Source organism: Coloeus monedula, assembly GCF_965178545.1.
Source record: "Coloeus monedula genome assembly, chromosome: 28".
NCBI lineage: Eukaryota > Metazoa > Chordata > Aves > Passeriformes > Corvidae > Coloeus > Coloeus monedula.
Genome location: NC_138808.1, coordinates 5,103,752 through 5,171,180, shown reverse-complemented (window position 1 = coordinate 5,171,180; position 67,429 = coordinate 5,103,752). Strand labels below are relative to the sequence as shown.

The 67,429-nt window shown below is 58.6% G+C and overlaps 5 protein-coding genes across 8 annotated transcripts; 1 reads left to right on the top strand and 4 right to left on the bottom strand.

Annotated features, from left to right (window-relative positions):
* Positions 1-9,871: 9,871 nt before the first annotated feature.
* Positions 9,872-16,455, bottom strand: LOC309582895 (steroid 21-hydroxylase-like; the record flags this gene model as incomplete). Its single annotated transcript, XM_082298306.1, has 10 exons — positions 9,872-10,140; positions 10,703-10,806; positions 11,872-12,032; positions 12,905-13,090; positions 13,460-13,546; positions 14,256-14,363; positions 14,639-14,734; positions 15,157-15,308; positions 15,870-15,959; positions 16,269-16,455. 10 exons carry the CDS (start codon positions 16,453-16,455, stop codon positions 9,872-9,874), a joined length of 1,440 nt encoding a protein of 479 aa, XP_082154432.1.
* Positions 16,456-22,827: 6,372 nt separating this feature from the next.
* PPIA (peptidylprolyl isomerase A) lies at positions 22,828-24,919 on the bottom strand. Its single transcript, XM_082298137.1, has 5 exons — positions 24,807-24,919; positions 23,779-23,809; positions 23,583-23,671; positions 23,235-23,407; positions 22,828-23,130 (listed from the first exon to the last, which is right to left on the bottom strand). Exons 1-5 carry the CDS (start codon positions 24,873-24,875, stop codon positions 22,995-22,997), a joined length of 498 nt encoding a protein of 165 aa, XP_082154263.1. The 5' UTR covers positions 24,876-24,919; the 3' UTR covers positions 22,828-22,994.
* Positions 24,920-25,652: 733 nt separating this feature from the next.
* ZMIZ2 (zinc finger MIZ-type containing 2) lies at positions 25,653-32,300 on the bottom strand. Of its 4 annotated transcripts, XM_082298402.1 has the most exons (19): positions 32,238-32,300; positions 31,400-31,521; positions 31,077-31,191; positions 30,786-30,988; positions 30,508-30,700; positions 30,169-30,426; positions 29,919-30,092; positions 29,762-29,827; positions 29,516-29,687; positions 28,739-28,883; positions 28,048-28,258; positions 27,866-27,971; positions 27,547-27,704; positions 27,393-27,460; positions 27,142-27,210; positions 26,782-27,026; positions 26,526-26,701; positions 26,210-26,422; positions 25,653-26,096 (listed from the first exon to the last, which is right to left on the bottom strand). In XM_082298402.1, exons 2-19 carry the CDS (start codon positions 31,447-31,449, stop codon positions 25,989-25,991), a joined length of 2,730 nt encoding a protein of 909 aa, XP_082154528.1. In that variant the 5' UTR covers positions 31,450-31,521; positions 32,238-32,300; the 3' UTR covers positions 25,653-25,988. The 4 variants fall into 4 exon arrangements, 3 of the variants coding, with proteins under 3 accessions (XP_082154528.1, XP_082154529.1, XP_082154530.1); XM_082298403.1 differs by lacking the exon at positions 29,919-30,092; XR_014227136.1 differs by lacking the exon at positions 25,653-26,096 and having other exon boundaries at positions 26,287-26,422; positions 26,526-26,666.
* A 1,056-nt stretch (positions 32,301-33,356) lies between these two features.
* On the bottom strand, positions 33,357-64,307 carry OGDH (oxoglutarate dehydrogenase). The gene is made up of 23 exons (XM_082298334.1): positions 64,225-64,307; positions 60,649-60,897; positions 54,172-54,360; positions 51,619-51,721; positions 44,343-44,458; positions 43,097-43,251; positions 42,526-42,672; positions 41,976-42,066; positions 40,896-41,075; positions 39,737-39,865; positions 39,005-39,184; positions 38,702-38,854; positions 37,910-38,012; positions 37,568-37,696; positions 36,499-36,649; positions 36,276-36,403; positions 36,010-36,188; positions 35,791-35,862; positions 35,172-35,294; positions 34,534-34,606; positions 33,933-34,096; positions 33,654-33,808; positions 33,357-33,570 (listed from the first exon to the last, which is right to left on the bottom strand). The coding sequence occupies exons 2-23, from the start codon at positions 60,868-60,870 to the stop codon at positions 33,450-33,452; spliced, it is 3,063 nt and encodes a 1,020-aa protein (XP_082154460.1). The 5' UTR covers positions 60,871-60,897; positions 64,225-64,307; the 3' UTR covers positions 33,357-33,449.
* A 1,172-nt stretch (positions 64,308-65,479) lies between these two features.
* On the top strand, positions 65,480-66,785 carry LOC309582941 (interleukin-1 beta-like; the record flags this gene model as incomplete). Its single annotated transcript, XM_082298379.1, has 6 exons — positions 65,480-65,548; positions 65,635-65,683; positions 65,768-65,954; positions 66,061-66,231; positions 66,341-66,486; positions 66,573-66,785. Exons 1-6 carry the CDS (start codon positions 65,508-65,510, stop codon positions 66,783-66,785), a joined length of 807 nt encoding a protein of 268 aa, XP_082154505.1. The 5' UTR covers positions 65,480-65,507.
* Between the last annotated feature and the right edge of the window lie 644 nt (positions 66,786-67,429).

Sequence of the window (67,429 nt, the reverse complement as noted above, 5' to 3'; positions counted from 1 at the left end):
CAGGCCGGGCCCCCACCCCACTGCGCATGCGCGGGCGCGCTGGCCGGGCCCCCACCCCACTGCGCATGCGCGGGAGAGCTGGACGACCCCCCCCAACACCCACTGCGCATGCGCGGGCGCTCTGGGCCCCCCCCACCCCCACTGCACATGCGCGGGAGAGCTGCCCCCCCCCCCCCCCACCCCCCACTGCGCATGCGCGGGCGCGCCTGCCGTCCCCCCCCACCCACTGCGCATGCGCGGTGCGCCGGCCGGGGCCCCCCCCCCACCCACTGCGCATGCGCGGGCGCTCTGGGCCCCCCCCACCCCCCACTGCGCATGCGCGGGCGCGCCTGCCGTCCCCCCCACCCACTGCGCATGCGCCGGCAGGCTGGGCCCCCCCCCCCCCCACCCCTCCCCACTGCGCATGCGCCGGTACGCTGGGCCCCCCCCACCCCCCACTGCGCATGCGCCGTGCTCCTGCCGGCCCCCCCCTCCCCACTGCGCAGGCGCCGACGCGGTGGCCCTCCCCCCCCCCCCACTGCGCATGCGCGGTGCGCCTGCCGGCCCCCCCAACCCCCACTGCGCATGCGCGGGAGAGCTGGACGGCCCCCTCACCCCACTGCGCATGCGCGGGCGCGCTGGCCGCCGCCCCCCCCCCCACTGCGCATGCGCGGTGCGCCTGCCGGCCCCCCCACCCCCCACTGCGCATGCGCGGGCGCCCTGGCCGGGATGCCACCCCACTGCGCATGCGCGGGAGAGCTGGACGGCCCCCTCACCCCACTGCGCATGCGCGGGCGCCCTGGGCCCCCCCCCCCCCCACCCCTCCCCACTGCGCATGCGCGGGCGCTCTGGGGGCCCCCCCACCCCACACTGCGCATGCGCGGGCGCGCCTGCCGTCCCCCCCCACCCACTGCGCATGCGCGGTGCGCCTGCCGTCCCCCCCCTCCCACTGCGCATGCGCGGGCGCTCTGGGCCCCCCCCCAACCCCCACTGCGCATGCGCGGGCGCCCTGGCCGGGCCCCCACCCCACTGCGCATGCGCGGGAGAGCTGGACGGCCCACCCACCCCCATTGCGCATGCGCGGTGCGCCTGCCGGCCCCCCCACCCCCACTGCGCATGCGCCGGCACGCTGGGCCCCTCCCACCCCCCACTGCGCATGCGCGGGCGCGCCTGCCGTCCCCCCCCACCCACTGCGCATGCGCGGGCGCTCTGGGCCCCCCCCACCCCCCACTGCGCATGCGCGGGCGCGCTGGCCCCCCCCCCTCCCCACTGCGCATGCGCGGGTGCTCTGGGCCCCCCCCCCCCACCCCACTGCACATGCCCGGGCGCGCTGGGCCCGTCCCTGTGCTGGCACTGCTGGGGCACCTGCAGTGCTGGCAGCACCTCTGGGACAAGAGGGACACGGAGGGGCTGGAGCCAGTCCAGGCAAGGGAACGGAGCTGGCAAGGGGCTGGAGAGTTCCTGAGAGAGCTGGGAAAGGGGCACAGCCTGCAGCAAAGGAGGCTCAGGCGGGACCTTGTGGCTCTGCACAAGCCCCTGACAGGAGGGGGCAGCCGGGGGGGTCGGGCTCTGCTCCCAGGGAACAGGGACAGGAGGAGAGGGAACGGCCTCAGGCTGGGCCAGGGGAGGCTCAGGGTGGATATTGGGGAAATTCCTCCATGGAAAGGGCGCTCAGGCCTTGGCACAGCTGCCCAGGGAGGTTTGGAGTGCCCACCCCTGGGAGTGCTCCAACACCTGTGGCTGTGGCATGGACGGACGTGGGCAGCGGTGGCCGTGAGGGTGCTGGTTGCACTCAGTGATCTCCGAGGTCTTTTCCAACCTTGATTCCGCTCTCAAGGCAGCCCCACGGAGGACTAGCACAAAAGGCACCCCCAGGCTGGGCCCCCCACCCCACTGCGCATGCGCGGTGCGCCTGCCGGCCCCCCCACCCCCCACTGCGCATGCGCGGGCGCCCTGGCCGGGACCCCACCCCACTGCGCATGCGCGGGAGAGCTGGACGGCCCCCTCACCCCACTGCGCATGCGCGGGCGCGCTGGCCCCCCCCCCAGCCACTGCGCATGCGCGGGCGCTCTGGGCCCCCCCCCACCCCCCACTGCGCATGCGCGGGCGCGCCTGCCGTCCCCCCCCCACCCACTGCGCATGCGCGGGCGCTCTGGGCCCCCCCCACCCCCCACTGCGCATGCGCGGGCGCGCCTGCCGTCCCCCCCCACCCCACTGCGCATGCGCGGTGCGCCTGCCGGCCCCCCCCCCCCCCGCCCCTTCCACCCACTGCGCATGCGCCGGTACGCTGGGCGACCCCCACCCCCCACTGCGCATGCGCGGGCGCGCCTGCCGTCCCCCCCACCCACTGCGCATGCGCGGTGGTCCTGCCGGCCCCCCCCCTCCCCACTGCGCAGGCGCCGACGCGGTGGCCCCTCCCCCCCCCCCCCCCCCCCCCCCCCCCCCCACTGCGCATGCGCGGTGCGCCTGCCGGCCCCCCCACCCCCCACTGCGCATGCGCGGGCGCCCTGGCCGGGACCCCACCCCACTGCGCATGCGCGGTGCGCCTGCCGGCCCCCCACCCCCACTGCGCATGCGCCGGCACGCTGGGCCCCCCCCACCCCCCACTGCGCATGCGCGGGCGCGCCGGCCCCCCCCCTCCCCACTTTGTGGTTTTGGATGTGCCGTGCTTAACTTGGCCTGCCTTTCGCATGATCAGTGTCCCTGGAGCTCCTGGCTTTGTGGTTTTCTCAACCTTAACCCTAGGCGTAACCCTAACCCTAACCCAAGGCCTAACCCTATCCCTAACCGTACCTTGAGCCAGAAATCCGGCAGAGGGTTGTGGCAATTCTGAGCAGAATGACAAAGAGGGAGCAAGGGTTGGGCTGTGTCCTCCTCACCTTGGTATGCCTTTTGCATGCTGAGTATCCCTGGAGCTCCTGGCTTTGTGGTTTTCTCAAGCCTAACCCTAGGAGAACGCCTAACCCTAACCCTAACCATAGATTGAGCCAGTAATCGGGCATCGGTCTGTGGTGAGTTCCGAGCAGAAAGAGGAAGAGGGAGCAGGGTTTTGATGTGCTGTGCTTAACTTGACCCGCCTTTTGCATGGTTAGTGTGCCTGGGTCCCCTGGCTTTGTGGTTTTCTGAATCCTAACCCTAGGCAAAACCCTAACCCTAACCCCTAACCCTAACCCCTAACCCTCACCCGAGCCCCTAACCCTAACCCTTGCAGAAAGAAGAAGAGGGAGCAAGGTTTTGGATGTGCCACGCTTAACTTGGCCTGCCTTTTGCATGATCAGTGTCCCTGGAGCTCCTGGCTTTGTGGTTTTCTCAACCTTAACCCTAGGCGTAACCCTAACCCTAACCCAAGGCCTAACCCTATCCCTAACCCTACCTTGAGCCAGAAATCCGGCAGAGGGTTGTGGCAAGTTCTGAGCAGTATGACAAAGAGGGAGCAAGGTTTGGGCGGTGTCCTCCTCACCTTGGGATGCCTTTTGCATGCTGACTATCCCTGGAGCTCCTGGCTTTGTGGTTTTCTCAACCCTAACCCTAACCCTAGGCGTAACCCTGACCCAACCCCTACCTTGAGCCAGAAATCCAGCAGAGGGTTGTGGCGATTTCTGAGCAGAATGACGAAGAGGGAGGAAGGTTTTGGATGTGCTGCGGTCACCATGGTATGTCTTTTGCATGGTGAGTACGCCAGGAGCTCCTGGCTTTGTGGTTTCCTCAACTCTAACCCTAGGCGTAAGCCTAACCCTAACCCTAACCCTAAACCAAACCCTAACCCTAGCTCAAACCAGAAACTGGGCCTTAGGCTGTGGCGAGTTCTGAGCAGAATGACGAAGAGGGAGCAAGGTTTCGGATATGCTGCTGTCACCTTGGTAGGTCTTTTGCATGGTTAGTGTCCGTGGGTCTCCTGTCTTTGTGGTTTTCTCAATCCTAACCCTAGGCATAACCCTAACCCTAACCCCTAACCCTAACCCTATACCGAGCCCCTAACCCTAACCCTTACCCTTGCAGAAAGAAGAAGAGGGAGCAAGGTTTTGGGTGTGCCGTGCTTAACTTGGCCTGCCTTTCGCATGATCAGTGTCCCTGGAGCTCCTGGCTTTGTGGTTTTCTCAACCTTAACCCTAGGCGTAACCCTAACCCTAACCCAAGGCCTAACCCTATCCCTAACCCTACCTTGAGCCAGAAATCCGGCAGAGGGTTGTGGCAATTCTGAGCAGAATGACAAAGAGGGAGCAAGGTTTGGGCTGTGTCCTCCTCACCTTGGTATGCCTTTTGCATGCTGAGTATCCCTGGAGCTCCTGGCTTTGTGGTTTCCTCAACCCTAACCCTAGGAGAACGCCTAACCCTAACCCTAACCGTAGATTGAGCCACTAATCGGTCATCGGGCTATGGTGAGTTCCGCGCAGAAAGAGGAAGAGGGAGGAAGGTTTTGATATGCCATGCTTAAGCTGGCCTGCCTTTTACATGGTTAGTGTCCCTGGGTTTCCTGGCTTTGTGGTTTTCTCAATCCTAACCCTAGGCATAACCCTAACCCCTAAGCCCAACCCAAACCCGAGCCCCTAACACTAACCCTAAACCTTGCAGAAAGAAGAAGAGGGAGCAAGGTTTTGGATGTGCTGCGGTCACCTTGGTATGCCTTTTGCATGGTGAGTACGCCGGGAGCTCCTGGCTTTGTGGTTTCCTCAACACTCACCCTAGGCGTAAGCTAACCCTAACCCTAACCCTAAACCAAACCCTAACCCTAACCCTAGGCCGAGCCAGAAACTAGGCATTCGGCTGTGGTGAGTTGTGAGCAGAAAGAGGAAGAGGGAGCAAAGTTTTGATGTGCTGTGCTTAACTTGGCCGGCCTTTTGCATGGTTAGTGTGCCTGGGTCTCCTGGCTTTGTGGTTTTCTCAATCCTAACCCTAGGCAAAACCCTAACCCTAACCCTAACCCCTAACCATAACCCAAGCCCCTAACCCTAACCCTAACCTTGCAGAAAGAAGAAGAGGGAGCAAGGTTTTGGATGTGCCACGCTTAACTTGGCCTGCCTTTTGCATGATCAGTGTCCCTGGAGCTCCTGGCTTTGTGGTTTTCTCAACCTTAACCCTAGGCGTAACCCTAACCCTAACCCTAACCCTAGGCGTAACCCTATTCCTAACCCTACCTTGAGCCAGAAATCCAGCAGACGGTTGTGGCAAGTTCTGAGCAGAAAGAAGAAGAGGGAGCAAGGTTTGGGCTGTGTCCTCCTCACCTTGGTATGCCTTTTGCATGCTGACTATCCCTGGAGCTCCTGGCTTTGTGGTCTTCTCAACCCTAACCCTAACCCTAGGCGTAACCCTGACCCAACCCTACCTTGAGCCAGAAATCCAGCAGAGGGTTGTGGCGAGTTCTGAGCAGAATGACGAAGAGGGAGGAAGGTTTTGGATGTGCTGCGGTCACCATGGTATGTCTTTCGCATGGTGAGCACACCTGGAGCTCCTGGCTTTGTGGTTTCCACAACCCTAACCCTAGGCGTAAGACTAACCCTAACCGTAACCCTAACCCGAGGTCAAGCCAGAAACTGGGCCTTAGGCTGTTGCGAGTTCTGAGCAGAATGACGAAGAGGGAGGAAGGTTTTGGATATGCTGCTGTCACCTTGGTAGGTCTTTTGCATGATTAGTGTCCCTGGGTCTCCTGGCTTTGTGGTTTTCTCAATCCTAACCCTAGGCGTAACCCTAACCCTATACCTAACCCCTAACCCTGACCCTAACCCAAGCCCCTAATCCTAACCATAACCCTTGCAGAAAGAAGATGAGGGAGCAAGGTTTTGGATGTGCCGTACTTAACTTGGCCTGCCTTTCGCATGATCAGTGTCCTTGGAGCTCCTGGCTTTGTGGTTTTCTCAACCCTAACCCTAGGCATAACCCTAACCCTATACCCTAACCCCTAACCCTGACCCTAACCCAAGCCCCTAACCCTAACCATAACCCTCGCAGAAAGAAGATGAGGGAGCAAGGTTTTGGATGTGCCACGCTTAACTTGGCCTGCCTTTCGCATGATCAGTGTCCCTGGAGCTCCTGGCTTTGTGGTTTTCTCAACCCTAACCCGAGGCGTAACCATAACCCTAACCCTACCTTGAGCCAGAAATCTGGCAGAGGGTTGTGGTGAGTTCTGATCAGAATGAGGAAGAGGGAGCAAGGTTTTGGATGTGCTGCGGTCACCTTGGTATGTCTTTTGCACGGTGAGTACACCTGGAGCTCCTGGTTTTGTGGTTTGCTCAACCCTAATCCGAGGCGTAACCCTAGCCCTAACCGTAAACCAAACCCTAACCCTAACCCTAACCCTAACCCTAGCTCGAGCCAGAAACTGGGCATTCGGCTGTGGTGAGTTCCGAGCAGAATGACGAAGAGGGAGCAAGGTTTTGGATGTGCTGCAGTCACCTTGGTATGTCTTTTGCATGATCAGTGTCCCTGGGACTCCTGGCTTTGTGGTTTTCTCAACCTTAACCCGAGGCGTAACCCTAACCCTAACCCTACCTTGAGCCAGAAATCCGGCAGACGGTTGTGGCAAGTTCTGAGCAGAAAGAAAACGAGGGAGCAAGGTTTGGGCAGTGTCCTCCTCACCTTGGTATGCCTTTTGCATGCTGAGTATCCCTGGAGCTCCTGGCTTTGTGGTTTTCTCAACCCTAACCCTAGGAGAACGCCTAACCCTAACCAAAGATTGAGCCAATAATCGGCCATCGGGCTGCGGTGAGTTCCGAGCAGAAAGAGGAAGAGGGAGTAGGATTTCGATGTGGCATGCTTAAGTTCGCCTGCCTTTTGCATGGTGAGTGTCCCTGGGTCTCCTGGCTTTGTGGTTTCCTCAACACTAACCCTAGGCGTAACCCTAACCCTAACCATAACCTGAGCCCCTAACCCTAACCCTAGCTCGAGCCAGAAACTGGGCATTGGGCTGTGGCGAGTTCTGAGCAGAAAGTGGAAGAGGGAGCAAGGTTTTGGATGTGCGGCGGTCACCTTGGTATGTCTTTTGCATGGTTAGTGTCCCTGGGTCTCCTGGCTTTGTGGTTTTCTCAATCCTAACCCTAGGCATAACCCTAACCCTAACCCCTAACCCTGACCCTAACCCAAGCCCCTAACCCTAACCATAACCCTCGCAGAAAGAAGATGAGGGAGCAAGGTTTTGGATGTGCCGTACTTAACTTGTCCTGCCTTTCGCATGATCAGTGTCCCTGGAGCTCCTGGCTTTGTGGTTTTCTCAACCCTAACACGAGGCGTAACCCTAACCCTAACCCGACCTTGAGCCAGAAATCCAGCAGAGGGTTGTGGCGAGTTCTGAGCAGAAAGAAGAGGGAGCAAGGTTTGGGCTGTGTCCTCCTCTCCTTGGTATGCCTTTTGCATGCTGAGTATCCCTGGAGCTCTTGGCTTTGTGATTTTCTCAACCCTAACCCTAGGAGAACGCCTAACCCTAACCATAGATTGAGCCACTAAACGGGCATCGGGCTGTAGTGAGTTCCATGCAGAAAGAGGAAGAGGGAGCAAGGTTTTGATGTGCCATGCTTAAGTTCGCCTGCCTTTTGCATGGTTAGTGTCCCTGGGTCTCCTGGCTTTGTGGCTTTCTCAATCCTAAGCCTAGGCATAACCCTGACCCTAACCCCTAACCCCTAACCCTAACCTGAGCCCCTAACCCTTACCATAACCCTTGCAGAAAGAAGAAGAGGGGGCAAGGTTTTGGATGTGCCGTACTTAACTTGGCCTGCCTTTTGCATGATCAGTGTCCCTGGGGCTCCTGGCTTTGTGGTTTTCGCAACCCTAACCCGAGGCATAACCATAACCCTAACCCTACCTTGAGCCAGAAATCCGGCAGAGGGTTGTGGTGAGTTCTGATCAGAATGAGGAAGAGGGAGCAAGGTTTTGGATGTGCTGCGGTCACCTTGGTATGTCTTTTGCATGGTGAGTACACCTGGAGCTCCTGGTTTTGTGGCTTCCTCAACCCTAATCCAAGGCGTAACCCTAACCCTAACCGTAAACCAAACCCTAACCCTAACCCTAACTTTAGCTCGAGCCAGAAACTGGGCATTCGGCTGTGGTGAGTTCCGAGCAGAAAGAGGAAGAGGGAGCAAGGTTTTGGATGTGCTGCTGTCACCTTGGTAGGTCTTTTGCATGGTTAGTGTCCCTGGAGCTCCTGGCTTTGTGGCTTTCTCAACCTTAACCCGAGGCGTAACCCTATCCCTAACCCCTAACCCTAACCCAAGGCGTAACCCTAACCCTAACCCTACCTTGAGCAAGAAATCCGGCAGAGGGTTGTGGCAAGTTCTGAGCAGAAAGAAAACGAGGGAGGAAGGTTTGGGCTGTGTCCTCCTCACCTTGGTATGCCTTTTGCATGGTTAGTGTCCCTGGGTCTCCTGGCTTTGTGGTTTTCTCAATCCTAACCCTAGGCGTAATCCTAACCCTAACCCTAAACCAAACCCTAACCCGAGCCCCTAACCCTAACCCTAACCCTTGCAGAAAGAAGAAGAGGGAGCAAGGTTTTGGATGTTCCTTACTTAACTTGGCCTGCCTTTCGCATGATCAGTGTCCCTGGAGTTCCTGGCTTTGTGGTTTTCTCAACCCTAACCCTAAACCTAGGTGTAACCCTAACCCTAACCCTAAACCAAACCCTCACCCTAACCCTTGCTTTCCCTTGCCTGCCCCTCCTTTTCCTTGCGTTGCCTTTACCAACCCTCCCTTCCCTTGCCTTGCCTACCCTTCCGTTGCCTTGCCTTCCCCTCTTTTGATTTGCCTTGTCTAACCCTGCCTTGCCTAGTGTTTCGTAGCCTTCCCTTTCCTTGCCTTACCTACCCCACCCGTGCCTTGACTTGTGTTGCTGGCCCCTTGTATTGGCTACCCATCCCTTGCCTTTCCTCATCGACCTTGCCTTGCTTTGCCTACCCCTCCCTTGCCGTTGTTCCTATTTGGACATATGACTCGGGGTGGGGCGGGCGGTCTTCTCCCCTCCCTGCCCCTCCTCGCTACTTTGTGCCTCGTGTTTTTGCGTCGGGGGGAGCGCTCCTCGCCTCCCGCTCCCTGGATATTGTGGTTCAGGGCGGGCTCTCTCCCGTCCAGCCGTCACCAACGCCCCGCTCCTCGCGTCCCTCTCCCTCGGGGTGTTGCTCTGGGGAGGGCGCTCTGCTCCCTTCCCGCCCTCAACAGCTCTAAGCCAATCAGAACTATCGGTTGCCAGGCACACCAGTCCTTGGCCAATCAGAGTTCCCCGTGCTGTAAGTCACCTGTTGCCAGGCAGACCAGCAGAACCCGCGCAGCCCACGGATGGGCACGCGCCGTGCCTCGCAGAGCTGCGAGCCCAGGCCGGAGCCCAGGCCGGAGCCCAGCCTGTCCTGGGAGGTGGAGATCGCCCACACCGGGATCCCCTAATGCTGTCCCGAGGTTTGCGGCTGTGGCGGGTGCCAAGCGTGGCCAGTCAGGGTGGGGGCGGGGCTGGGCTTCGGGGATTCCGGAGGTTTCGGGGGGGGTCCCAGGAAGAGCCGGAACTTGCGGGATGGGGTCAAAAGTAACAATTTTATTGGGAGGAGGTAAATGGGGCCCTCTCACACTGCACTGACCCTGGCATCGGGGGGAGACCCAGGCATCTGGGTTGTTGAATGGGGGCACCCAGAGGTGAGACAATGACGGGTAGGATCAGGTGTGGTTAGTAAGGGTCAAGTGGGTTGGGATGGAGTCATGCAGGGTTCAAGCAGGGTCAGATGGGGTTAGGTGGGGGTCATAGCCAAGGTGAGGCATAAGGCTGGCAGGGGGTCAGGCCGAGGTCAGGTGGGGTCAGTCAGGGGGTCAAGGTCAGCCATGTTTAGGCAGTATCACACAGGGTCAGATGAAGTCAGGTGTATTTCAGGGAGGGTCAGAAAGAGTCAGGTGAGTCACAGAGTGTTCAGGAAAAGTAATAAAGTGGTCAGGTGGAGTCAGGCCAGGGTGAGGGTGAGCCCGGGGGCTGGCAGGGCACCATGCGCAGGCGATAGGGGGGGCAGCGCAGCACCGTGCCCGGCGACCCTGTCAGCCCCGGCAGTCCCCCCGGACCCGGCTCCAGACGGAATTCCCGCAGGATCAGCCCCAGGAACACGAAGAGCTCGGCCCGCGCCAGCCCCTCCCCGGGGCACGATCGCGCCCCGCAGCCGAACGGCAGCAGCGACCGCGAGGGGGCGCCCGGGGCCAGGAACCGCTCTGGGGGCGACGGGTCAGGTTTGAGGGGGCTCCGCGGGGATGGGCCGGGGCCATGGGGGGGACACAGGATTTTGGGGTGGAGGTTTCAGGTTGGAGCCCGGGGTTCAGAAGGGAGACACGGGGGCTTGGGGTGACCCGGGGGCTTGGGGTGACCCAGGGGCTTGGAGGGACCCTGAGGTTCGGGGGTGACCCCAGGGTGCCAGAGGGGATTCGCATGTCTGGGGAAGGTTCAGACACCCGAGGAGGCTCTCAGGGGTTGGGGGTGGGGTGGAGGGGGGGGAAATAGGAGGGGAGGAACAGAGGGACCCACCGGTTTTGAGGGGTACCCAGATGTATGGGGGGCCAATGGGGATGGAGGGGAGAACCACAGGTTCGGGGGAGGGGGTGTGGGTTTGAGGGGACTCAGGCATCTGGGGGGGGGGGGGCACTCATGACACCAAGGTGTTCCCAGGATACCCAGGAGTCAGGCGAAACCCTGTGGTTGGGGGAACCCACAGTCTGATGCTTGAGGAGACCCCAGGAGTTCGAGGGGGACGCTCAGGGTGCAGGAGGACCCACATACCGGGCAGGAAGGCCTCGGGGTGCTGCCAGATGTCAGGGTCCTGTTGGGCTGCCAGCAGGTTGGGGACCAGGACAGTGCCGGCCACCACGGGGAGCCCCCCAAGACTGGAAGGGACAGGGGGCACTGAGATGGACTGGGGTCTGCTACGGACTGCTGAAAGCTACAGGGGCTGTACTGGGGCTCTCTGGGGGCTACTGAGTACTGCTGGATGTCTGTCTGGGTCTACAGGGTCCATACTAGGATCTGGTAGGTGCTACTGGGAGTTACTGGGTGTCTGTCGGAGTCTACTGGGGCCGCACTGGGGCTCTCTGGGGTCTTTCTGGGATCTACTGGGTGCCTGTTGGAGTTTACTGATGCCACGCTGGGATCTACTAGAATTTATTGGGGGTCTACTGCTATACTGGGTGGGATCTGCTGTGAGCTACTGGGTGTTGATTGGTGTCTATTGGGGCCATACTGGTATCTACTGGGTGTCTACTGGGGCCATACTGGGTGTCTACTGGGGCTCACTGGGAACTGCTGGAGCCATAGTGAGCTTTTCTGGGGGCTCCTGGATGTCTATTGGGGTTTAGTGGGGCCACACTGGGACTTACTGGGGTATACTGAGAACTCCTGCTGGGATCCTCTGGGCTCTGCTGGGGCCTACTGGGGCTATCATGGGGTCTCCCAGGATCTACTGGGTGTCTATTAGGGTCTACCGGGGTCATTCCAGGACCTGTTGGGCCCTAGTGGGATGTACTAGGGTTATACTGGGGCCTACTGGGGGTCTAAAGGGGTCTACCTGAGCCATACTGGGACCTGATGAGTCTTATTGGGATTTACCAAGGTCTGTTGAGTCCTACTGCGTCCTACAGGGACTTAGTGGGCCATACTGGTCTGTTGGAGTCTACTGGGGCCCTACTTCTTCTACTGGGCCCTGCCGGGAGTTACAGGCACCTACTGGTGTACTGGGGTCTTATTGGAGCCATACTGGGACCTGATGGATCTTAGTGGGACTCACTGGGGTCTAATGGGCTCTGCTGTGTTCTCCTGGACCCTATTGATGATACCAAGCAGTCCCTACTGGTCTGTAGCGGTTCCTCTCAGTTCCCCCTCACCCCAGACTGGTCCAAAGCGGCTCCTCCCAGCATCCCTCCCCCACACTGGCCTGTAGTGGTCAGTCCTGGTACCTGGTATGGCGCAGGGCACAGTGGGGCAGCGCCAGGGGCGCAGGGGGCCGCAGCCTCAGGGTCTCGCTGACAGTGGCCTGGAGGAGGGGCAGGCGCCCCATGTCCCCAGGCCCAGGGGGGCCCTGTGCCCCCGCCAGCTCCGCCCGCAGCCGTGCCTGCAGCTGCACAGGTGGAGCACAGGTGTGCTATGGCTGTCATGGGGTGTCAGGGGAGGGGGCATGTCCCAGGGGGCATACAGTGGCAACGGGATGACAGAGGGACTTCCCAGAACCCCAGACCCTCCCGAACTTACAAACCTGCCCCTGGGAGCCCAAACCATCCCCAAACCCGACCCTCTCCCTTGGGGACCCCCTTGAACCTCCGGATCCTTCCAAACCCCCAAACTTGCCCTGGGACCCAAACTCCCCCCACCCCGCTCCCCCCCCCCCCAAAACCTGCTCCTCCCTCCTCCTTGGGGACATCCCTGAGCCCCCAGACCTGTCTCTTGGGACCCTCTACCCTCAGACCCCCTGAGCCACCTCTCCATGGAAACCCGAAACCAAGGAGCCATGTGAGGACACAGACAGAGCTCTGATATGTCTGTGACACCCATGTGGCACCTCAGGACAGGGTGGTGGGACACTAGTGGCCACAGGGGATGCATAGGACATGGGTGGGGGATATGGGACCCCCTGGGGAACATAAGCAGGGACACAAGTCCCTTCCAGGAACGTGCATGGGGACTTGGACATGGCTGTGACATGCATGTGACATCTCAGGGTGGTGCAGGAGGATAGTGTCAGCCATGGGCAGGAGGACATGGGGAACATGGAACCCCCAGGGACACACATGGAGCCTTGGGACCGTACAGGGGACACAGGGGGACACATGGTGCCAGACACGTCATCTGGGGGCAGAGCATGGAAGCCCATGGAGAAGGGAACATGGGGGACATAGAGAACACATATAGGACATGGCTGGGGACATGGGACCCCTGGTGACACACAGGACCCTCCAGTGCTGCACAGAAGACATGGAGGGACATGCGTTTCACCTCAGGGCGGTGCAGCAAGAAGGCCACGGCCCAGCCCAGAGCAGCCGCTGTCGTCTCGGTGCCCCCAATGAACAGGTCGACCAGTGCCATGTGCAGCCGGGGAGGACTCAGGGGGCCCCCCCGTGCCCTGGGATCACACCCCAGCAATGCTGCCAAAACTGTGTCTGGGGGAGGGGAGGGGCACTCCTGGCAAAGGGATGACACGTGTTGGAGGGTTCCCCTGATCCCCGGTTGCCCCCCAAACAACCCTTTTGTGTGGGAGTCCCTTCCAAACCCCTGAGTCCACCCAAAGCCCCGGTTCCTCCCCCAACCCTTACATCTCCCCAACCCCGCATCACCCCCAGACCCACGGGTCCTCCCATCTCCTTGGGTCCCCCCAAACCTCTGTTTCCTCCAAAATATGTGGGTGCCCCCAAGCCCCTGGGTACCCCCCAAACTCCTGGGTCATTCCAGACCCCGAGGTATCTTCCAAACCCCTTGGTCTCCCCTGCCCCTCTCTTCCCACCAGACCCCTCCTGACCCCTGGCTTCCCCCCACCTCCCCGAGACTCTCCACCTGGTGCCGCCGGATCTGGGCCTCCACGAAGGTGTCACGATGCTGGACGAGCCGCAGCAGCTTCCGCAATCCCGGGTTGGGCAGGGCCTGGGCATAGGGACTCCTTAGGGACCCCCAACCCCTAAGGAACCCTTGACCTCAGAGAGACACCTCCTTCCCCAGAGATGCCACATAAGTCTCCTGAGCCCCAGAGAAACCCTATGGCTGCTCCCCTGGGCCACATAGACCCTACAGGTGCTCTCCTTGCCCGTGTAGACCACTCCAACATCCTATAGGCACCCTCAGCTCCATAGAGACACTTCACCCCATATAACCACCCCAGCCCTATAGAGCCCCCACAACTGCCCCTCCCACGCCCACAGACTTCCCCAACACCATACAGACCCTGTAACACTCCCCTTAGCCCCATATAGACACTATAACCCCTGTCCAGCCCCATAGAGACCCCATAATTCCCTTCCTAGGTTTATACAGCTCCTTCCCAGCCCCATAGAGACCACCCAAGCTCCATATGGACCCTGTAAGACCCCTGTCAGCCACCCATACCCTTCCCCAGCCCCATACAGATCCTATAACCTCTCTCCCAACCCCATATAACCCCCCCAGCCCCATATCCTTCCCTGGGCCCCACAGCCCCCCCCCCCCAAGACTCATAGCACTTCCCAGGGCCCTACTGCCTCCACCAAGGGCCCATAGCCCCCCGTAGCCCCCCACAGTTCCCTCATGGGCTCCATAGACTCTCATGCAGCAAAAAGGCCGCGGCCCCATATGCCACCCCTAGGCCCTGCAGGCTTACCCGCAGCGGGGGCAGCAGGTCAAGCGCCCGCACACTGCTGTGCCCCCAAACCTGCAGCAGCTCCCCCAGGCAGCGGGAGAAGGCCCGGAGCTCTCCCGGAGGGGGCACCTGGGGGAGGACACATCTATGTACTGTCCAGTACTCGAGTTCCCTCTAGGTCCCCCCAGAACACCCCCAACACCATTTCAGACACTTGGGTCCCCTCAAACTCCTGTGTGCCCCCAAACCCCTGCCACCCACCTGCAAATTGCTCAGTCCTCCCAAACAGCTGCATGTCCCTTCCACAAACTCCTGGGTCCCCCCCAAACCCCCGGGGTCCCCATAAAAACTGGGGTCCTCCCCCAAGCCCCTGTCTCCATCCTGGGCCCCCCCCAAGTCCCCACCAGGTCCCCGAAGAGGACGCGTGCAATGGTGCTGCAGGTATGGAAGGTGAACACCTCAAAGGGGTCCAGGGGGGCCTCCCCATGGGAACGCAGCTCCTGGGGGAAAGAGGAGGTTAAGGGGAGCCCTGGGGGAAATAAGGTGGGGCTCTAAGGTGGCTTAGGGGGTGGCAGGGGAGAAGTGGGGAGCTCTAAGGGAATTTTGGGGACTCACTGGGACAATGCCCTTTTGGGGCGCAGAGGGGGGGGGCTTGGGTGAGTCAGTTTTGGGGGACGGGGAGTGTGGTGTGGGTGCAGGGTTTGGGGGGAGCAGTTTGCAGCTGCAGGGGGCATGGTTAAGGTGCATGAGTGGGGTTTTGGTGAAGGGAGTGGGGTTTAAGGTATCAGTTTTGGGGTGCATGGGGCAGGGTTTTGCAGGTCACTGTTGTGTGGGGATGTGTTTTGGAATGCAAGGAAGATCTGTTTTGGAGATGTCAGGGTCAGGGGACCGGTTTGGGGAGAAGTTGGTTTCAGGGTCTCACCTCACACAACTCCCGGCCCTGCAGCCAAAGGAGGGGCCCAAGACGCCCCCCAGCCCGTGCCAGTGCCCCCCGCACTGCTCCCCGCTGCCGCCGCCAGCCGGGGCAGGGGCCTCCCAGTGCCAGGTCCCGACCCCTCTGTGACACCAGCGACCCTGGCATTGGGCAGACGGGGGTCAGGGACCCCCAGAAACTCCCCCAGCCCCTATAGGGACCCACCTCCATCGCAGCAGGGGTGTTCTGCGGGGCTCCTCTATCTCATAAAGCCTCCTTCAACCCCACTACTACCTCTTCCACAGGACCCCCCCTATTCCCACCAGGGACCCTGGGGGTTGAAGGGGGTGTCTGGTGGGGCAGAGACCCTCAGAGACTGCCCTAGCCCCTATAGGCAACCCACCCTTCCAGAACTGTCCCCACCCCTTCCCAGCACCCATGTCCCCAACCCTATAGGGACCCCCCCCCCTCCAAATCCCGTAACAACCCCTCCAATCTCATAGGGACCCCCTCAAACCCTATAGGGACTCGCCATCCCACAGCCCCTCCCCCCCCCAACCCCCATAGTGACACCCTTCAAATCCCCCATAGGGCTTCCCTACACACACTCCATAGTGACGCCCAAACCCCACAGAGACACTCTCAGCTCCCGTAGCGACTCCCCGAACCCCTCCAATCCCCCCATCTCCCCATAGCCCACCCGGTCTCCCCTGCCCCTGTACCCAGATAACTGGTGGGACGCCCCAGCCAGTCCCCCCAGTGCCGGACCAGCGCCTCACGGATGGTCCCCACCGAGCTCGGCACCAGCACGTCTGGAGGGAAGAGGAGGGGCAGGGAGAACCCCGTAACTCGCGGGGGGGGGGGGGGTCCCAAACCAAGCGGGGAGTCCTAGAGTGGAATTTTGGGGGGAGCATCGGGGGATTGGGGTCGCAGGGAAGGTTTGGGGGGCTGAGGTCTGGAGTTGGGGGGGGGGGGTCCCCACGGCAGGGGGAAAGGGCAGGCAGGGTTGGGGATTCGGAGAGTTCGTAAGGACCGGGGAGAGGGAGATTTGGGGGGGGGGGGAGCCGGGGGTCCCAGGGCAGGTTCGGGGAGGTCCGTTTTGGGGTGCCCCCCGGACTCACCGCGCCCCCCCAGGCGCAGGCGCAGCAGGGGCCCGTGCCGCCGCGCCAGGCGCCGCAGGTGCAGCGCCCCCTGCGGGTGCAGCAGGTGCAGCGCCCCCCAGCGCGGAGCGCGGCCCTCGCCCCGCCGCAGCAGCGCCGCCAGCGGCAGCAGCAGGAACAGCAGCAGGAGCAGCGCCGCAGCCGCCATGGCCCGCGAGGGGCTGTCCGGAGAGCCCCTATATTGGGGAACGCCGAAACCGCGCCCCATGCAGCCCCACCCCTTCAGTCCAGCCCCTCGCAGGTGGTGCACACGCACACCACCCCCCCTCCGCCACTATGGATGTGGACTCTAAGCCCCGCCCCATAAAGGGGGCCCCTGAAAAGCCTGCCCCTTGAGGCCTGGCTCTTATACAGGGGGCTCAAAGTCCCGTCTGTCACTAAGCCCTGCCTCTCACCGGCCCCTCTGCCTTTACAAAGAGGAGCCCTGCCCTCCGCCCCTGCAGGCAGCCCCATCCTCTATAAAATGGATCCGTAGGCCCTTCCCCTACAATCCCTGCCTCCTGATGCATTGATTCCTCCCATAAAGCAAACTCCTAATCCCTAACCTCCCAAAATGACCCCACCACTATAAAAGCGGCCCCTTAGGCCCCGCCCCTCAAGCACCACCTTAAAAAGGGGACATTTTAAGCCCCCCCCCCCCTCCCCACCTCGAGGCCTGGTCTGCAATTACGGGGTTCACCCCCGAACTCTTCCCATCAACTTCCCAGGTGCGCCCACTCATTCCTCCCCCTTGGGGACCCCCTGAGCCCCCTGTGGGTGCCCCCCAACTGAAATTTCCCCAGAACCACCCACCCTGGGGGTGCCTCACCCCTCAAATCCTCCCCCCCAGGTGTTCCCCCATCCTAATTCCCCCAGCCCTCGTGGGGGTGCTCCCACCCCCCATTAAGTCCCCCCACCCAGAGCCTCCTCCATGGGTGCGTGCCTCCAATCTCCCCCACTCCGGCAGCAGCATTTGAGGATCAGAGACATTTATTGGGGTGCAGCAGCTCTGGGGGAGGTCCCCAATAGAGTGTGAGTCCTAGAGGGGTCCCCGTGGGAGGTGCCATTCCAGTGAGTGGGTCCTGGGATGATTATAGGTGAGGACCCACAATAATCTGGGGGGTGCTGAAGTCAGGAAGGGGATGGGACCCCCCGCCCTGGGATGTGTCACTGGGGGAGCTGTTGGGGACTCCAGGGGTGGGCTCCCATGGTGGGGGTCCTCGGGAGGGGTATTGTGGAAGGGGGTCCCAGGTGGGGGGTCCGTGGGGGGGGGTGTCTTAACGTATTGGGGATCCCTCAGAGTCCCCAATAAGATTAGGGGTGTGAAGGCGTCAGGAGGTGGAGCCCAGGGTGGTGGCCCCTGTGGGAAGGTGCCAGGGGTTGGGTCATGGTGTGAGGATCCCGGGGGTGTTGATCCAGAGCCCCTGCAGGTGTTGGGGAACAAGATGACGCAGTGGGCAGTGAGCACAGGTATGTGTCCTCCATCACCTGCACTCTGACGCCCCTCAGCACCCCCTGACCCCTTCACAGCATCTCCCAGGGGCAGCAACCCCCAAAACACACTCTCGAGGCACAGGGTCCGTTCAAATCCAACCACAGGCAACTCAAACACCCTGTGCCCCTAAAAGTGGGGAGTGGGCCCCAATATCCACTGACCCTTCCCCCATACCCTGACAGACCTCCCCCTGGGGGAAGGGACCAACCCACCCCGCCCCCCCCCCGCACTCCCTCTAAGCCCCCCATCCATGAAGGCCATAGACTCCCCCCTCAGGTCCCATAAGATCCCCTCCACAAACCTCTCAGCCCTCATGGCCCCCCTCCCTTATCCCCAACAACGTCCCCTTAGCACCCACAGAGATCCTTCTAGACCTCCCTAATCCCCCAGAGACACCCCCAGAACCCGCAGGATCTGCCAGAGCCCCTCTGGGACATTCCGACTGCTCCCCAGTACTCACAGCTCCCCTTCAAGTGCCCACAGAACCCTCCCAGGCCCCCTCCCTCAACTCCCATAGGAGGATCCTTGGACCACCCTTGGGCCCCCAGCCCTCACCTCCTGCAGCACCAGCAGGGCCGTGCCAGTGGTAAGGGGCCCTCCGGGTGAAGAGCAGGCAGAGTTCCTGCACCTGGGACAGGGGAAGGGATAGGGGAACAGGGGGAAGTGGGGATGTTGGGGGATATAGGAGGACATGGGGGATGTGGTGACATAGTGGACATGGTAAGCCATGGGAGGCCATGGGGACGTGGGGGGGATATGGGGGACATGGAGACATCAGGGGTCATGGAGGGCACAGGAGTGGGGATGACATGGAGCGGGGCTGTGGAAGACATCAGGATATGGGGAGACATGGGGACATCCTGGTCTGGGGCCATCACCCTGGGGATACCTTGCGGACATGCTAGAGACATGGGAACACCCTGGTTGTCACCCTGAGGACACTTTGGGGATACCCCAGGGACAGGGACACACTGGACGGGGACACCCTCAAGGATGGATATGTGGGGACACTGTGATGGGGACATCTTGCACCTTGGGGACACTCCAGGTAGGGGGACAAGGGGGTAGTGACACTCTGGGGACATCTTAGGGATATCCTGGGCATGGAGATATGGAGGGCATCCCCCTGGGGACACCCTCTGTGGGGACAGGGGACACAATGACACAGTGGGGGCATGGAGAGAACCCTCTAGGGACACCCTAATGGGACAGGGAGACAGTGCCGCCACAGCAGAAGGGGCACAGGGGACATCCAGTCCGGGAGGCCCCCGGAGGATGGGTGGACACAAGGACATCAGGAGGCACACAAGGACACTGAGGGAGGACAAGGCCACCACGTGGTGGGGGGAGGGCAAGGACATGGTGGTGCTGGAACAGAGTAGAGGGGGGGCCCTTTATGTAGGGGTGGTGCCAGGGGGTCCCAGGGAGTGTTTAGGAGGTCCCAGGGTGGATTTGTGTGGTCCCAAGGGCTTCTCAGCAGGTGTTTGTGTGTCTCAGGGTGGATTTGGGGGATCCAGGGGGGGTGAGGGACCCCAGGGGGTCCGGGGGGGGGGGCATTTGGGGAGGATCCTGGAGTGGATTTGGGGGCATCTAATGGGGGTTGGAGGGTCCCAGGGACGTTCCCGGGCACTCTGGGGTGTACTAGGATGGATGTAGGGAGTCTGGAGGGGGCTGGAGAGTTCCAGAGGCTGTTTGTGGGGATTCTGAGGGTAGAGTTTGATTTTCCAGGATGGTCTGGGGAGGAGGGAGGGGAAGGCAGTCTGGAGGGATCTGGAGGGTCTCAGGAGGTGTTTGGGGGAGGGAGGGGGGGGGAGGGGGGGGGATGGTCCAGGTTAGATTTGGGGGCTGCCAAAGGGGTCTCAGGGAGTAGAGGGTGTCGGGGCGGGGAGGGGGGCGCAGGTCTTGTGGTGAATTTGAGGGGTCAGGATGTCTTTGAGTGGATTTGGAGTGTCCATGGGGTTGTTTGTGAGGATCCTGGGGCTGATTTGGAGGGTGCAGGGTAGATTTGGGGGGTCTAGGGGGGTGCAGTGTCCTGGGGATGTTAGGGGATGAGGGGGATTTTGGGTTCCCAGGATTGATTTGGGGGGCCCTGGGTAGATTTGGGGAACCTGGGAGGGTGACAGGGGTTGGAGGGGGGTCCTGATGGATGTTGGGGGTCCTGAGATGGATTTGAGGGGCTGTTGAAGGGTAGCAAGGTGTTGCTGGGGGACTGGGGAGATTCAAGGGCATCCTGGGAAACATTGGGAGTCCTGGGATGGATTTGGAAGGGTCCCAGGGCCTGTTTGGGAGGGTTCCCAGAATGGATTTGGGGAGGCGCTTAGAAAATCTGTGGAGTCCCGGGGGACTTTGGGAGTCCCTGGGGGATATTGAGGAGTTCCAGGCTGGGGGAAGTGGGGAAGGCAGGTGGCACAACCCACCAGTCAGGGGTGCAATGCTCGTTGTAAATTCTCATCAGGCTGAACAAAGACGCCAGACACGTGTCGAGGGGGCAGCCTCATGATGCACAGTTACCCCACAGGTCCAGACAAAGCTCAATGCACATGACCCACGTGGAGGAACTTTATACAGAGCAATCGGTTATCTTTCCCAGTTCAGTGGCAGCGATGGTCGGGAGAGACAGAGGGGCATTGATGGTGGATGAAGTGGCTCACCTGTTCCAGGAGTACAAAGACAATCTGTCTTCCTCCCTTGTACTGGCTGTGGAGAAACTGTCCTGGGAGTTCCAGCAATTCAGCATCCCATCCTTCCAGAGGAATGTCCTGCCCCCACCCATATGGAGCAGGCTCTCAGCTATCAACAGGCATCCTTTCTTCCTCAAGGGGGGATGGAGAAGGTGCAAATCATGGGGTACCGTTCTGACACCAGCAGCCATCCCTTGCGCCTGAACAGCTGGGCTGCTTTTCCCAGCACCTCTAAGAGCTGGACCACGTCATTACCTGGGCCTGGAAAGCCAGTCCATCCCACAGAGTACCAGGGAACTGGCCCCTCCCAGCCTCGTTAGGCACCTAACACATCTGCCTCCACCCGATCCCCACAGCTGCCCAGCGCAACCAGATGTGCACCACAGGACCAGCTCAGAGCCCTTCAGCCCCCAGAGGAACAGAACCCACTCCTGGACAGCTTCAGGGAGAAATTAGTGGTTTCAGAATAAAGGCAGAATGATAAACACAGAGCAGGAGCACAGTCGTCAGGGTTGTAAGGCAGCAAACCCAGGAACTCACCAGTTCTTGAGTGAGGTGGGGGATGCATATACTGGGAGTGATGGTAGCAGTGTGTGTGGGCATGAAATACTGCTCCTGGGCACGCTGATATGAGGATGAGACTGGGGGCCAGGCAGGCTGAGGAGGGTCCCAAGCCTGAGGAGGAGGCAGTGCTCTGTGTTTACCTCTGCTCAAGCTGAAGCCCATACTATGACCTTGGCCAAACAACTTCAGTTTCTGGGCATTTTGCATCACTTTGTCCCAGTCTCAGGTTTTCGTGTATTTAATGCTGCTGCTCAATATTCTTTCCCTTCAGAGCTGCAGCTACAGTCTCCATTCAAAGGAGAGCTGTTCCTCTCATGACGAAAATGCAAGAGTAGAAGAACTGGGCCTGGATGTGGATCCAATGGCCGTGACTTGCTGCTATGGGCCAGAGGTCCAAGAGTCTTGCTGCTGGGGAGGCAAAGCTCCATGACATTCATATGTCCCTTCCCAGGGAGCACTGGCATGACTGCGCCAGAGGTCTGTGCCAGGTGTGGAGAAGTGTAGTGGCTCAACAGGTGGGTGTCCTCCCCTGTGGGGGCTGCCAGTGTGAGGGAGATGCCAGTGGGGAGCAGGAGCTGTGGGGAGCTTTCCCTGCGCTCCAGGCCAGCCTGGGTGGAAAGTTCTCAAGGGGTGCCCAGGCCCCAAGGGCGGCCAAGGGCCCAGAGCACCGCGAGGCTGAGGCATGAGCTGGAGGGGCACTGGGCACGGGGCCGTGGAGGGATGGCCCCCCAGACCCCACGGGGAGCAGGGCAGGTTTGCCTGGTGCATCACAGAAAAGCTTCCCCCGTGCTGCCTCGGTGCCTCGAAGAAAAATTTCCACCACCTTGTCTTGCTGCGTCACCGAAAGGCCCCCCCCTTGCACCTCCTCTACTCTGCAGTCCGGGGCCAGGATGCCCCTCCGCTGCCACCCGGCCCTGGCGGCTCCCAGACAGCGGGGGACGGGGCAGAAGCTGCTGCTGGCTTCATCTTCCCCTCAGACCCTGCGTGACGCACCGCCAGCACTGGGGTCACCTCACTGACACCAGGGGCTCGGCCAAGGCAGAGCCCATGGCTGGGCTGCGGTGATGCAGCTCCAGGTGCAGCAGATGGGAGTTTAGAGCCCTCCAGGTACTGCGAGTGCACCGCAAAAGGGGGCAGGGGGTCAGACCTTGCCTTGCTGGATCCACAGGGTCCTGAAGTTTACTCCCACCCAGGCACCCTCAAACTGGAAGCACTGGAATCACCCTGGAGATGGGCACCCAGCCTTGAACTGGGCACACCAATCACCCCATTGACAACTGGAACTGTAGCAAACCTGGAATTTGAGCAGAGCTGGGCACCCCCAAGCCGGGACCACCACCCCCCAACAGGGACCACTGGGATCCCCATCACAGAGAACCACCTCCAAACTGGGTTGCCTTAACAGGAAGGTCACAGACTGGAACTCTCCCTTACTGCAACATAACTGGGATCCTCTTCGCAGGACAGCCCACAACCAGCTCTGCCAAATGCCACCTGTTGAAACACACCCACCAAGGCACCCCAAGGTGGGTGTCACTGCACCTCCCATACTTGCTGCAGCCCCACAAGCGCAGGGCAGCAGGTAGAGGAACAGAACCCTTCCCCAGCTGAAGCACTGAGGACCCCCATGCTCAGTGCCAAGACCAGCTGAATTTGTGCACTCTGGGTCCTACTGGGGACCCAGTGTAACCACCCCACTGGCAGGGATCCCTCCTGTCCCCTCAACACCTCCTTTTTCCTCCCCCACCAGCCCCAGACCCTGCCCTCCCCAGCTGAGGTACAGAAGGGAACTGCTATGGTGTATGTAGTTTAACTCGTTTTATTTAGACTCGAAGATAACTGCGGCCCAGTGGGACCGTGACCCAGTAGAAACGCAGCAGTACATCAGGAGTGGGGCGGGAGCGGGTGAGCTGCAGCGGGGTGTGATGCCCAGGCTGCCCAAGGAATGGTCAGTGGTGAGAGAAGGGTTTACGAGAGCTGCCCGCAGTCAGTGATGGTGATCTTCTTGCTCGTTTTGCCATCTTTGGAGCCACAGCGCTCCATGGCCTCCACCACATTCATCCCCTCCTTGACGCGGCCGAAGACGACGTGCTTGCCATCCAACCTGCCGGAGAAGCACCAGTCACAGCTGGTCCCCAATGTCCCCCAACAGAGGACATCTCCCAGCTGGAGATCCCCAAGGTTCTCCTCCCATAGCCCATGACTCACCACTCGGTCTTAGCAGTGCAGATGAAGAACTGGGAGCCATTCGTGTTGGGGCCAGCATTGGCCATTGACAGGATACCAGGGCCCGTGTGCTTCAGGATGAAGTTCTCATCAGGGAACTTCTCCCCATAGATGGATTTGCCTCCAGTGCCATTGTGACGCGTGAAGTCACCACCCTGTGAAAAGGAAGCATTTCAGGTCATAGGTGCAAGAAAACGCTCTGGAACTGGATGCAGGCAAGAGGCAGAACCAACCTCCCACCCTTAATCTGCCAGCATTCAATTCCAAAACCCACGAGTGCCAGATCGCCTCACCCACCCACCTACCCACTGCAGCAGGAGCACCACGCACCTGGCACATGAACCCAGGAATGATTCTGTGAAAGCAGGACCCCTTGTAGCCAAATCCCTTCTCACCAGTGCTCAGAGCACGGAAGTTTTCTGCAAAGGAAATAAAACCACACCATTAAAAGCTTTTATTTGTCGAGCATTCAGGACAGTACTAGGGCTTGGTGCAGCTGCAGTGGAGCCAAAGTTGCTTTACCAACCTGCTGTCTTCGGGACCTTGTCTGCAAACAGCTGTGAAGACAGGAAAGACATTTGTCAGTCTGGGCTGGTGACTGGCCACTGCCCCCCACACCACGAGGCCGCCCCCAGACTGCGGGAATCCCCCCAGGCGCTGCTCGGAGCCCAAGGACCACCCTCCAGGTGGCAGCTTCTCGGCCGTGCCAGCAGCTCTAGACCCCTCCCTGCCTTACACCGCTATTTGGAAGCTCCGAACTAACAGCTGCGGCTCACCAGCGGGGCAAAGAAGCGTTCGTTCCGCTGGCCTAGATTAAATTAAACATTAATATGCCTGAAGCCTTCTTGGGCGGGGCGCGCGCGCCGCCTCCCAACGCTTCAGGAGGATTTTGGGCTGGATGCGCCACCCGAGCGGGAGCGCGGCCCCGAATCTGCAGCAGCCGCGGCGCCCGGAGCCGGCCCAGCCGTGCCAGGGATGCCCCGCGCCCCGGGCGGGGTGACAAATGCTTTGCCCTCCAGCGACAATCCCGCGGCGATCGGGTTGCCGGCACTCTCCGCCGGCATCCCCAGATGCGGGCAGCATGGCCCGGGAGTTCGACACGGCTCATCCCGATGCTCCGGGGGCCCTGCGATAAAATGGCGGCGAGGCAGCCACGGCCGCGACCCGCAGTGGGGGGAACTGCCGCGCCCCCACCGGCCCCGGGGCGGAGCGGAGCGGAGGCGCGGCGGGAACACCGTGGCGGCGAGGCCAGCGGAGGCCAGCGCTAACGGGGCGCCAGCGGTACCAGGTGTGGACTGACTCCCGTGGGCGATGGCGCGCCCCGGGCCAGCATCGCGCCGCCGCCGCTCCTCAAGCTACCCGAGCGCGACGCTGAGGGGCCGGTGGGGCCCTTTGTTCGCCCCGCCGGCCCAGGGGCGCCGCAGCCCCGCAGCCACACCGACGCGCCCCCGCCGCGCACGCGCGGCGCCTGCTGGCCCCCCACCGGCCCCGCGCGCCCGGCAAGGAAATGGCAACGGCGCCCCCCACCCCTCCCCAGTCGCCTCCCGCGCCCACCTCGAAGGTGACGCGACCCAGGGGCTCGCCATTGGCGGCGATGTCGAAGAAGACGACGGGGTTTGCCATAGCGAGACACGAGCAGGGCAGCAGACGCTCCTCCGTGCGGCGGGCGCGGCGCAGCAGAAGGAGCGCAGCGCCCCGCCGCCCCTTATATAGGGTAGAGGAGGGCCCGCCTCCTCCGCAGCGCTGGCCAACGGCCGCTGGCGAAGTGGCGGAGTGGCAGGGCAGCCAACCAATCGACGGCGCCGCGTTTGAAAGAGGGGGAAGGGGGGAAAAAAAGCGCGGGCGGGGCGGGGGCCGCGGTCCGGCGCTGGGCAGGGCGCGGCGCGCATGCGCTGTGCGGAGAGTGAGGAGAGGCAGGATGGGGCGGGCGCAGGACCGGCAGCTGAGGGGAGGGGGGTGCGGCGCCGGGCCGCCGTGCGGGGTGGTTCCCGGGGAGGGGGGGCGGCGGGGATGCGGCGGCACCAGGGCTTGTGGGGCTTGGAACTGCCGGAGCTCCGGCCCAGCTCTGGCAGCTTACCGCCAGACGTGGGGAAACACCCGATTCCCCTCCTCCGCCGTCGGACTGCAGCACCGCCCGGCCGGCCCCGGTTAATGATTGACGCCACAGGCCCGGTTCACCGCCCGGCCGGGCCGTCGCTGCTCGGGAATGGGGCAGGATTTCCTCGCTACTCGGGACACACCCTCCCCCCTCTGCCCGGAGAGAGGGCTGGATCCCCCCGCCAACCCAGGATCTCCCCTGCTTGCCCGGAGAGGGGTCGCGGGGCCAGCCCCACAGCGGGATGACAAAAGATCGGGGGACACACATGACCCTGCAGAAGGATCCTTTAATAGCCATCGGGGACGTACAGGGCAACTCGGCGGGGGGGCAGAGGGAGCTGAGCTCTGCACCCCACACCAGACCCGTGCGGTACAAGGGGCAGCAGCATTTGCACATTGATGGGGGGCACGGGCAGCCCTGCAGTGATGCACTTGCCTTTAAATACGGGGAGTCTCAGGGGAGCAGTAGTGTTTCTACACTATGTACAGCCTTGTGCTTCTGGGAGGGCTCAGCCCCTCTGTCCCATCGCAGCCCTTTGAGAAAGCCCCCGCAGTGGGGGGGTCCCAGCTCTGCAGCGGGCAGGGGCACACAGTGCTGCCCCCCAGCCCCCGGGGTGGGGGTGGGGGGGCAAGGATGGCTCAGTTATTCTCGAAGAGGGAGAGGAGGTCATCGTTGCTGCTGCTGGGGAGGTCAGGGGGCCCCAGGTAGGAGAGCAGCTCGTCAGGATTCGTCAGCTCGGGCAGGAGCTGGGGGCAGCAGTGTGTGATGATTGGCTCCCCGCAGCTTATGCCCACCCCCCAGCAGCAGCTGGCATCCCAAGCCAGCAGCAGGACCCTTGTCCACCCCCCTGAGTACTCACGTCGAGGGTAGGCTCCGAACCATCACCCGCCGTGGCCATGCTGGGTGCAGGGGGGAAGACGAGGTCAGCAGTGTGGGCCGGGGGTCCCAGGGGTTGCCGTGCCACTGCGCTCCGGGAGTGCAGCGTGGGGGCCGGCTGGCTGCCCGAGGGAGTGTTGTGCAGCCCCGTCTGCACTGCGGGGTGGGACGGCTCCATTCGTCCTGGCGGGGGAAGCTGGGGAGCGGGGGGAAAGAGCTGTGAGACCCTCCCTCCCCTGGGACCCCCCAGTGAAACACGGGGGCTTTGGGGAAGCCCCTCCACCCATAGCCCAGCTGACCTGTGTGGGCAGAGGGGGCACAGGAGGCTTCTCAGGGGCCAGAAGGCTGCCTGGGATGTTGGGCTGGTAGGAGATGGAGGGGGGGCCTGGTGTGAAGTCACTCAGCGTTGAGGTGCCAGGGACGCCAGGGGCGGTGAAAGGCTCCGGGAAGCCCCCAGGTCCCAGAAAGCTGGAACCTGTGAGAGGAAATGGGGCAATTGGGGGACACACACAGAGGAATGGGATTCAGTCCTGTCCCCCATGGGTCCCCCCGTACCCGGGGTGCTGTAGTCGGAGGCAGCCCCTGCTGGAGGTTGTGACAATGCCGGGAAGGGCACAGAGCCAGGCCCCAGGGCCGCGATCATCTCCATGATGTTGGGCAGCACCATGTGTGCAGGACTGAGTGTCCGGCACCGCTTCAGCGCTGGCCCCTCCGGCTCCTCCTTGATGTGGACATCAGGTTTGATTGGGACAGGTTTCCAGCTGCAGGTCGGGTCGATGGTGATCTCCTCATGCTCCGAACTGGGGGCAGCAGGAGGGCAGGGGAGGTGAGGTTGGGGGCACTGGCTGCACAGCTCCCCAGGGGTGGCACAGGACCAAGCATGGATGGACAGACAGCTGAAGTGAAGGCACTTACTTCTGGATGTAGATCAGGATGCCCAGCATGTACTGGTCCACCTCCAGCCCCTCCAGCAGGGCCGTCTTACTGCAGGCAGGGTGAGGGCAGGGTGAGATAAAGGAACCCCCACCAGACAGGAACCTACCCCCAAGGCGAGAACTACCTCTCTCTCAGGGCAGGAAACATATCCCCCACAGGCAGTGAAACACACACCCCTGCCCTGCAGGCAGGGACACCAGGGCGTGGCCCCATTGCGGGCCCCCACTCACTTGCAGACAGGACACCGCCATGTCCCCCTCTCGCAGTTGAGCTGCAGGTATGACTCCAGGTCGAAGCACTGTGGGGGAGAGCAGCAGCTGAGATGGAGGGGGGCAGGATATTGGGTGGGGGATACCCCCAGCACCCTGTCGTCACCATCCCTACCTGTATGTGCCGGCAGTCATGACCCCTGGCTGGAAGCTGGATCCTCCGGAAGGTGATAGGGCACTTGAGGGACACCTTGATGGCCGTCTGCTCCACACCGTCCTCACCATTGGGCCCTGGTGTCCCCGGGATGGTCCCACTGCTGAAGTTGCGCTTGACTGGAAAGGTGGGGGCAAGAGGCACCAAGGGTCAGAGCCAGGACACTGGGATGGGAGTGGCACCATGGTGGCACCTGGGCAACAGTGCACCATCACCCCCATCCTGCTGTGGCCCCCCTGCTATGGTGCATCCTCCCAACCCCCAGGACCCAGGCGCTCACTTTTGGTGATGCAGTGCTCAGCGGGGAGCAGGCGCTTCTTGATGAGCCCCTGCAGCACCGAGCGCACCGAGGGCCGATGCACCAGCTGCAGGACGAACAGGTGGGACTGCGGAGAGATGGGGGGGCTGAGCTGTGGCCCCAGCCACCACCCTCCCTCTGCTGGTACTCCCCCGGTGACTCACACAGCAGCAGGCGGTGACAGTGATCTGGATAGTGTTTCTGCCGGGCTGGCAGACGTGCTTCAGGTAGAGCGGCTTGTGGGAGGTCTTGTTGTCACCACGTTCAATGGTGAGCGGCGTGGCATTGACGCTCACCTGCACGGAGGCCGGCCAGTTGGTGTTCATCTGCCGGTCCTCGTGGTGGTAGCACTTGAACTGCAGCTCCAGGTCAGGCCTGGGGGCAGGCAGGGTGTGGGCAGGGGGTGTGCCCGCACTCGAGCCACCGCACCACGTGTTACCACACCATGCTGCTCCAAGCCATGCAGAACCATGCAGCGCTAAACCACTCCATATTACACTGTCATACAGCACTGTGACAAACGCCAAAAGTACCACCGCATAGTCCTGTGCCAGGCCACACAACGTCCCACCATGCTCTGCCATGCCCCAAACCACCACGCTGCATCACAACATGCCGAACACCATGACACCACGCTGAACCATGGCAAGTACAGCTGTGCCAGGCCACACCTCGCACCGTGATGCAGGACAGCACCATGCCAAGCTATACCAGGCCACGTAACCCCGTGGCACACAGCACCATGCAGTGCCCAGCTGTGCTGCCCAGCACAGCCCCCCACCGCACCACATGGTGCCGTACAGCACCCCCGAGCAGCACTGTGTGACACTACACAAGGTGCCCCAGAGCCCCCACCTCATCATGAGGGTCTTGTAGACAGAGTCACGGAGCTGGAAGACGTGGTTGCTAACAGCCAGGTTGTGCTGCAGGCGGAAGGGCTCCAACACCACGCCGTCCCGCACCGGGAAGGTCAGTCGCAACTCCTCGCCGGGGGCCGGCCCTGCGGGATGCCGCCATCAAGGGAAACCGACACCTTCCCCCCGGGCCCCAGCCGCACCCACGCCATGCCCCAGCCGCGCCCCGCCCACTGCACAAGGATCCACCTCGCAGGAAGCCCAACCTCCACTAAGCGGCCCTGCCCACCCCGGAAACCGCAGCCCCATGGAGGAAGCTCCTCCCGCCCAAAGTGGCCCCACCCCTGGGGGCCACCCCCCTCCCACCCCTATGGAAGAAGCCCATCCCACCGAAGATTCCTCCCGCTCGCTCTAGGAAACCACACCCTGTCCCAGCCCCTCCCAATCCAGATGGTCCCACCCTAAAAGAAGAAGCCCCCCACCAAAACCACCACTCCTGATAAAGCCCCTCTCCCTGAGGCCACACCCTTTCAACAAGCCCCTCCCAGTACTCTGTCCCCCCTCACAGGAAGCCCCACCCCCTGCCTCCATCAGCCCCCAAACCCTGGCAGTGGCCCCGCTCTCTTCTCTGAAGCACACTCCCCCCCCACCCCCCAACATCCTCCATTTAAAGGGGCAAAGGCCACAGGCCTGCCAGATGCAAGGCCCACCCCAGGCTGCTGGGGCATGGGGGTGATCTCTGTGAAGTGCCCCCCTCACCCGCACCACGGACACCTACCCGAAGGGGATGGGTGCAGGGGGGCAACGCTGGGCTTCATGTCTGCCAGGAAGGGTGACTTGACATCCTGACCAGGGGACGCATAGGCGGGGATGCCGCTGCCTGGCGTCATGGGTGGTGTGGGGTTCCCGGCCAGCGGCGAGCTGGGATACCCCGGCAGCGACCGGCCTGGCTGTAGAGGCACCATGCACCCTCAGTGTCCAGCCAGGCCAGCACAGCCCCCACCCCACCCGCTGCCAGACTCACCCCATTGATGGCTGCTTGGCTGTAGGTGCTGAAGCTGGCACTCTGCCCATTGAACTGGTCAGCTGGCTATGGGAGGAGGAGGGTCTCCAGGGGCTGGCACCGTGGGATGGCAGACACCCGGACCTCCACCCCTTGCCCACCATTCCCCCTGTGATACCTTGTAATAGGGTCCAGCACTGCCTGAAGCCGAGAGGTACTGGCCCATGCTCTGCTGCAGCCTGTGGCCAGGGTATGAGGGGGACGGACCGGAGGACTGGGGGGCGCTGGGGGCATACTGGGCACCAGCTGCAGCGTACTGCCCGCCCTGGAGGTACTGCTGTGCTGGGTACCCCTGTGGGGCCAGGGAGTCAGCACCAGTGGGAAAGGGGGTCCCCATATATCATAGCCTTCACCAACAGAGCACTCACCTCATTGGAGTACGCCCGCTTGAGGCTCTGGCGGGGCAGCTGCTGGCTCGGGGGGGGGGGGCCAGGGTAGGTGTGCTGAGGCACTCGCTGCCCGCCATAGAGGGGGCCAGTCCCGGGCGCCCGCACTGGGCTCATGCTCACGGGGGAGACGCCAGAGGGGGCCACAACACCTGCCATGCCAGCCGGGCTCATGCTGTTGGGGCCACGGGGCCCGGCATGGGGCAGGAACTGGCTGCTGAAAGACTGCCCTGTGCCCATCTGCAGCAACAAAGAGAGAGAAGTCACGGCAGGGTGGGGGCAGCTGTCAGCTCCCCAGTTCTGCCACAGCCAGGTTCTTACCGCGCTGTACTGGCTCAGCTCCTGGCTCTGTTTCTCCTGCAGTGCTGCCACCGTTGCCGTGGCTGTGGCCGTGGCTGTGGCAGCAGCCGCGGCCACAGCAGCAGCAGCTGCTGCCTGGGTGAAGTCAGCAGTGGCCCGGCTGGCGTGCGAGGGGAGCCCCATCCCTCCAGGGCCACTTGGGCCACCATTGTAGCTGGAGAACAGAGAACCAGGAAGGGACATGCAGTGGCCCTGCAGCAGGGCACATGCCAGGCCATGAGGGACAGGGCTGGCCTTACCTGGCAGCGAAGCCCGGCCCACTGGGGTAGGCGTTGCGGCCATAGACACTTGGCTGCACATACCCCTTCCCTGGCGCCCCCTCGGCGAAAGGCTGCTGTGGCAGGAATGGTGGTGAGCTCATGCCCGAGCTGGTGCCTGCCATGCCAGGCAGCAGTGGGGTGCTGGAGCTGCTCCCCCCAGGGCCCATGGGGCTGCCAAAAACCTGGGGGGTGCAGTGGGAGGCAGCGGGTCAGGCAGGGGCAGTGGCATCCAGGTGCGGGGGGTCCCTGGGGCGGGGGTGCTGCTGGTACCTGGCTCTGGGAGGGGTTGCTGACACCCCAGACAGTGGTTACCACGGAGAGGGATCCCGGCGGCTGATTGGTGCTTGGTTGCCAAGGAACAGCCTCGTATGCAAATGAACCATCACTAGAAAGAAAAACAAATTAATGAAGATGAAGGACAGAGGGATGGAGAGAGAAAGGGGACTGGGGGATGGAGGGATTGAGGAAATGGAGAGATGAAGAATGGAAGGGATGGAGAGATGGACGGGGATGGATGGACAGATGGATGGACGGATGGATGGATGGGGCAATGAATGCATGGGTGGATGGAGGGACGCTGCCCCGGCGCCCACCCGTGGGGCGCAGGCGGCAGCGAGGGTTTCATGGGGTTCATGGAGCTCATCAGCGGGTGTGGGCTGGGTCTTCCAAGGCCGCGGCGGGCACTGCGGGACGGCGGCACCGTCTGTCACTGGGGCTGCGGGAAGCAGTGGAGCGGCCGGTGAGGGGCGGCCGCCCCCGGAGAGGCCGGGGCGGGGGGGGGGGGGGGGGGACAGCCCGTAGGCTTCGCGACCCCCCCCAGCCTCCGCGGCCGGGACTTGGCGTCCGGCCCGCGGCTGGCACCGGGCGCCGGACGGCACGCGCCGCCCCCGCTCCGGGCCGCCCCCCCGCGCCGGCCACCGCGGCCTCAGACCCCCCCCGGGGCGGCGGGCGCCGGGGGCTTCCCCCGCGCCTGCGGGCGGGAGCAACCACGGGGACTTCCCGGGGAAGGGACGCGGCCCCCCGCCCGGCATTGCACCCCGCTGCCCGGGGTATTTCCAGCCGGGCCCGGCAGCGGGGGCCCGCGGGGTCACCGGCGCTTTCGGTTCCTCCCGGCGTCGCGGGAGGGCGGCGGAGACGGGGTCGCCGCGAGGAAAGACACGAAGCGGGGGGAACACCCGCGGCTCCCGGCTCCCCGGAGCCGCCACCACGGAGCCACCGGCCCCCGGCGCCCCTCGCCGGCGGTGACAGCCCCCTCCGCTCCTTCCCCGGCGGCACCGCAGGGACAGGCCCCGGGGCCGGGCCTCCCCCTCCCCCCCATTGCCATAGCAACCGCCCCCACCGCCCCCGGCGCGGCGGGGGGTGGCCCGCGGGGGCACCGCCAGCCCCGCCCGTCCTCCCCCCCGTCCCCCCGCCCGGCGCTCCCGCTCTCACCGCGGCGGCGGCCCAAGATGGCCCTGGCGGCGCGGGGCGCGCGCGGCTGCGCGGAGGCTGCGCGGGATCTTCAGCCGCGCGCGGCCGCAGCTCCGCGGGGGGCGGGGCCGGGGGCGAGGCCGGGCCGCCGCCGCGCACAATGGGGCCGCGCGCTCATCAGTATGCAGGCCCCGCCCCCGCCCCGCCAGGCGCGGGTAGCCGAGCGCCGAAGAAGGGTCTGGGCGGCGGCGGGGAGCGCGGGTGGCGGCAGCAGAGGAGTGCGGGCCCCCGTGTGCGGGGCGCCGGGGGCAACACGCGTGGGGCAGCACGACGGGCGCTGCTCTCGCGGCGGCGGGACCGCGAGACGCGCGGGCACGTGGCACCGTGCACGTGTGTGCGCGTGTGAACGGGTTGCGCGCAGGGACGCGGACCCACGCGCGCCGCACGGAGAGGGCGGTGACACGATGTGCGAGCCGGTGTGTGACAGCACAGCCACGGGTACGCGCGGGGTTGGGGCACGCGTACCGTACCCCCGACCTTCCTCCTGCAGCTGAAGGACCTGCGGCGCACCGAAAGGCCGTGGTGGGTTCTGGGGATACCGACAGCGAGTCCCAGCTGGCGCTGCCCCCGTCGCCCCCACCCCCCAAGGACCTCCCACGGGAGGACGCGGTGGGCTCTGCAGACGCCAACATTGAGCCCCATCCGGGGGACCACCTCCCCCGACTCCCACCCAGGGTCTCCCACGAGAGGACATGCCACCCAGCACCAGCACTGACCCTGCGGGGGCTCAGAGCTGGGGGATAGTGCAGACTCAGAGGGGAAAAAGGTGCTCCCCAAGGACAGGTAAAACTGAGACGGGCACAGCACTCTCACACCTGTCTGGGCCCTCAGGGCATGCAGACGCCCTATCTCCCTCCTCCAAGAGAGGCAGGCAGTGGCTGCGCAGGAGCAAGTCCAAGACTGGGAGGAGCTGGGAGGAACCTGACTCATTGCCCTGGACACCCCCATAGAAGAGTCTTGGGGACCAGTCCATCCAGGGGTCTGGGCAGCTATGGGTCTCACCCACCAAGGCAGCAGGCAGGCCCCAGACCCACCAGCGCCGCCCTGATACGAGGCAGACAAGGACTCCAGGCACCAGTGTGGGGTTGACAAGGTCTGTAGTTGAGGGGGGAAGGCGGGCGAAGGACAGAGACGGACAGACAGACGGAGGAGCATGCTGCGCCGCGCCAGCGCTCAGGCCAGGTCCTTGAAGGCATCGAGGTTGAAGGCCATGTCGAGGAGCCGCTGCAGCTCTGTCAGGTGAGTTTTCTTATTGCCGGTGGCAGGGGCAGCTGCTGGCTCCCGCCCTGCATACCTGCCGGGGAGAAGGTGGGCCGTGAGAAGGGTCTGTACCGACAAACTCCCTCCCAGCCTCACAGCCACCCCCTGCATCCTTACCAGACAGGCTTGGCACGGTTGATGGTGGTGCGGAGCCGGGGTTTGACATAGTCATAGTAGCCCTGGTTCTTGTGCTCCTCCTGGCACCACACCAGCTCAGCAGCTGGGTATTTCTGGGCTTCCCGCTGGAGGAGGTCGAAGGGGAATGGGGAGAGCTGCGGGGGACACAGAGTGCTGTCACAGGGTATATGGGGCAGCACCACAGGGGACACAGGGCAGCATCTCAGGGGCTGCAGAACCCCCAGCCCACAGGCATGGCAGTGGCAGGACCCTGCTCACCTGCTCCACCCTGGTGATGGCCACATCAGCCTCCATCTGCCGGGCCTTGCGTTCACGGGTCAGGTCGTAGTACACCTTGCCGGTGCAGAACAGCACCCGCTTCACCTGCTCAGGGTTCTGGGCTGCAGGGCCACTGTCAGGGATGACACGGAGGAAGTGGGTGCCTGCCAAGGAAGAGAACGGCACCCTGAGCCACAGCAGTTCACAGCACTGTGCCAGCAGCCACTGCACCCACATCCCCGGCCAGCCCCTTCCGGGACCCCGAGCGGCAGAGTCAGGCCTCTGAGGCTGAGTCAGCTGACCTGGGTACAGGTGCAACTCCCACTACAAACCATCACATGCCACTTGGGGCTGCCAAATCCCAGCAGCAAGTGGCTGCCAATGGAGGAAGCTCCACTGAGCCAAGTTTCCCGAGGGTGCCAGGCTCGGCCCTGATGATGGGGGGCTCCCATGTGCCAAGGAGATGGCCCTGGCCTCACTCAGCCACTCTCCAGCATGGGGAGGCTTCTGCCAGGCAGACTTTACCCAAGGCCACAGGCTCCTGCCCTTCACCCTGCAAAGTGGCGTGGGGGGAACGCAGGCTGCTCTGTGCTACTTGTACCTGGCAGCATGTCGTCGAAGCTGGAGCGGGCTTCAGGGTGGCGCAGCAGTGACTTTGGAGTGAAGATTATCAGCTGGAGTGGGGGTAAGAGGCAGAGCAAGGTGGTCAGCCCTGCCAGAAACACCACCCCTGCAAACCACTGCTGGAGCAGCCACCTGCCTGCCCCCGCCCCCTTCCCCCCAGTCCTGCCTGGGCAAGGGAGCAGCTGCCAGAGATTTGCTTCTCACTCAGCTGCAGTACTCTGCCAGATTGGGCACCCATTCTTGACAGCACCAACCCTCCCAGTCAGGGTGTCCCCTGGGGAAGAGGCAGAGGGGCTACCAGGGACCTGCCTGTCCCATGGCTGTAGCTGACTGAAAGTGGCTGAATTAGGTTATGTATCAGTGTCTGTTGGCTCCAACAGCCCTGACCTCCCCACCGAGTTTGGGAAGGGATCACAGCCCCTGCAGCCCACATGAGCCAGCAGCTGCACATCGAGTGCCAAGCCAGTCCTGAGCACCATGAAGTCCTTAGCCAGGCAGAGGCCTACTGCCTGTGTTTGAGGTGCACGAACGAGCAGCCCCCAGCCCCATCCCAGTCTGCCAGGACACAGCGCCCTGCCTGGGCACCAAGCTGAGCACGGAGCTGCTGGTACTGACCGGTTTGCGGAAAGGCAGGAGGATCTGGCGCCGGAGGACATGGAAGAAGTTGGCTGGAGTGGAGCAGTTCACGACGATCCAGTTGCACTCATAGAGCTGACGCACATCGAAGTCATCCAGCTTCTGTCTCGGCCAGCAAGGGTGAGGGGATTTCACGAAACACATGGTACCTCTTGGCCTCGTGGCTCCAGCAGCAGGGAAAGGAGTGGTCCCCAGCCCTCCCTCCCTCCCTCCCTCCCTTTCCTTCCTTCCTTCTTCCTTCCTTCCCTTCCCTCCCTCTCCAGAGCACACAGAGACTCAGAGAGACCTGGGAGAGGCTCCAGGGCTGTGCCCTCCACCTTGGTCTGGCCATCGGGGTGGCCAGCAATACCCTCTCATGCCACTTTCAGGGCCACCTCTACCTCAGACTATTCCGCAGCCCCAGGTTTGGTGGAAGTGCAGCCGGGGCACCAGAGGTAGGCCCTTTCCCCGAACCCTCCTGGCACGTGAGCCCAAGGCATCCCATGCCTCCTGCTATCCCACTGTGCTAAGCCCACACGGGTGTTGCTGCCCTCCACCCAGCCCAATCCAGGGCACAGGAGGGCCAGGCTGAGCACCACAAACAGGGGCCACCACTCACAGGGAAGACATCCGGATCATCATTGCACATCTGCAGGAATCGCTCTGGACGGGCAGAGGAGTGCTCGGGACCCTACAAGGACCAAGCAGGGGGATGGTCATTGCGGGCCAAGTCAGGCATGAGAACCTGACATCAGGCACTGCCATGTCATGAGCAGTGCTCTGTCCATGCCACTGCTGTCCAGGGCTCTGCCTCCAGAGTGAGCAGGGGAGTCCTTACCATGCCCTCCATGCCATGGGGAAGCAGCAGCACAATGCCATTCTGCCTGACCCACTTGGCCTGCCCAGGACAGATGAACTGGTCGATGATGCACTGAGCAGTGTTGTGGAAATCCCCGAACTGGGCTTCCCAAAGCACCAGGGCGTTGGGACTGGCCATGGCGAAGCCCAGCTCAAATCCTGAGAAATGGAAGAGCAGTGAGAGGGTTGGGTTACCCTTCCAGAGCAGCCTGACCCTGGGCAGTGAGCACAGACCCACTCACTCACCCAAGACACCGTACTCTGACAGGGAGCTGTTGCAGACAGTGTACGGAGCCTGGTTGGGCCAGAGGTGGTTCATGGGGATACAGGTCCTCTTGTCCACATTCTGATCATGCAGGACATGGTGGCGATGGCTGGAGAAGGGAGAAGAGTTACTTCATCATTAGCCTGTGGATCCCTTCCAGAAGGGCTGGAATTGCCTTTAAAGCCTCCAAAAGCAGGGCTTTACCTAAATGTCCCCCTCTCAACGTCCTGGCCACTCAGGCGGATGTGGATGCCCTCTTTGAGCAGGGAGCCAAATGCCATGTACTCTGCCAGGGCCCAGTCGACCGTCCGGTTCTTCACCATCTCCCCACGGGTTTTCAGAATACGGCTCAAACCTGCTGGGACAGGAGCCGTTTCATAGCCAGCATGGGACAGAGCTCCAGTGACACCAGGTTTGTTCCACAACCAGCCCACGGACTGACAGACTGCAAGTGGCATGGGCAGAAGAATGGATTCACCTCTGCTGGAGGGATGAACCACGGATGAGGAATAAGGACTGCAGGGAAAGATCAGCTCCAAAGAAGAGCTATTCCTTGGTTCACTTCCCTTACCCACACCTCTCTCGTGAACAAGTTCTCATAGACTCAGGAGTCTGGGTGAGAAGGAACCCTAAAGATCATCCAGCCCAACCCCTGCCACAGAGGTTTCTTCCACTAGAAGGGACATCTTCCACTAGACCAGGTTGCTCCAAGCCCTGTCCAACCTGGCCTTGAACACTTCCAGCCACAACTTCTCTGGGAAACCTGTGCCAGGGCCTCACCACTCTCACAGGGAAGTATTCCTTCCCAATATCCCATCTAACGCTGCCCTCTGGCAGTGGGAAGCCATTCTCCCTTGTCCTGTCACTCCATGCCCTGGTGCAAAGTGCCTCTCCACCTCTCTGGAAGCTCCTTTCAGCACTGGAAGGGTCTCTCAGGTCTCCCTGGAGCCTTCTTTCCTCCCAGCTAGACACTCTCAGCTCTCTTGGAGTTCCCGCAGAGGGGCTCCAGCACTGGTATCATTCTCAAGGCATCCTCTGGACCTGCTCTAACAGGTCGAGGTTTTGCTTGTTCTGGGGCCCCCAGAGCTGGACATGTGGTCCAGGCAGGGTCTCAGGAGTGCAGCGTAGAGGGGAAGGATCCCCACCCTTGACCTGCTGCCCACACATATTGAAGCAATCCAATACATTCCTTCCTTCCAAGCCACATCCCAGCCCTATCTCACATCTCTCCGGAACAAATGCCCTGTCTGGTACAGCTTCCACAAGCTCCTACCTCCATGGATAGTGAAATCCTCCACCGGCACTGAGCTGGCCACTTGACCAATGTGTGTCAGGTCCTCTTCATTGAGGCCAGTGGAAGGGCAGGTCATGCTCCGGGGCTGCCCATCCAAAGTGAAGAAACCTGTCGGAGGAGAGACATCATGGTGCAGGAGATGTGTCAGATCCATGGGAAGACCTCACGTCACAGACACCCTTCAAGCAAAGGTGGGGACACCAGGAACGGGGAGAGCACCACCAACCTCCCCTCTGGGGTGGTTTACTAGAAAATCTCTGCCATGGCTCTAGAGAGGTCAGGTGCTTTGCTATGGCCTCCAAATCACTGCTAGTGCCTTACCCGGCCAAGGTGAGTCCAGCCAATGCTTGATGTGCAAGATTTTCTCATCCTTGGATCTGGCATGAGCCTCCTCACAAATCTTATCGTACTTGGCAATTTCCTCCTGAAAGGCAGAACCAGGAGGCAGAAAAACATTAACGGGGGATTTCCAAACAAGGGCGTTAAGCCTGAGGACCTCGGTGTAAGCTTGCAAGGGTGCTGGAGGGCAGAGGTGGTCCCCACAGCAGGGGAGTCCAGAGCTGTGCAGTTCAGCTTCAGAGAGCACAGCCACAGCTGGGACCCCTGTACCCCAAGGGACAGCTCTGCTACGCTCAGAGCTGACATCTTGTTTTCAACCCTACTGATGCTGAAAGGTGGTGCCAGGGCAAGCAGGGCTGGTGGAGCGTCTGCGTCGCAAGCTGCACAAGCAGCAGAACCGGGACAGGACCTGCCCCAGATATCTGTGGCCACAGCAATCCTGAACGCTGGGACGTGCCTGTGCTGCAGTGGCCCAGAGCCGCATGGCCTGTTCCACACTGATCACAGGCAATCCTTGAACTAGATGTTCCTGCACTTTTCAGAGCTGGCACAGTTGAAGGATGAGCCTTGGCTCCGAACTCCATCACTGCCAGGTCTGCAGCGCACGCCCAGCCCCAGCACAGCTCTGCCACCTTTAGGTTACAAAGCACAAGCCATGTTTCCTGTGGGCCCAGGTGGGCCCTGCACATGGTTCACACCCAGGTCTGAACCACCTAAGTAGTTTCCCGTGGAGATGCCACCTACAGCTTTCCTTTCAGGCCCCACAGATGGTACCTCGTACTCCGGCTGATTTACCACCCCCTGGGAAATCAGCAGCTCTGCGTATTTCTGCAACACTGGCTTCTGTTTCCGGATCTGTTTGTACATCAGGGGTTGCGTGAACATGGGCTCATCCATCTCATTGTGCCCATTGCGCCTGTAACAAACCTGCCAGGAAAGGAAAGAGCCCTTGAATACAGCTGCCTGTGGCCAAATGCACTCGGGAGCTACCTGGATCATATATGAGGGAGGGTCCCAAACAGCCCAGGAGGGACTCGCGCACACCCCAGCTTCAGGGACTTGTGCCACATTCCTTACCAAATCCACCACCACGTCCTTGTGGAAGGTGCTTCGCCATTCTGCTGCCACATTGCACACATAGACAACGGCTTCAGGGTCGTCTGCATTGACATGGAAGATGGGCGCGTTGACCACACGGGCTACGTCGGTCGGGTACGGGGAGGAGCGGGCCATCCGCGGGTCTGTTGTGAAGCCAATCTGTAGCAGGTGAGGGGAAACAGGATGAGCACAGTGTTACCAACGGGATTTGGGACACGGCTTTGTTCAGCAGCTCCTTCTTTGGACACTGATGTCACGGCTGGCTTGGCGTGAGGCAGCTGCGCTTTGCTGGCCCAGGAAACTGTCCACACAGCTCCAAGGGCAGCTCAGCTGCTGCAGCTGGGCTGTGGATGCACAACCTGCCTGTCTCCTGTGTCTGGACACAGTGGCACATCCTGGTACCTGTTACACCTGTGGGGACAGGCTGGTACCAGCAAAATGCCTTCAGTTTCCGTGGTGGCAGACAGGATCAGCCCTGTCAGACCTCGCACACTGAGCATTAGTTTCTATCACCTCTGCACCAGACTGGGCTCAAAAGCTGCTGCCGTTGAGCAGCTGGGTGAGAAGTACCCTCTGCTGACCGCAGGTTAGGGCTCCTGCCAGGACCACTGGCAGGAAAACAGCTGCTGCCGGTTCCAGCTACTCCCTGGCCCAGAGCCTGCAGAGACAGCTCTGCCAGAGGCCCACAGGCACAGGGGATTTGCTCCTCACCTGGTTGTTGACCACAACATGGACAGTGCCGTGGGTGGTGTAGGAGGGAAGGTCGCTCAGGTGAAACGTCTCGTACACAATGCCCTGCCCTGCAAATGCAGCATCTCCATGCAGGAGGATGGACATCACCTGGGAGAGGGGAAGCCACAGCAGTCATCAGGGACAGCAAGCAGGACACCAACCAGAAAGGGGCCCAGCTCTCCTCCCCATGAGCTTTCAGCATCCTGGAAAGGACATGGAGCAGCTCATCAACACATCCAATTCTTTCCCCGGGGATGGGAATGGAGTCACCCATGGCTGACACACCACTGGGCAGAGGCTGTGGACACCAGCCCCACCCCAGCAAGGGCAGCACCCTTGGGGCACCCTGAGAAGACAGCAAAACACCACCTGGTATGTCCCAGCTGGGCAGCAAGTCCCATTCCCAGATACACACATTGCAAAGCAAAGCTTTTTTCTCACTGGGGGAAGAAGAGAAGAAAGCCCTGTTCCCTCACACTTTCAGCCCAGAAGCCCCATGGGCAGGAGCAGGCCCAGGAGCTTCAGAGCCACTGACGTTATTTTGTCACCATCCCAGGGCTGGCTGAGGACACCGCCTGCCAGGCGAGGACAAGATCTGTCTATTTACATCCAGCCCTTGGGGTGTAGGAGGGAGGGAAGCACTTTGGATCTCACTCTTCCACTTCTTGGGGTTGGAGACAGGTCTGCAATGAATCACACAGCAAACAGCTCCCCACAGTCCCTTCCCACTGGGGTGTGGAGAGCTGCCTCCTGTTGCCAGCTCCAGCTTTCCCAGTCCCAGGAATGGTTATCTCTAGTCACATTGAGATCCTGCTGCCAAGCCCTCCAAGGTGTGGTGCTTGGACTGCCTTGGAGTGCTCCTCGTGTCCCTGTCTTCCAATAAGGGGTTGTGCATTTGCTGTGCACACAGCCCGGCTTAAGTCAGTTCAGAGATGAAGAAAGCAGCAATGGGAGCCTAGGAGTGGGCAAGCCCCTCCCAAAGTTATCTCCAAAGACAGAGGAGAAGGATGGGGAAGCAAAGTCAGGGTGACAGGAGAGGAAGGGGCACATCAAACAAAGAGCAGACAAGTTACTTCACTTTTCCACCAGCCTGTCTCCATCAAAATCCATTCCCTACATGCATCTGAGCAGCACTCACCTTCTTCCCCTCCGTGTCCCCACAGTAAAATTGCTCTGCCTTAGTCTTGCCTTGAACAACAGGATCAGCTGCTTCCAAATGAGAAGGATTTGCCACCAAGGAAAGGGTGATGTTCCTGTCAGTGACACGGTTAATCCGCCGGTGGTACATTCCCAGGTGGTACTTCACGTCACCGGAGCCCTGGCGGAGGGGAGAAGAGAGTCACCCCCCAGGAGCATGAGTGGCTTTTGGGATGTGCAAGGAGACAGAGGAGTGCTGACCCCAAGGCTGGAAGAGGGGGGCATTTTTTGGAGGTATTGTCACAACACAGCAGGCACTCACTGCAGGAGCTGAACTGGCACCCAGGAAAGCCCTGTTCCAGGTGCCAAACCACCACCAACTTACATGCATCCAGCCCATCTAAATACAGCTGAAGGTGCGGGGAATGAAGCAAGTGTGGTGGGTTTGGCAAAGACCCTGAATAACAGGTGACACTTGTCTGAGCTCTACCCACACTGTGGCAGCACGACCATCCATGGCACCATTCCCAATACGCTGCCAGGTACCCCGTCAGGGCACCTCGAGGCCACAGGCTGCTGCTTTCTCACCCTGAAATCCCACTGAAGGTCATGACAGGATCAAGCCAGCCCAGCCCAGCTTCCCAAAATCCAAATCATCCCAGCTTATGATGCTGAAGCTTTGGAGCATGAGTTTATTGCAGCGACAGAGCTTTTGGAGATGCTTTAGAACCCCGGATGGGGACCAGGGGCACAAATTAACTTCTGCTCCTGGCCACCTTCCGCTCCTCTCTGCATCCACCCCAAGGCTGCTCCATGCCCTGGAGAGCTGCCAACAGCCTAGCCTGTGCTGGAGACACCAGCAGCAGCCAGGGCACACGTCATCCCCAGGACAGGCAAGGACAGACCAGCACTGGCACCTCTACAAAGACTCCCATCACCCAGGTGTGCTTGCAACGTGGAAATCCTTGGAACACCAGTGCCGCTGAGTGACACCAGAAGCAGTGGCACAATCCAGTCACAGCCCTTGGGCACTGCTCAGGGAAGGCAGCAGGAACCCGCTGCAGGCAGGGGAGAAGCTCACCTCATCAGCAGCCTCCAGCTTGGAGTCGAACTGGCAGAAGATCTGCTCCAGCTCTTTCCTGATCACGTTGGCAAGAACATTCAGGCGTCCCCTGCAAAAGCAAGACTGCTGCTGATGGCCATTGAGTGCTGCCAGTGATCTACAACCCCCACTGCCATGGCCCACAACTCCTGCAATGACTGTGGGGTCACCCAGAGATGGAGGCTTCCCAGAAGGAGCCTGAAGATCCCTCAACACAGGGATGGTTTGGCCAACACCACATCCTACACACTTGCTGAGATGCCCCAGAGTGGGCAGGTGCTGGGATTCCACGATGATTCCAGCTCTGCCCTCAAGCCACCACCCCTCTCCAGATGAATTTACAAACAAGCTCGAAAGACTCTGATGAGCAGAGAGCAGCCAAGGTCTGAGCTCTCCAGCTGAGGTTCATCACCAACCAAGACCAGTTAGGTGATGGCAGAAACCAGTGTGCCCACCAGTACCAAACTCTGGCAGTATCTCCCCACCTCCTCCCTACACCAAGCAGCACCATGGCTTGAGGCAAGGTTACCTGTGGGGCATCCCCATGATCACATAATCCACTCCCTTCTCACTTGACTTATCAATAATGGTCTTTAAGGCTGGGATCAGCACTTCACATCCCTCCAGACCAAAACGCTTCTCCGAAGACCATTTCCGATGGAGGAACTCCTCAAACCTAGCAGGCAAAGGGAGGGAGGGATCAGTGCCAGCGCTGCAGTTGAGGGCAGAAACCAGAGAAGGGATGGGAACTGCACGAAGGGAGCCACAGCACTGACTGATGCTCAAGCTGGTACCATGCAGCACACAGCAGTCATTTCAGTGTCTTCCCACAGAGCTCAGCTGGCCATTTCCCCCCACTCTAACACCGTGCTGCACTTGATCCTTATTTTTAGACCTTTTCTTTCAGGATCATCCACATTTGCAGGCTGTTTGCCAGCACCTGAGCCTGCCAGGCTGGCAGCTCACTGGCGTCAATCTGCTCATTAAGCTGATGGCAACAGATGATGTCAAGATGTGACTCAGCTGGTGACTGCATCAGTCCGGATGGGAGCAAACCTCCTGGGGAAGACATGGAGAAGGTGAAGCCCCCCACAGGGTACCTGGTAGAGCGGACCAGCCTGGCCAGCAGCGTGCGCTTCTCTTCATTGGTGAACTGCATGATGCCTGGGGTCTCAAACTTCTGCCGGATCCACTGGCACTGCTCCAGGTCATTGATGAACATGAACTCCACACCAATGTGCTGGCAGTATGCCATCTGCCCCAACGGGAAATGGGGGGCCATCAGACAACAGCCAGGGCTTCAGCACCTCAAACCCCCAAAGGACAGGCACTTGCAGCACCCCATTGGGTCACAGGGCCAGGGGCTCTTCATTCCCCCCTTTACCCTTTAATCCAAAAAGCTCTTCTGTGCCAGCAGAGACACCAACCCTCATGCCTGGCAGCTGGAGGGGGACCCCAGCTGCCAGCCCTGCAACAGCCCTGCTTTAGGAGCCTTATTTGAGTTGCATTCCCAGGAAAAGGGATGCGGCAGGGCAGCTCAGACTGTGCACAAGACCCAGCATCAAGCTGTTTAATTCCCCTTCCCTGAGGGGCCCACAATCAGCCCTTCAGGTCCTTTACATCCACCTCAGAGGAGAGATTTTCCCTCTTGGTGGCATCACCTGTGAGCAGTCCAAAATCCCACATCACAGGGCAGGGGAGAATCAGAAGAAGCTCCTCCCGCAACACATGGGGAGCCCATTCCTGCAGCTGAACTAAGATGTTGGCACAGTTTTGTTTCTTCCAAGGTCAACTAGTCTCAGCAGAGACCATCTGAGCAGCCTGCAGCGTGCCTGAGAGCTGCCTGCAATCAGTCCAAGCACAGGAGGGGATGAAATTCGGCAGAAGAGGGGAACTGCCTGCACGAGCTGGAAGCCCCAGCCCCAGGGGTCTCAACTGCACCAAGACCCTCTGATGGACCCCCATGCTGGACAGTAACACTGCTGCAGTGCCTGGAGAGGGGACCACTGGCCTCCAGCCCACTCCTGTGCTCTGCCAGCACCAGCTGCTGCTTCAAACTGGAAAGCATAGCTGGAGAGGTTTCAAAAAAGGCAATATCCAGTTGCCTGGGGTTTGCTCCACCCTGGGCAAACCAAGTGCGTTGCTGCAATGCAGCAGAAAGCTGGAGGCGATCAGAACTGAGCAGGTTACTCAAGGTGGCTCTTGTGAGTGGAGCGAGTGCTGTGAAGCAGTTCCCAAACTGAAAATCTTACAATGTGCAGGTTGACCCAGGACTTTCCAAAGACAACCGCTCTGCCCCTGTCCCTGGCTGCACAGAGGTCTATGCCAGACCCCTCCCCTCCTCACCTCCAGCCGACGGATGATTTCTCGGAGTGGAAGAGCCGATTCATTTCCACCGATGAAAGTAGTTGTGGGCAAGTGGAAAACTTTGTCGAGGTCAGATTCATCCAGACCGTAAAAGCCTGCAGGATTTGTCATGGGTGGGACAAGCACGAGAAAGAAGGAAGGAAGAGGGCCGGGGATGCCGTCAGGTGCATTTGGGAGAGGTGGGGAAGGGACAAAAAAAAGCAGCATAAAAAAAATAATAAGCATGAAGGAGGTTTATAGGGATAAAAACCAAGCCATAATTAAACAAAAAGACATTAAGCACAGAACAAGGAGTTATTACGGAAGGCACCGCAGGAAATTAACCACAAAGCAATGTATATGCATGGAAACAGGCAATTAAAATCCATGGTGAGTCAGGGAGTTTGGAGCCCCAAGAACACAAAAAATACACCACAAATTGTAACAGAGGGGAGAGAAAAGAAACAGGAATTGAGGAGTCACCGAGCACTCTGGAGGTATTGGCACATGGTGGGAATTAAAAATGGAGTCAACACGGAGAAGGAAACAGTTAAAACACACACAACCAAACAGACAAAACCCCAAGGAGGGAGAGACAAAGAAGAGAAAAGGCAACAGGGCTCTGACAGACTCTCCTGAATAGCTCAGCCTGGGAGCAGGGCGGTCAGCAGCCACTCAGGGGTTTGGCTGCCCAGGTACCCCTTCACCCCAATCAACAGCTTTTTAATTAGAGTTTTTGCCTAGGTCTGCTCAGCAAACCTCCTCCCTTTGGCGCTGCAGCTGAAGGTTTGGAGGCAGCTTATACTCATGGTATGGGGGCTATGGGGAGCTGGGCTGGGCCTGGAGAGGGGCCAAGCAGGCCTCGAGCCTTGGGATTTAGGGCTGCAGGTGAGTCCCACTGTACCCCAAAGCCATCAGAGGTGCCTCACTACCCACTGAAATTCATGGTTGTCTTTGGGGAAACTGAGGCACAGAGGAGGAGGGACAGTGCTGACCTTGCTGAACTGATGCCGAAAGGCAGAAGCAGGGCCAGGAACTGGGGAGTCCGAGGACCCTTCTGAAGCAGGAGCTTGGATGAAGGAGTGGGTCTACAGCCCTGGCACCTCTCTCGGTCTCCTGCTCATCCCTCCCACGCTCCCAAACAAAGCCTGGTCCCAAGGTGTTTCCTAAACCCAGGGCAGGAGCTGCAGAGGAGACACATACCACTACTCCTCCCAGCTTCCTCCAAACCAGCCCAGGATCCCATCTGGGGGTTCTTTTAGAGAGGGGATGGGGAACATCATCTAAACACTGCAGGGCAGTGTAACCCACCTTCCTCATGGAATGGGAGGCAAAAAACTGGCCCTTCCTGCGCTGGCCCCTTCCCTGAACTCCATCTTAAAAGTCTGTCCCTTGCTGTCTGGTCAGGAACAGACAGTGAGCAGTAGACAGCCCAGTCCCTGGAAGTGTTCAATGCCAGGCTTGGAGCAACCTGGTCTAGTGGACTGGATGGTGTGAAAGGCCCCTTCCAGCCTGAGCCAGTCTGTGATTCCATGACGATGGGGCTGGTCATGGCTCATCCCTGTGCAGCCTTGAGGGGCAATTCCAGAGACTGGGAACACTCCAGTCAGCCTGTAGTGGACACATTCCTGGCTGCCACTGCTGTCCATCCCCTCTGCTGCTCACGCCACCCTCCTGGACACCAGAGTCCCAGGAGAGGGAACAAAGCCCGGCCCCAGAAGCTCTGCTCTGGAGCTATGCCTAGGAACATTGAACCAGGCAGGAGTTGAGTTTGGCCCCATGCCTCTGGGGCTTCTCTTTGGTTCCCATGCAAAGAGAAATCCGGGAGAGAGGCAGCAGGGAGCATCCCACACAAACTTCCTGTTGAAGGGTTTCAGGGAATCCTCAGTAATTTGCTGAAGCTTGCAGACCTGCAGCACAAGGTTTTGGCTTGTTCTGCTGTGATGCTTTGAAGACACCCTGGCACACTTTAGGGAGTATCAGATTTTACAGGGAGTTTTAGGACATCTAAGCATCTTTGCTTCTGCTTTGCTGCAGCCTGCCAGCTCTAACAACACTCAGTATTTATAGGCAGCAACACCATTGGACGGAGGAAGACAAGGGACAAGCTGCCAAATTTTCCCTGCGAGAAAACCAGGAGAAGACAGATTGGATTTTTAGGAGCCTTGAACCAATGAGGGAGATTGAGGCCTTGTAAAATTAATATTCACAACAAAACATGTACTCTAGCAAGCCAGGCATGCAAACATGGTATAGAAAAGGCCAGCAAGGCTCAAAACGAGGACTTCTACAAGGCAAAGCGCCACTAACCACACACCTACATCAAGACTTTGAGTAGAAATTAAAAATAAAACATGTTGCAAAACTCAGGAGTGGTGGGAGATGGGAGGGGTCCACTTTACCAGCTCAGTTCATGCCCAGAATAACCTATTCAAAGAGAGTCCTGCACTCCAGAGGGTTAAGGGCTCATTAATTGCATACCTCCTACTGTTAACACTCTCAGCCGCTCCTTGAACACTGCGAGGTCTGGGGGGGCAGGGAGGGAGGGGGTGCAGAAAGGGAGAAGATAGAGAGACGCAGTCAAAGTTAGTAAAAAAACCCTGGAACCGTGAAAACTAGTCATGGAAAGCACAAGTCAAAAAAATACAGTATTTAAAATACAGTCAAAATCCATCAGAAGCAAAAGGGCAAGGATGGAGGATGACTACACACTAGGCAGAAGAGAAATCTTAGTGGGAAGTCTGATGAGAGGAGGGAGGAGCAGGAGGGGAAGGGCGGCATCTGACACTGGGGAGCAGTTGAGCTGCATGGTTTGAGATCTCCTCTCACACCTTGATGGGAGAGGGGGTGGCCTAGCATCCTCATCTGCCACGACCAAAAGCATCCTGCCAAGCTGCATCACAGGGAGTGGGACCCTCTGCAGAGCAGGGAGCTGCCTCCCACCAACACCTGCTCCACAGGGTTTGCTCTGCTCGTGCTACTGGGAGGATTTCAAGGTCAGCCCAAGAAGGTAAGGGTGCTGCCTTTGCACAGAGGAGGAGGACTGGGGTGTTAATAAGCAGGCAGCTCACGAGGCAGGCAGGCACAGCCGTCTCTTCTGGAGCATGCTCGGTGTGGGCAAGCAGACAGCACCAGCGCTGCCTGCCTGGCTAGCTTAGGTGACCCAATGCCTCAATCTCACCTGGGTTACAAAAAAGGCCTTGGAAACACTTGTCCTTTGGGTCAGCAGGGAAAATCAGACAAAGTGGGGAAAAGGAAGATGGGAGCACTTCAAGCCCAGCTCCCTGCAGGGGCTTGCCTGGCTCTTCCTGAGCTGGAGGAGGATTTCCATCAATTCCCCTTGGCATGAGGCAGAGGCAGCTGCCTTCCATGGGGAGAAAGACAGACAGACAGCCTTCCACAGGGAGAAAGACAGGCGGACAGACACACACAGCCTTCCACACACCACCCAGATTTCAGCGTGCTAAGGTACTATTTCTTTCTTTCTATTTTCAGGTCATACTGAGTTCCTGTAGTCATCCTGTCCTTGTTTTACACACTTACCATGCCAGACCAGCTGCAGTGAAAGATCAGGATGAGATTACTTTGTTTTTTAAATAGAAAGGACAAGAGAAAGGGGAATTTGGTGGCTCGAGCCCTACCACTCCTCTGACTGAGTAGCCCTGGGCAGGTTTTCTCCCTCTGACAATTTTCCCAAAGATCACACTGCTTAATCCAAAGAGGGCTTCCAAACCAGAACCAAACCAGTTGCTAAACAAAAGGCAATTGAGAAGAAGGATCAATTTCTGAGACTAACCATCCAACTCCTTTGAATCACAGCACTGTCACTTAAACTGTTGGCAACAGTGATCACACCACAAAAGCTGACCTTTAAAGGACTTCACTGTTCAGAAAGAGGAAACAAGATTGTTTCCAAGTTTCAAAACCACTCCTGTTATTAAGTGCCCTGTCAAGTGTCACATACTCTTTCAAAGCAAAAAAAAGCCAGCAGGATCTGCTTAGAAATTGGCTTTTTCTGCCACAAGCAGGCGACACCCAACCTCAGGCCCAGCTGGAGTTCTGTGTTCTGCACCACCGCAGCTCCTTCCCCACTTCCTGAACACTATTGGCAAGCTAAGTTCACCCAGTTATAGTTAGGATTGACCAGATGAGGTTTTCCAAGATAAGAATACCAGGGGGAAATCTACTCAGTATAAATAATACTTACAGCAAGATAAAAAAAAAAGTCCTTTGCTAAGCTCTAGCCACCTGAGTCTGGGGTTCTACACCAAGACACAGCCTCAGCATGAGCTGGCAGCTGCCACCATTGTTATCTTGCCCCCAGATATTTATAATCATTATTTCCTATGAATTCATGGATTCCTGGGAAGCAAATCAACACCAGCAGCCACAATGACAGGTATTTTAATATGAAAGCCCCAAAGGAACAGAGATTAAGCTTAAGGGCTTGCTCAGACCCATGCTGAGGTTCCTTCCAGCCAAGGCCTATGGACTAGCCATGCCTGAATGCTTCCCACCACGGTGAGCCACACTAGGACACACTGCTTGGCTCGTGGCAACTCACCCCGGGGAAGCAGGAAAAATGGAGCCTTGACTGCTTCCCCTGGATGATGGCTGGCGCTGCCAGGAAAGACTTGCTCTTGGATCACACTGGGCTCTGCGTCCTCTGAAGCCAGGATATGGCTGGAACATACCTAGCTCCTGAGGAACCAGCAGACTCAGCAGCTCTCTGAGCTGACTTTCCCTCTGAACTGACCTTCCCCTCAAGCAGACCTGTGAGTTTAATGTACAAGTGGAGAACAGTAAGGAGCAGTGTCTCTCAAGGCTCTCTACTGGGATCAGTAGGGTTTAATTCCTCCATCGATGACATGGACAGTGGAATGATGGGCACCCTCAGCCAGGTGACACCACTGAGTGTTGCAGTGACATGCTGGAGGGACAGGATGCCATACAGGACATACATACTTGGACAGGCGGGAAGAGAGGGACTATGTGAACTTTGTGAAGTTCAACAACGCCAAATGCAAGAGCCGGGGCAATCCCCAGTCCCAGGATGGATGGATGGATGGATGGATGGAAAGCAGCTTTGTAGAGAAGGATTTTGAGGTCCTGGTGGATGTGAAGCTGGACATGAGCCAGCCACGTGCACTGACAATCCAGAAATCCATACATGTCCTGGGCTGCATCGGAAGTGTGACCAGCAGGCTGAGGGGAGGCGTTCTACCCCTCTGCTTCACTCAGGTGAGACCCCACCAGTGCTGCCTCCAGCACTGGGGTCCCCAGGGCAAGACAGACATGGATCTGCTGGAGCAAGTCCAGAGGAGGCCACAGAGATGCTTGAAGGCCTGGAACCCCTCTGCTATGGAGACAGACTGGGAAAGCTGGGGGTGTCAAACCTGGAGGAGAGAAAACTCCAGGAAATCCTGTTGTGACCTTTCAGTGTATAAAGGGACTTACAGGAAAGGAGCAGAGAGACTTTTTACCAGGGTTTGCAGTGCCAGGACAAGGGACAAGGGTTGCACACTGACAAAGGACATGGCTAGATTGGACATAAGGAAGAAATTCTTCCCCGTGAGGGTGGTGAGGCCCTGGCACAGGGTGCCCAGAGCAGCTGTGGATGCCCCATCCCTGGAAATGTCCAAGGACAGGTTGGACAGGGCTTGGAGCAACCTGGTCTAGTGGAAGGTGTCACTGCCTGTGGCAGTGGGATTAGACTAGGTGACCTCTTAAGGTCCCTTCCAGCCCAGACCATTCTGTCAGTCTATGACTTCCTGAGCAGCACGGTAACTCTGCTCCCCACACCCAGCTCCCTTTCCTGCTGAGGGACAGCTGTCACTGCCACCACTCACAGCTGACTCTCTCTGGGTTTCATCCAGGCCCTGCTCTACTCTCAAAAGGGATATGCATCCACCAGGCGTAAGGCTTCAGGGCTCTCCTCCCCTGCTCTGCTTCAGAACTGTAGTGCCCACAGCAGAGGCTAAAAACCCTGAGCTGGAAAAGCCTTTCCTCATCCTCTCCACTACCCAACCATGGTAAGTGACTCCAAGTTCACCTAAAAAGTCTCCCTGCTTTCCTCGCAGTGCTGACTATGAGCACGTCTTCTCCCACAGCTGGGTTCACAGCCATCATCTCCCCACCTCTTGCCATCAAAATATCTCAGGCACAGGACATGCTCCAAGCTGGAGCTGGACTGCCCCTGAGGTTCAGCCAAGGTTTGGTCCTCCAGAGAAGCATGTCAGAGTCCAGACTGTGGGATGAAGCAGCTTCCTCACCATGCAGTGAACTGGTCCAACCAAAACCTACGCCCTTCCCTACCGCTCCTGGTACACTGTAATCCTGTTGGAAGGTCCAGCAGGTCCAGGGCTGGTGTCCCTGTGCTGGCAGACGAATAAGGAATCAAGGTGATTTACATGCACCGTGCATTCTGATTGGCTGGTTCAATTGGCGAGGTTAGTAATCATCACTGCTGTTCTACTCTACGTTAGGAGCAGGAGCATGCCTCTGGAGCACTCGGAGTGCCAGGGAACCACCCTGGGAAGCACCAGTGAGGTGGCAGAGTTCAGCAACCTCATCTTGGCTGGGAGAATGGTAGCAAACTACAGAAATCAGCTCTAAGGCACATGGAGAGGTGCTGGGTTTAAGCACTTTCAGGTCAGGATTTCAAGTCCTGCGGACCACACACACACTTCTGTACAACACCCATGCAGCTCTCACTCAAACACATTTGGATTTCCGCCTCTCTGCTTGGACAGGAATGCATCCCAAAGCTTCCTTGTTATGATCACCAGTAGGGACTCATAGCTCAGTCTTGGAAAAAAGGCAGCTAAAGGATTTAGAGATGCTGGGGCAAGCTGGAAGTTCAGGAGGGCAGCCTCAGCCCTGCAGAGATGAACCCAGTACATTCACCCCCAGCTCTGAGGGTCCCCAAGTGCAGCAAGAGGAGCTGAGAGAACAGACCTCCAGCTCTCACCAACACAAAACCTCTCTGCTTTGCAATTCCAGAAGATGCAATTGCTTCCAGCCCTTCTGGGCTTTTTGCTTCTGGGTCAGCACGATCAGTGATGGCACTGGCTGAAGAAACATGAGCTGAGTACTGGGGTGACAGCCGGAGGGTGGCAGGACTGCACTGCTGCTGCTGCTGCCGGCAACTACAATTTTAGAGTGATCATTACTAAGGAAACTTCAGACCCCCGACTTGTGAAGCAATCTACCTAAGAAGCTGTGAAAGAGAGGGGAGCTCAAGCAATGCAGCACCAACTGCTCTCAAAGCCCTCACCCAGTTTGTCTGTGGATGTGATAATATCGGCTGGAAGGGAGGAGTCCAGATCTGCATCCAAGATGCCCAGTGGATCGAGTTGTGCTACATGATGCCCTCGAATCTATGAAATGCACCAGGAATGGAAAGGAGAACAGGAACCAAAAGGGAGAGAAAAACAAAAGAGGGGAGGGGTAAAAAAGTTAAATTACATTAGAATTAATTTGCAGAGTAATTCTCACCGACGTTTGGAGAAACAGTTACTGGTGCATCATCAAAATTTACACAACTAATGCCGAGAGGATCAAGCTTTGCAATGTGGTGACCCCTGACCTGGAAGCAACAACACAGATTAGTCATCAAAACAAGTGAATTGAAGAAACATTCCTAAAAAAAAAAGAAGTTAGAAAATTTCATTCAGACTTTCCCTCTTCACATTTTGTGCAGAGCTACCCCAATTCTAGCTGCAGCTGAAGCCTGGAGAAGTTGGGTTTAGTGTCACCTACAGCACACAGGAGAGTGCCAGCAGCCAGCAGGACTGCTCTACCTCACACCAGGTTTGGCAGGGGTACGGGGCGATGGCAAGCTCCTGCACAGCAGAGACAGGGTGTAAGGGTCTCCTGATGCTTTCCCAGTGTCCAACTCGAGCAGCTCCTCTCTACAGATGCAGTAACTTCACACTGATGATCTCCTCCTAAGCATCACAGGCACATGAAGAGGCAATTTGCCCAGAGAAGCTGTGGTTGCCCCCTCCCTGGCAGTGCTCAAGGCCAGGTTGCAGCATGTGCCTTGTGGAACAACTTGGAAGGTTGCAGTAGGTGTCCCTGCCTATGGCAGGGGGGCAGCAGGGTGGAACAAGAGAAGCATTAAGGACCCTTCCAATACAATGTATTCTGGGATTATATGAATTCTTCCCTGTGAGTGTGGTGAAGCCCTGGCACAGGTTGCTCAGAGAAGCTGTGGCTGCCCCTGGATCCCTGGAAGTGTTCAAGGCCAGGCTGGTCCAGGCTTGGAGTAACCTGGCATAGTGGAAGGTGTCCCTGCCCGTGCCAGGGAGGTGGGAACCAGATGGTCTGTAAGACCTCTGCCAAGCCAAACCACTCTACAACTCAAAAGTAATAATGACTTGGACATGCAAACACAGTTGCAATTAAGGAGTCCTCACTGATGCCGCAGCAGAGTAGTAATTGCTCACCTATAATTACAGGGAAAACCAAGCTCGATCCAAGCAAGAAATTCTTGTGTGATGTTTTAAGTAGGTTACCAATCACATGCAGGGCTTCCTTCACCTTCCTACTCTTTCATACCTCCATATACCGTCCTGAACCTCCCCACCTGCACATCCCGCTGCAGCTACAGCTCTACTGTGACACCAGGGCACGGAGGGAGGTGGATTTCTCACTACAAATAGCTTAGAAAAATACATCCAAGAGCCATCATCTTCCTGCGCTGCCATTCAGAGCCCAAAGAAGAGACGAGCCTGCTGAAGAGGTTACTGATTTTGTGTTCAAATCACTGACTTTGAGCTTCTGCCTCCAACTACATCAGTCACTGCATGTTCAAACTCGGCGTCTGCCCGCTTGTTCCACTGGCAGGGGCTGCCTGAGAGCTGGCAGGGTGCTCATCTCTCATGGAATCAGCCATGCAGACCCTTGCAAACAGGTCCCGATGCTGACATCAGCACTGCAGTTGCAGAGGCAGGCAGGGCAGGGGCACTATCTTGGAGCCAGAGAGCAAGGCCAAGGCTGGGCAGACCTTTGGACTCGCCCAGTGCTATAGTTCCTGCCCTAACTCACAGCCTTTTACACTGGATTTTCCCCATACCTCAGCAGGAACACAACTGCACAGCACTGCAAGTGCTTCATCACAGGAACCCGTGAGAAGCTCACGGTCACAACTGCACAGCATCTGGGTTCATTAACTTCTCACCACAGCCATAATTACAGCCCCCATACTTGATAAACCAGAGCACAACAAAAAGTAAAACTGTAACACAGATGTAGAAACACATTTAAATGTCCTCCCAAGTTAAAATACTTGCTGGCCTTCCCCCAGCCAGAGGATGTTTCTTTCCTGCTCCAAATTCATTTCTCCCAGAAGGCTGACTTGACAGCATTGGTCTGAGCTGCAGCCCATCAGCACCAGAGGCCTCTATCAGGTTGCGAATCACATGGCAACGTTTCCTGAGCCTTCCTTTTAGGACCTTGGAAGTTCTGTCAGCAACAGGGGGGAAGCAGGATGGGTGCTCCATGCCACTGCTAAGCATGGCAGGAGCCCACGGCACAGGAGCAGCATTCCAGAAGGCAGCAAACTACCCTGTGTGGACAAGACCTCCCCTTCCCTGCCACCCTGTTTGGATGACAAAGCTTTAATCTTCCTATTGTCTGGCAAAGCATCAGCTGAGCTTCTGCCCCAACAGATCAGCTGCTCCTATTCCAAACCAGGCAGCCCAGCTCCTATCCTGCGTGTTCTCCATGCAAACACGCGGATCACTCACACTAAATCCAGCCCCCCTCAGCCACCGCAAGCCCCTCTACAAAGGACGCGACCCTCCTCGGCACAAAGTCCACCTACCTGATATGCCCTGATGAGAGACTGCACTGCAAGATGGTCCTCCACCAGTTTATCCACATTAGGCTGTGCCTGAACCAGGGACTGGGCTTGGGACAGGGTGGAGAGGCTGGTAGTCAGTGGAGGGGGGCTTTGGTAAGCAGTGCCTGGAGCAGCTCCAGCATTGGCGTTGCGAAAAAAGATGTCCCATGACTAGAAAAAGGAAAGAAGAGAGGTGAGCAGGGTCATCACTTGCAGCCCAAACACCTCCTCGGCTGAGGTTACAGAGGTCTCAGCTCTACTGCCAAAGCAGGGGACAGAGCTGCCTCCTCCCCTGTACCTCAGCTCCATGCAGCCACTGCTGAAGGCACCCACCTGCCTTGAACAAAAAAGCACTAAAGCTCTCCCACTATTCCAGCTACATCACTGTCCCACTTCCCATCCATACAGATTGCTTCTCTTGGCATGAGGCCAACACCAGAGCCACCCCTCTCTTGGCAGTGGCACCCAGGACAGGACACAGTGATACCCCGTCCCTTGGCTCTGCTCTCAGAACCGCTGCTCTGAGCAATGAGCCCCAGCCTGGACTTCCAGCCCATTTCCCTCTCCCCAGGGGAAGCCACTGCCCTCTAAATACCCCAAATATTTTCTGAAAAATATTTTGGCCTTGTAATCAAATACACCTCTTCATCTTTCCATGGTCTGAATGGTCTGAGACCTAAATCAACACATCAGCTGTGTTGTTCAGCCCTCAACCAGCAATGGTTTTCTTTTTCTACCTCTTCTTCAATTTTTCCCCATCCTTTTGGTGACACCAATGCCAGCACTATGGAGGTACTCCCATACCAGCTCTCCCATGCCCAGAATGAGGCAGCTGCCAACAGGCTCTGCTCCTGTTCCCTCTGCAGATGGGCATTTTTAGGTGTTAAGAAAACAAACCAAAACACTTGGAAAGGAAAAAAGCCCTTGACAGACTTGGTGTACTGTCATACTTTTCCAGCACCATCTGAAAAACCTGGAAGTGTCCCAGGCCAAACCCAAGTTAACCTGTCTCCTTGCAGAAGCACCAACAGATCTGGGGAAGGAGAGAGCCTGGCCAAACAAAGTCCAAGCCATATCCTCCTGTCACGCTTGTGCCTTGTCTCATGTGCCGCCAGATGATGGCAAAGGATGAGGGCACAGCAGAACAGCAGCTGTGTGCCAGCACAGACCCAGGAAGCTAGCTAGAGCAAACAAATCCCGTGGGATTTGCACGCTGGTTTCAGCCCAAGGCTCTCTCCACCGACTGGGAGCTTGGCATCCTGCACCTTGGAGGGCACCAAATACAGCCTTGGCGATCACAGATGGGCAAAGCCCAGCCAGCCACCCCCAAAGTGTTTAAATGAGGTAGAAAAGTGCCCTCAAAGCAGGGTTTGTTTGAGGCAGAAAACAGTTTTTGTCCCCTGGAAGCAGCGTGGGGAGGACTGAAAACCTGCCCTTTGCTGGAGTTGCCTCAGCTCAGCTGCTCCCCCCAAGAGCTCCTCCAGTTGCAGCACCCATCACATGTCCCAGGAAGGTATTTCCAGCCCCAATTTACCCAAGCACCCCATCGCCCCACCACATGACTGCACAAGGTGAATAAATTTAGAAACAGGTCATGCTAAAGGAACATAAATAAAATCTGGAACATTTTGACACTGTAACTGATAAACAATCACTCCCCCAAGGGGAAAAAAAAAGGGAAGACAGAAAACACCCAACCCTCTTCTGACTGCTAAAGGAAATTTCAGTGGGAAACGAGGAAGATCTGCTTTATGTTCCATCCCTGCTCTTCCCTTCCCCATGCTCACAGAGCTCCTGGATGCCCCCAAAGCCATCAGCTCCTGCAAACGGAGGGACAAGGACCCAGGGATGGGCTCTGTGCCCTTGGGATGGAGAGGAACCTGGCTGGCTGCTTTGCTCCGTGGTTTAAGGTTGTTTCGTGTACTGGCAAATAAAGACAGGCAAGAGCAAAGGAGTACCTGTCAACCTGGGAGGGGGCTGGGGACAGGGACGGAGCCAGGGGTGTCGCCTTTATAACCTTCTCCCTTCTGCCATTCATACCTCTTGGAGTTGCAATTTGCTTCTGTTTTGGAAGAGAAAGTTCACTTTAAACTCTGCAAACAAGGTGTGTCACTGGCTGGGTCAGCTTGGGCACTTTCACTGAGTGCTTTATTGCCTCACAGAATGATGTCCGGATGGCACAGGGCAGGCTAGGGCCCTGGTAAGTGCCAGAAAAACATCACCTTTCAACCTGCTGATGTGGTCTCGAATTCAAGAGAATCCAAGGGCCGTCCCAAGAGTTTCTGGGGAGCACAGAGGTGCCTCTGGAGCTCACATCTCCCACGGGAGAGGCCGAACAGCCCCATCAGAGTTATCCTGTTTTATCACAGGAAGGAGAACTTTGCCTTAATCCAGCATTTGACAAAGGTAATGGCAGTAATAAACTCATGGGATTACTCCCCTCTGACTTCTCTGTGCCCGTGGCAACTCTGTGAGTGCTCCACTCACTTTTATACATTGTATAGACACACACAGGATGTAAGATACATAGACACACATTTTGGGTACAAGAGAGCTCAGATTCAGGGCATTTTTAGACAGTCCCACAGACACAACACAAAGCATTAGTCTGCACTGGCTTTCCCAGCGCTCTTCCATGCACTGGCAAAGCGGGATTGGTGAGCCAGCTGTCTGCCACACACCAGGAGAGTTCAGGCTTTAGAGGGATCCTGAGCTCGGTTCTGTGAGTGGAGCTCAGGGCTGGCTCCTCTATTGGGAACAGCCCCAAACCAGCTCACCAAGCCAAACAAGCACCTTCTACGAGACTCAGCTCCCAAAGAAGGGTGTGGGCTCATACTGTCATGTCCCAGCTTCCCAGCTTGGAGGTCAGGCATGCACAGCAAGAGGAGAGGGGTGACATTTCCTATCCACTGCAGGCAGTGAGGGTGCTGCAGGCTGGGAGGTGCATAAGGGACACACAGCTTCCACCTCCAGCTCAGGCTGCTTCCTGCTCCTTCCCCTGCCATGGGCTCCAGAAGCACCAACCCTGCTTGGCATGGTCCGCAGGGAGAAGAAGAGGAATATCAGAACTTAAGGCTGAAGGAGGAGAAGTAGCCTGAACCAAATTTAGGGCAGGTAATCTTTGCTGAGAGCAGGCAGTCAAGCAGCAACCAATGGGCTCATGCTATGCACACTGCCGTGTCCCTTATCAGCCTAGACAAGGACCTTCAGTTTTCTGAGCTGTGATGGGCTCACCCCTTTTCATTTAAAATCCCAAACACTGGCATGTTAAGGAGTCTGTGTTAAGGGCTGCTTCACGTACAGATCCATGAGGAGAGCTGGGTCCCTGTCCCCTGGTTCAACCCAAACTCCAGGGGTGCTGCTTAAGGAAGCTGAACCTACCCCAGGTGTATGCAGGTACCACCCACCTGCAGCCACAGCTCTTTGGCCACCTTCCCCGAAGCACCCATGAGCTTGCTTAGGATATGGGAAGACAGTGTGGTCTGTGCCAAGCACCCAAGATGGTCAAACAGGGGGCAGGAGGATGGTGTCCCCACATCCACAGGATGAGGTCCAGGAGCAAGCAGCACCGACCCTGTGGTAGCCCTCTGGCACCCATCCCCCATGCCCTCATCTCCCCTTTCTCCCACTCTGCTCTGATTTTTATTATTCTATTGTTACTATTATCCAACTCTGCTCATCGGACTTTGAAACTGGAGTTCAGCTAAAGGATTCCATGCAGAAAATTCCCTAAAATAACCTATTTTTTACCTTCCCTATTTTAAGCAAGCACTAAAGCTTGTTCTGCAGTTTAAACCCCTGGTGTCTACAAGGAGGAAATGCATTCAGTGTGCTCAGCTGGGATCACCACATCAGCTGGAAGCCTCAGAGGTTTTTGGTGACAACAGCAAAGACACCCCAGCTCTTCCCACTTGAATGTGTCCCTCCCTAGCGGGACACAGCACAGCGAGGAGCAGCTGGTCTCTGTGCTACACAGGGACAGAAGAACCTCAGCCAGGTCCGCGTGACAGCGTGACTCCTTCCAAGAGCTCCACCCTATGATCTGACCCTTCATCTGGCAGGATGGAGGCCAACGCTTATCAAGGACAGGAGTGGCACTTTCCTCCCCCGGGAGGGCACACAGGCTGATGAAGACTGCGAGCCAGCATGACCAGAGATGGCTGCAAGCCCAGCCCGAGCACAGCAGCTCAGCATCCCACGAGGAACAGGGGACCCATGGAAAAGTGAAGACAGGACAAACGAGTGCAGACAGGACAAAGGAGTGCAGAGAGGAGCTGCAAAGGAATCTTGGTAAACAGGTCAGTGGAACGAGGTGGAGTCCACGCAAGAGACAAGGCCAGAATGAGGCCAAGTGCACCAGGAAGCACCGGCAAAGTCCACATCAACACATGCATCAAGCCCACCAAAAGTTCTGGGACCTGGAGCTGGATTTTGTAGGATCACAGAACGGTTTAGGTTAGAAAGGACACTCAAAGGTCATACAGTCCCATCTCCCTACTCCAACCCCTTTCTGTCAAGCAGGACTCCAGCTTGGTTTTGTTGGAAAAGCAGTCTTTGAGACTTGCTTTTTTCATCATGAGTCTCAGGTTTGCTTCCTGGAAATGGCAAGACTTCATTTCATTTCATTTCATTCACTGATCTTCCTGCTGTCACAAACGAGTCCCAGCCACGCAGGAGGAAAAATCCTCTGTCAGTTACTCTACTGCTCTCTGAGCACTGGAAGTACTTCCAGAGCTGTTGATTTCCAGGGGATCAGTCACCCAGAAATCACACACTTGGAATCCTTCACCATAAACACTGGACTTGGGGCCTGGAGAGGTGGTGAAAGCTCCACCCTTACAGAGGCTCAAAACCTGACTGCACAAGGCCCCAGGTGACCTGGTCTAGCCATGAAGATGGATGTCACCAACAAGCCAGAGGCCACCTCCAAGCTGGATGCTTGGACAGAAGCTCCAAAGTCTCCTTCCAACCTAAATTCTCCTCCAACTTCTTCAGCCAAGTGTGCACATGCCCTGCCTGCCTACAGACAGGCTGACAAGCCCCATTAACAAGGAGACAAGCCCAGAAGCAAACCAGAAGTCTGGCCACAGGACCCAAATTCACTTCCCAGCCAGCTTCCATGGTCAGTGCTGATGTTTACTCTCATATCCACTCGGAGTGACTTTCAAGACTGTCCAGAGTCTGGAATCAAAGAGCTGGTACCATAGCACGACTCTCTGCCAAAGACATGATTGTTGCTGGGACAAGGTGGTGTAACGCTCACTTGTTTTTAAATCAAGCTACAGTATTTAAGCTCATGGCTTTTAATTCAATATCGCACCTCTGAAGGAGGGGCTGTACCATGTGCTTGGGCAGCTCCCGAGTCACTATTTGCAAAGGGCACAACCCAAACTAAGATGTTTTGTGACTTCCGATTCTGTCGTTTGGCTCAGCCGTCTGTTTCCCTCCAAAGAAGCATGAAGTCAACATTTTTTGTGAAAATCCTACGTTAAGAACGTTTTAGCACCTACATTTTGGATGGGTGGGATCAGTGCCATTGAAAACACATCCACACTGCCATGAGTGCTGGGGCATAGGATTCCTTATACCCCTGGTTGCTCATTCACTCATTCTATCCTGGTTTGCACATGACTCATGAATAAAGAAAATCCCTGCTCCACATCAGGACATGTTCAAAACTGTCCTAAAAATCCCCTGGGTAATGCTGAGACTTAGTCACTAGAGGAACATTTTCCTTGTGAAACACTGGGAATGGGGAAAAATGCTGTCAGGTTTCAGAACTCCTCCTCCCAGCTGAGCCCTCACCTGCTGGGCTCACTCTTGCTGGAAGAGCTTCAGGGATCCAGATCAGGACAGACCTCTGCACATACTGCCCACAGCTGGATTGTTTTCCCAGTTTGAAGTTCAGGAGCAGCTGGTGGGAATTCCTCTGGCCACCAGACCTTGTCCCCCTCTTGGTCTGCAGATCAGCAGTCTGGCTTTACACACACAAGCTCAAAGCCAAGCTTAGCTACATCTGCCCCAACACAGAACACCACCCGTGCCTGAGACAAAAAGGAAACAAGTCACAATGTGGAGAATACCCTCCTTGGCCCTCTTCCCCATCCTCCACTCCAGAATAAACCCTCTTGATAAGCCACCAGAGATGGAAAAAATACAGTATTGGGAGCTTGCTACAGGTGGATTCCCAGAAGCCATTCCTTGTATCCGCTTGTGATCCAGGATGCTGCCCGTGTCCCAAGCCCACGGCGTTCCCTCTTGAACAGAAAAAGCTCCTCTTGGCTCTTGCTCAAGGAATCACTGCTGTTTCTTTTGGGCAAAGTGAGGCAGAAGGACCGTCCACAAACGTCTGGCCCCTACAGATGAATTCACTCCTCCTCAAGAGCTGGCACTTACCTGCACCCACTGCTCAGACACACAGAGAAGTGAAGGTGACGTCCTGGCAAGGTTGATCCTTACCTTATGTACACTTTTGGGATTTTCCAGCCAAGCATAATACATTTCCTCCACATAGTTAGAACTAGTCCCACTCAGAAACGGTTCAGCAGCCACCGGTGCACTGTAGCACCTGAGCTGTTGGAACGTCCTAGGTGCTGCCGGTCTGTGCTGGGAAATTGTCTTTACAGTCTGTGAGGCCGTCAACGGCCTCAGCTTTGCCGCACAAGTCCTTAAGTTAAGCATTTTTGTCCTGTTGCCTCACACAAGTTCCTGTTGAGAGAGAACAGAAAAGTGGGTTACGAATAACTGCAGGAGAGCACTGAACAGAGACCACCCCCTCCCCTGAGCACGGAGAACTGAGCTTAGGATCAGTTTCTAATTTGGATTCATCCATCCACCCTGTCTCACAGCCAGGTGCCTCACGGCTTGGAAATGCAGTTTACGCTCAGTACACTTGGCATGGCCAGGTCTGCCTCTCCCATCCCTGGCAGCGTGGCATCATCATCTCCCCTGTCATGACAGTGCGAAGCAAATTTGCTTGCTGGGTACCCAACACTGGCTTCGAAGGAGCCGCTGCACACCAAAGCCACCCACATCTCTTAATTTCAGCTTCTTCCATCGCTCTGCCTCCCAGGTAGGTCTGGGCTTCAATTTCTGTGACCACTCTGCTTGGCCGAGGTTTTCTTCTTCTTGGTTTGTTGTGACGTGCACCAGGATAAGGCTGGGAACAAACCATTTACAGGGGAAAGTGCTTGCAAAGTAGGGGTATAGTACTGCAAAGCACTTGAGAAGTGGACTCCAGGACAGACTGCTTCTCCTCAAAAGCCCACACCCAAGAATGTCAATGCAGATGAAAGACCCAGAGAGGGACTCTCCCCTGCTCAGAGAACCCAGAAAAGTAACCCAGAGCCGGCGTGGGACCTTTGAGAGCTCCCAACTTGCAGCTTTCAGTAGGGCATGTACCGGGAGGCCTGGGGTTAGCCAGGGGGTTGGCCACAGGGTCAGCCATGGGGTTTACACACATCCAACCAACCAGCGCAGCCCAAGGAAAGCACTGGAGCAGGATCATCCCGAAGGAAGTGCAGGCACTTGGAGCTGCTCTTCTTGGAGCTGCTCTTCTTGGAGCTGCCCTTTCCACCCAGCTTCTCCCGCAAGAGGCAGGACCCAAGGCTAGAGGTGACCCAGCTGGCTGGTTTCCATATCCCAGAAGAGTTTAACGAGCAGCAGCCCAATGTCAAAGCACTTATCATGCGTTCGCCAGATTAAAAAGAAATTTCACAAGGGACTAGAGAAAACAACACACCTCCATGGCCAGCGTTTTGCCAGCCAGCCTTCCAGGTTTGTCTTGCTGAATCTAGTTCAGACACTGATCTCTTCTCAGTAACAGGACCCGAGGGTTGTGTCAGGGGAGCTTTAGGTTAGGTATTAGAAAAAGGTTCTTCACCCAGAGGGTGTTTGGGCACTGGAACAGACTCCCCAGGGAAGTGCTCAAAGCACCGAGCCTGGCAAGACTTCAAGCAGCATTTAGACAACGCTCTCAGGCACAGGGTGTGACTCTTGGGGATGGTCCTGTGCAGGGCCAGGAGTTGGACTTGATGATCCTTGTGGGTTCCTTCCAGCTGAGCATATTCTGCGATTCTGTAGTTCTGTCTGCCTGGCATGACAGCGCCTACACTTCCCATCACAAACCATAAGGTTTTGGTTCAAACAGCCTGAGGAAGACCCAGAGTCACCTGAATTCAGCCAAAGTGTTTGACAGATTTACCCATAGGAAAAAGGGAACCACTTGTCCTTTCCACCCTGCCCACAATCACACCTGGCAAGAAAGGTGCAGGACCACAAGTGCCACAGCACTGGGGATTCACCCTCTTCAGATCTGCACAGCATAACACACACAGGTATTTATCTGAAAGGCTGAGAAAGTCAGGGATGTTCAGTCTAGAGAAGAGAAGGCTCCAGGGAGACCTTAGAGACTCTCCCAATCCCTAAAGGGGCTCCAAGAGAGCTGAGGAGGGACTTTAGACAAGGGCCTGGAACGACAGAACAAGGGGGGTTGGCTTCCCACTGCCAGAGGGCAGGGTTAGATGGGATACTGGGAGGAAATTCTTCCCTGCAAGGGTGCTAAGGCACTAGCACAGGTTGCCCAGAGAAGCTGTGGCTGTCCCATCCCTGGAAGTTCAAGACCACGTTGGATGGGGCTTGGAGCAACCTGGGATAGTGGAAGGTGTCCCTGCCCACGGTGGGTGGGGGGGGGAGAGGTGCAACTGGACGATCTTTCAGGTCCCTTCCTACTCAAAGCATTCCACAATTCTGTGGCATTTCAGAGAGTCAACTGAATCAGGTGCCAGAGCACAGGCATGCATATGGCAGGGAAAAAGCTTTAGGACAGAAGCAGCATCAACATCTCCAGTTTCATGTCCAGTTTCGGTGTTGTCACTCAGCAGCATCCAGCGACCTCTCAGGAAAACAGTGAGGTTAATGCCGGAGGTTGACCCAAAGCAAGCAGAACTAGCTTTGAGGATCCTCTTTGAGGATCTCTTGCAGGAACGGTTGGCTAGGAGCCTGGACAGAGACAAGACAAGCTTGGAGCTGGGATAATTGCAAGTAGGATCAAAATACAGAACCAGAAGCAAAGACGTAGTAAACCGAGCCTGAGATAAGGGATATCAGGGTCAAATAGGAATGCAAAGGTCACACTGGGAGTGATGACTGAGGAAAGTGCAGAGGGGCAGCCAGCCACAGCCCAAACCTCACCAAAAGGTCAAACCTCAGGAATACCCACAACAGATGACGGCCCAGAGCTCACCAATAAGCAGATTAAAGTGCTAAATGTGACCCACCCGCAATCGGGATGGGGACGTCAGCCTAGATGGCGGGTACTTGGGAACGACTTGGAATTTAGGAACGCGTCCTAGGTTAAAAACAGCATAAACTCCACTTTCCAGGAAGCAGCGGGGCCACAGCCACCGGCTGCAGCCACAGCCGATCCAGCACCGGGCACCTCCGGGCCCGCGGCGGGCGAGGGCCTCACGGCGGGCGGGGTCCGGGGCAGACCCTCTGTGGCCGCTACACCGCCGACCCCGGCCCACCAGAGCCCACCAGACATCGCCAGGGAGCGCCGCGGGCTCGGACGGCATCCTCCGACCGGGCAAACGGAACGAAGCGGCCCTGCCGAGAGGGCGCGGGGGGGACCCGTGAGGCGCGAGGCGGCCCCGCGTGCCGGCGGGCGCGGGAAGGGGCAGCGGGACCCCCGCCCCGCCCCCGAGAGCGCGCCAGGACCGCCCCCGCCCCGCGCCCCCCAATCACCGCCCGCCGCCGCCGCCCGCACTCGGCGCTCCGCGCCGTCTATAGGAGCGGAGCCAACGGCTGGGCTCTGCCATTGGCCGCACGGCTGTCCGTCTCGCCACAGCCCCGCCCCCCGGCTCCCCTCCTCCCAGGCGCCCGGGCGGCGCCAAGGACACCGGGGCGCGACCGCGGGCCCCCGGCCCAGCGCGGCCCCCGGCGCGACCCCCGCCCCGCCCCGGCCCCGGCCCCCGCTCCCGGCCCTCCGGCCCGGCTGGGTCCGGCCCCACCGTCCGGCCCTGCCGTGGAACCCACCGGCACGTCCGCACAGCCCGCTCGTGGCCCCGGCTCTGACAGCGGCCCCGCTCTCTGGCCCCGCCCCGCCCCGCCCTTGCGTCACTACGCCGCGGCGCCCCGCCCCTTTTGCCCCGCCCTTCCATCCCGGCCCAGGGCGGCTGCGCCGTCGGGCGGGGAGCGCCGGGCCGGGCCGGGCCGGGCCGGGGCAAGGCCCTGGCGGGGCCTGGGATCCCGTGTGGGGTCTGGGGACCCCCGGAATGGCCAGAGAGTTCTCACCGTGGCCTGGAGACCCTTGGTATGGCCTGGCAACACGCACCGTGGTCCATGGCCCACAACCCTCGTCATGGCTTGGTGACCCTCACCGTGGCTTCAGGACCCCAACCGTGGCCTGGGGACCTCTACCACGGCCTGGGGACTTCCACTGTGTCGTGGAGGACCCCTTGCCCTGGGGGACCTCAGGCCTTTGGGGACATCCCAGGAAGTGTGACAGCCAGCGGATGCTCAGCAGGGCACAGGAAGTGCTCCGGGAGCTCTGGGTTTCTGGCAATTTCCTGACACTGAGTCATGGTGGTGCCAGTCTCGGCCCCAGGAGTTGTGCAGGGCTGGACGGCACTTTCAGGAAGTGAAACAGGTGCCAGGAAAGCACCCCAACAGCCCAAGTCCACGCAAGCCCGGCCACGCACATCCCCGGCCCTCCCCAGCATGGTGCAATCTCCGGCACACTGGATGGACACGAGGATGAGGGGTGTCCCTGAAGGCCATGGCCCTGGAGGCCATGTCCCCAGGGTGGCATGCGTGGGCACAAGAAACCGAGGGGACAGGAGGGTCCTGCACCCACTGGTGCTGGAGCAGTGGGGACAAGAGGGGTGACAGAGGGCACACAGCTGGCCATGGCACCAGGGGTCTGGGCAGTGCAGAAGGAAGCTGTGGGGAAGCTTTGGCTCTGCCCCACACCCCAGCTCCGGATCATTCACTGCTCTGCCCCACACTCTGGTCCTGGAGCATCCCCTGCTCTGCTCCATGCTCTGCCTCCCCACTGCACTGCTTGGGGGCAACCAACCCCTCCAGCCCTCCAGTCTCAACAGAGTAATTGGGCAAAACTGGGCATTGCGAAACCTGGAAATCCCACTCTGACAACGCTTCCTTCTAGAGACTCTTGAAAACCAGCCCCACTGACGCCGGGCTCAGAGAGCAGCCAAGCAGCCCTGCAGGCGGGACAGGCAGGAGCAGGCAGCCAAGCGCCTCAGCAGTTTGCAGGTGCTGTGAAGTCTCTGCCCAGGACTCTGCAGCCAGTGACGGCAATGGCATTCGTCCCTGATTTGGACACACTGGAGAGCAGCAGGTAAGAACAGATGTGCCAGAGAAGACTTTGGGGATGTGATTGCTGCGTTCCTGACCCTGGCTTCACCATCTCCCTTTGCCTTTCAGCCTGAATGAGGAGACGTTGTATGGCCCCAACTGCTTCTGCCCACAGAAGGTAACGCTGGGGTGGTGGGAGCAGTGGGGTCCGTGTGGTATGGAAGCCAGGCTCTCACTCTGCATCCCCTTTCCTCCCCAAAAGCCCCAACTGGACTTGGAGGTGACATCGCCTGGGGTGGGCATCCAGGTGGCAGTGACAAAAGGACACCTTTCCAGGACCTTTCGCCAGGCTGCCGTCCTGGTGGCTGCTGTGACCAAGCTCCTAAAGCAGCCGTCGCACAAGGACTTTGCCGATAGTGACCTTGGCAGCTTCTTGGACGATATCTTCGGTAGGAGGGTGATGTCAGGGGTGTCACTCCAGCCAGAGGATACTCTTGGGGGATACTCTTGGACCTGGGAGCATCAGCGTCCCCCTGACTGTCTCACTCCCTACAGAGCCCGTCTCCTTCCAGTGCATCAAGGGCAGTTATACTGGGGCACCCGTTTTCCGCTACACTCGCTCCCAGTCCTTTGACATCCTGGACATTGACCATAAATGCTTCGTACTGGAGTCACCCACCCAGCTGGTGGCACTGCACCTGCAGGGACCTTCTGCTGGACGGAAAGGTGAGAGCATATGGTCCCGTCCCACCGTCCCTCTCCCCAAACCCAGGACCATCCAGGAGCTGACCCACAATCCCAGGACCGCCTATTTACCTGTCCCTTCTCTCTGCAGTGAAGCTTAACATCGCTCTGTACCGTCCCCGGTCATCACAGGGCAGCCCAGGGTCTGGAAGGGTGCCGGTGGCATTGGGTATCAAGGGCTACCGGCTCTACATGTCATGTGTGATGAGTGGCACCAAGCCCGTGCTGCAGCTGGAGGTGAGCAGGGGGTCCCACCAGTGTGTCCTCTGTGGGGCTGGGGGCTCTATTCCACCTTAACTCCCATTTCACCTCCGTGGTTATAGGAAGCAGATGTCAGGAGGGATATTGAGAGTGTGGAGCTGACCCGCTTCATCTTCTATCGCCTGGACAGCCCAGCTGAGGGGACCACCCGCTTCGAGTCGGCTGCCTTCCCCGGCTGGTTCGTTTGCACATCCCTGCAGCCCCGCCAGCCTGTCAGCATCACGAACACCCCAGACCAGGTGAACATTGCTACCTATGAGCTGAGCGGGCGCTGAGGACCCTGCATCAACCCAACCAGCAGTCACTGGTTTTCAGGCTGTATGTACTAAGTACAACCCCCTGGGACGCAACCCCCCTCCCCATCTATTTCACGTGAAATAGCAGCTCTGGGCCCCATGGGCTCGAGCCACCCCAATCTGTATGTATGTATGTATTTATTTATTTATTGTATCTGCCCATTGCTTTTGTACTTACTTATTGTGCCCTCTTATTTATGATTGCTTTTAACTTATATGTGGATGGAGGTGGAAATAAAAAGTTTTCTAGGACAGCATTGCTCAGCTCATTGTTCATGTGGGATAGGGTTATGGATGGGAAAATCCTTCTGTTTTGGCTGCTTTTTGGGTGAAAACCCAGGGAGTGGGTGGCCACCCCACGGCCCAGGAACCATCCTGACTTGGTCAGACCCACGCAGGACCCTCCACCACCCTGTCTCCATGCCCACACCACAGCTGGGAGGTGACTGGGGTGGGCATCCCATGGTGGATCCCCAGCAGCCCTGGCAGCCACCTGGAGCTGTCACCTCTGAGCCAGCTGCTGCCAGCACATGGCATGGTGGACCACAGCACGGCAGGACAATGAGTGGTGTGGCGTGGCATTACAGGGTGTGGCATGATATCACATAGTATGATGTGGTGCA

What these genes read in the sequence shown, in the direction of transcription:
- PPIA (XM_082298137.1), bottom strand. Translation starts at nt 24,875, where the DNA reads ATGGCAAACCCCGTCGTCTTCTTCGACATCGCCGCCAATGGCGAGCCC. An exon ending in TGGGTCGCGTCACCTTCGAG is followed by an intron (nt 23,810 to 24,806) that starts GTGGGCGCGGGA and finishes CTGTCTTCACAG; the next exon opens with CTGTTTGCAGACAAGGTCCC. An exon ending in TGCACTGCTAAGACCGAGTG is followed by an intron (nt 23,131 to 23,234) that starts GTGAGTCATGGG and finishes CTTCTCCGGCAG; the next exon opens with GTTGGATGGCAAGCACGTCG.
- OGDH (XM_082298334.1), bottom strand. Translation starts at nt 60,870, where the DNA reads ATGCTTAACTTAAGGACTTGTGCGGCAAAGCTGAGGCCGTTGACGGCC. An exon ending in AGGCTGGTCCGCTCTACCAG is followed by an intron (nt 42,673 to 43,096) that starts GTACCCTGTGGG and finishes TTTGCCTGCTAG; the next exon opens with GTTTGAGGAGTTCCTCCATC. An exon ending in AACCGTGCCAAGCCTGTCTG is followed by an intron (nt 33,571 to 33,653) that starts GTAAGGATGCAG and finishes TCTCCCCGGCAG; the next exon opens with GTATGCAGGGCGGGAGCCAG.
- ZMIZ2 (XM_082298402.1), bottom strand. Translation starts at nt 31,449, where the DNA reads ATGAGCTCCATGAACCCCATGAAACCCTCGCTGCCGCCTGCGCCCCAC. An exon ending in AGCGGGCGTACTCCAATGAG is followed by an intron (nt 30,093 to 30,168) that starts GTGAGTGCTCTG and finishes CTGGCCCCACAG; the next exon opens with GGGTACCCAGCACAGCAGTA. An exon ending in TACAAGACCCTCATGATGAG is followed by an intron (nt 28,259 to 28,738) that starts GTGGGGGCTCTG and finishes GCCTGCCCCCAG; the next exon opens with GCCTGACCTGGAGCTGCAGT.